Genomic DNA, 64,422 nt, shown 5'->3' on the forward strand with positions numbered 1-64,422 from the left:
GGAGTTCCACAAGGACCAAAGATATCTGGGCACAGGGTCTTTTCTGAGACTGACATGCAACCAAGGACCATGTATGAATGTAACCTAGAACCTCTGCTCAGATGTAGCCTGTGGTAGCTCAGTAACCAATTGGTTTCCCCTAGTGAGGGGAACAAGGACTATTTCTAACAGGAACTCAATGGCTGGCTCTTTGGCCTCCCCACCCCCCAAGGGAGGAGCAGTCCTGTTAGGCCACAGAGGAGAGCTTTGCAGCCAGTCCTGAGGATACCTGATAAAACAGGATCAGATGAATGGGGAGGAGGTCCCCCCTATCAGTGGACTTGGCAAGGGGCACAGTGGAGAGGAGGGAGGGAGGGAGGGAGGGACTGGGAGGGAATGAGGGATCAGGACACGGCTGGGGTACATAGTTAATAAAATGTAACTGATAAGAAAAAAATAAAATACAAAAAAAAATAATTCTTGAATATTTACAACTTTACCATTTATTAAAAATGAAGACAAATTTACATACTAATAAGATGGATGTGATTTACTTTTACACAAAGAATGAAATCTTAGCTGAATATTTACTTGATACTACAGGATGCAGAGGATCTCCAACATTTTCTCTAACTTGATTAATGTTTTGATTTTTATAATCATCAATTCAAAGAATGCTGCTTCTCATAAATTTATAGCACAAAATTATGGAAGTATGTTTTGGGCCATTTCTACCTCAGAAATTGTTGGAAATTCTGTCCCAATCCCAAGCCAAAATCCATTTAACAATCTTTTAAATGAAATTCATGTCAGCAACACAAACAACACTCTTTTTTTTTTTTTTTTTTTTTTTTTTTTTTTTTTTTTTTTTTTTTTTGCTTTGGTGTCAGGTTTTGTTGGTGTTTGTTTGTTTTGGGTACTTTTTTATCAATATTTATTTATCATTTTGTAACTTCACACACATTTACGCATGTAAGTAGTTCATATGTAGCTCCACGACTCCCTCCAAGGCCTCGCCAGCTCCTTCACAGCCCCCTCACAGGTCCACGTCCTCCCAGACCTCCTCACCCCAGCTCCCTCCAGACGTTATGAATTTTTGTTTTTATTTTTTGTTAACAACCCAGTGAGGTCAACTAGTGGCGCCCGCATGTGCTTGCTGTAGGCAACATACAATAAGCCAGTTCTCTTCAAGGAAGGAGACAAACAACAATTTTAAAAATCAAGCGTTCTAACAAAATGCAATTCAGAGATACACCAATTTGACATTTCAATACTGAGAAATGACGGTACAAGCCATTAAAGGTCTCTGTAATTAAGCCACTGTTTCTATAAGAGCAGACTGCTTTGTGTCTATAATAAAAAGGCCATGGTTGGTAGCACACAGTAGCCTTGAATCCTAGGAGAGGTTTTCCAGGCAGCGTTGGTTGGCGTGGCGTGGCGTGGCGTGACAGCATGCACAGGGCAGAGTCTGCATATTCTGTGTTGCCAACCAAGCAAAGCTGCAGCAAAGGCGCACAAACAACATGGGTCATGGGTGCTACAGAAACACCTTTGTTTCATTACGTCTGTTGTTGGACATTCAGAAAACTGGTGGTAATGTTCCATGACCCCCACATTCAACTGTACAGTCCCATGGGGATCTACCCATGGGAGCCACAGCTTAAGGAGCTGGGTCTCTATGATGCCCCACAGGGTTGTAGTGGTACTGTGGAGACCCCCAGTTTCTCATTCCCGGATCATCTGACTAAATAGAAACTAAATAGAAACCTTGCTTAGAAGGTTAGAAGGAGCCTGGCTAGGGCATGAAGGCTCTGGTAGCTAGCCGGTGGACAAGTAATCTACTGTGAGAGAATGGACATGGGAACAACCAAGCGATTTAGGAGCCCACAGATGAGCGGGTGGTTCAGTGTATACCTTGCTCTAAAGCACATCCCCCTCTTTTCTGCTAACACATCTCTCTGGTGCCTTCATTTTAAAACTTAATCTGCTTATCAGCCCAGACTCATCTCCCTGAGTCTGCCAAGAAGAATCTGGGTTAGTGGGAGTCTACAGTTGCAGGAGTGGTCAGAGCAATGATGACTATACTCTGTAGCTTGTGGCTGCAGTGAGTATAGATACTTCTAACAGAAGAGCTCTAATGGCAGAGCTGTCTATAGGCAAAGAGCAAACCTGAATAATCACACACAGAGAGAGAGAGAAAGAGAGAGAGAGACAGAGATAGACAGAGACAGAGGCTCATGCAAATTGGGGAAGTTTCTCCCAGGCCCTTATTAGGCCCCCAACTCCCTTTGTTCAATCTACTTTACAGAAATGATTTTCTGGATCATTTAAAGCTTTTGAACATCTAGGGGTATATGTCCTAGAAAGAAGCAAAGAATAAAACTAATATTTTGGATGGGAAATTTGCCAGCCAGGTGGAATAGGCATTGCAGTCATAACAGATCTCTACCCTACAGATAACCCTTGTCCCCACTGAAACACAGCACAGAGAAAGTGTTAAGAGGAGCATAGAGGAGTCCTGGATTCCTGGATGTCTCAGCGCTGAGCCTCACCATGCCTCCATAGTTGTCAGTGTATATCACTGTAGGAGAAGAATCCACCACATCCATCCCTCCCACCTCCTGCTTCCTCACCCTTCCCCCTGCTTCCTCATTGTTGGAGCCACCGAACACACAGTGGCCTCATAATCCAGAGAGGGAATCTGTAGCCTCCTCCCTGTCCTTCCAGAGTCTCGCTATGGTTGAGTTTTGGTCCTAGCAATGTGGCAGGAGGGTAACACGAGCCGAGCAGTGTCCTTTCCTGTAACCACCTTCCCCGAGCCACCCTTTTCTCCAGCACCACTGAGCTGACCTCCAGGTCATTTAGCTCCTAGATTGCAAAGGCCAGCCTCTGGCCTGGGGTCTGCACAACTGGCTGCTTCAAAATAGATTTCCTTCAAAACAGAACCCTCTGTGATTTTCATCTTTCTTCTCGCAAGATTGCAGCTGGAAGAAAAGTAGATCCAAATGAGTTGCATCTGAGTCAGCTGGCTGAGAGAGCTCAGGCAGAGCTAAGGTGTGAACACCAGAAAAAAAGCAGAAAACAACCGGGCTGCTCCCAGGACCAGAGCAGTCCCCACAAGTGTGACAAAAACAAGAGACTGACCACTGATGATGTCATGTGTTCTTTAGATCTTCCTGAAATGCTCTTAGTCTGTACAGCTTACCTTATGCTTTGATGGTTTCCAGGTGATTCATAATCAAATGATATTGGCTTCAACACAGACTGAGGTAATGAGATCAAATGTGCACTAAGTGAACACCTAGGTACCTGGAGGGCATGCAACGCTGCATTCGAGCATGTAAAGCATGATGGCCGGTACCCAGGACACAGGGTGAGACCATTCTCTTTCCTGCAAGGGCAAGTATAGAGAAAGATAACCAACACATTATGGGATGCAGAAGGTTTCGTAGAACTCTGGAGGAAAAACCTTGACCTACCATAATGATGGGAAGAGGAACTTAGGAAATTTAAAAGGTGAGGTCCCCAGCAGAGAGGTAAGATGGGAAGAGCATAACCAAGAGAGGGAGATCAGGTGTGGTGTGTGTGTGTGTGTGTGTGTGTGTGTGTGTGTGTGTGTGTGTGTGTCTGTTGGACAGGAAGATGGAAAGCAGGAAGAAGATGGTCACACGAAGAAAAGAGATGGCATTCACTAACATTTCTACTCCCTTCTCCTGAACTCATATTCCTTCAGAGGAAAAAAGTAAGTACATTCAGGGATGGGTTTAACGGCTTAAAATATAGAATATTATTAGAGTACTATTTCTTGTTTCTTTTTTGTTGTTGTTGTTTTTGGTTTGGTTTATTGAGGCAGGGCTTCTCTGTGTAGCCTTGGTTGTCCAGGACTCTCTTGTAGACCAGGCTGGCCTCAAACTCACAGAGACAGAGTACTATTTCTAATAGCAGCAATATAAAGACAAAAGTCCACCTCCAAACAACATGAATATCCATCTACAGAGAAATGGTTGAATACGGAGCATCTGCGTACAGTAGGGAACAGTATGCAGTCCTTTCAGAAGAGGAAAGAGCCCTACGTGTAAGCACTGCAAGATGTCTGGAAAATATGAAGTAGAAAACCCAGATCTCCAGGAGTGGAGCTTCATGCCTCTAATACCAGTACTTAGAAGGCTGAGGTTGGAGGATAGCCACAAGTTCCAGGCCAGCTTGGCTTTAGAGTAAGACCATGTCTCAAAAGGCAAAATGAAACATAAAAAAAAAAAAAAGCCAGCAAGTTACATGTGTTCTTGTTTTTATAAAGAAAATTGAGCACATTACTGAGTAGCAAGGAAAGGTGTTCTTTTTATTTAAGACAGTAACCTGTGTAGCCCAGTCTGACCTCAGCCTCTCAGCCCTGCTGACTCAGCCTCTCAAATGTTGGGTTAAGTATGTGGCATAGTTTCCTGCTCTAAAGGCCTTCGTGGTTTGCTTATTTCACTTCTGTACTGATGATATCTTTACTGGAGCACACATTATTTGGCCATTTTTTTAAGGGAGAGGAGAAAGCAACTGGACAGAAACACATGACTCTTCAAGCCATGTGTGTGGCTCAGACCTATAACCCAGCATGAGGCAGAGGCAAGAGAGGAGCTGCACGTTCAAGGCTATCTGCTCTACATTTTAAGTTCTAGACCAGCCAGGGCTTGATAGTAACAGCCTGTCTCAAATGAGAACCAAACAAGAAAGAAGGGGGAGGGAAGAAGAGGAAAGGGAGAAGAGGGATGGAGGAGGAGCAGGAAGAGGAGCCTTCTTGAATTCTGGACACTCTCCTAAATCTAGAAAAAGATGAAAGAACCCAATAAGATATGATAGAAAGATAAGGGAAGTTAAGTGGACCTGGTGGACATGGAAGTTAAATGGACTTAGAAGCTATTTTTTTTCTAACATTCCTGCCACTATTCTGAGTCTGTCTCCTTTACTTGGGGTGAAAGTGTCCCATTATTTGTAATCTTTCCTTTGAGTCCATTCAGAAGGTAGAAACTTGCAGGGAACATGCCATCCTGATGAGGGCAATTGTCCATCGTGGGAAGGCTGCACCCTGGACAGAGGTAAGCAACCTGGGAGCAACCTGGTCCCCTCAGGGAGAGGACTTCTTTGGTCTCTATTGTGAGACCTGCTGCTGTTCCATTTTACAGAGCAGCATTTGTCTCTGTTTTGAGAGCAAATGGAGATCCAGAAAGACTCTGTGTTCCATCTCCGTACATGGATGCATCTGTGGCCATCCTAGCAGGAGAAACATCTTATAAAGAGAAACACTTGGATCCTTCCCCTTCGTTGTCAAATTATTGAAATAATGGTCCCCAATGATTTGGAATTTTCTCAGAAATCTCATGCTGGGAGAAAGTAAAGGCTCAAGGCTGAGGCCAGCCAGAGGAGAAACATCTCTCTGGAGGGTATCTCACATAGTTCTGACAATTTATCATCACTTTGCAAAACAGAGTAGAGCAGAGACAAGGATGGGTCAGTGATGGCTGAGACTCCACCTTGACCAGGACTGCTTACTGACTTATGGATACTTCTTGACCTGCAAACTTAAATCTCAGGCTCCTCTTTCCTCCTCTTCCCCCAGATCCCTAAAGATGGACTTGGGGGTATAGGTAGAACTCCTGTGGCTGCATTAAATAAACTTTTTGAAAAGTAATATAATGGGTTTTTTTCTATGTCTGTTCCTGGTCACAGAGATCTTTTACAGTTATTAATAAGCTTCAAAGCACTAAGTTGGGCAGAAACTCATCCATTATAACTGTCTACACTGGTCCGGACTATTTCTCAGCCACGTGCTCTGTTACCTGCCATCTAGTCTTGCCCTGGCCACTCCTACTCCATCTTTGTCTTTACGAATCCAGTCATGTTGTCCCCCCTCGCTAAGACTCCACTGGACCCACAACTCAGCTCTGTATGCCACTAGCAGCTCTCTATTGGAGCTTATTAATATTTTATCTAACCATTTGTAGTGACTCTGTACAGCCTTACAATTCTGCTGCCAGTAGGCCTTTTTAAATTGTAATGCCTCCTCAATCGTCTTTAATTTTTTTTCATTTATGCATATTTGTGTCTGTCTGTGTGGGTATGCTACTTGTGTGTGGGTGGCCATGGAGACCAGAAGAGGGTATCAGATCCCCTGGAGCTAGCTGTAGGTAGATGTGAGCCACCTGACACAGGTGCTGGGACCTAAACTCAGGCCCTTTGCAAGAGCAGCCAAGTGCTCTTAATTGTTAGAACATCTCTCCGGCTTCCTCTTCAATCCAGCTGTTGCTATTCTCTAACCTATATTCTCTCTCTCACACACACGCATACACACAAAAAACCATATGAAGTGCAATGTTCAAGTGTAATGTATATTGTGAATATATTGCCATATGAAATCAAATAAGTTAATATTAGCTATTAAACTCAGGATAATTTAAAAACCCTGTGATTGACGATATTCAGTTATTAAACAAAATCAGAAGTAATTGTTAAAATACAGCCAATAAAGTAACATGGAAATGCATGATTATTCAATAAATTCTGACGTTTGGGAGGACACAATTGTGTCTGTCTCTTTCTGTCATAGCGCTCACAACATTGACAACATTGAGACATTCTCAGGCCTAAATTTGTCTAAATTCAAGCTTTGTCATTGGATATAATTTAGAGGGCTTATAGCTGGCTGGATAGTGGCAAAATGGTCCGTCATCATTTTCACTAACCACTACGTGCCATTTAGCAGCTTTTATTTTCTCAGTACTGGATTTATACCTAAAGCCTCATGAATGGGACAGTAAGTTCTCCATTGTTGATATTGAGCCTCAGCCCTCTTTTAGTTTATTTTGAGACAAAGTCTTGCTGATTTGTCCCAGGGGGCTTCAGCCTCCTGCCTGGGATTCCAGACCAACATCATCAAGCCTGTTTTAGCTAACCCCTATTTTAGATGTAGCATAAAGCATAGGGTGTTGTCAGTGTCTATGACTTAGTCACCAATATATCACAGAAAATTAGAATAATATTACAGTTGTCTCATAGGTCTCAAAATATCTGCCTTTGACATTACTGCAGAATTACACAACTTAAATAACAAATAGGATCTCATGAAACTGAAAAGCTACTGTAAGGCAAAGGATACTGTCATTTGGATAAAGCGACACACTACAGAATTTAAAGAAAAAAAAACCTTTTACCAACTGCACATCTGATAGAGGGCTAATATCTAAAATTTATAAAGAACTCAAAAACTTTTGATATAAAGATATCAAAAAGACAAGTAATCCAATTTAAAAATAGGGTGAAGATCTGTGGTAATTTAAATAAAAATGATCTCCATAGACCCATGGAGAATGGCACTATTAGGAGTTGTGGCCTTGTTGGAATAGGTGTGGCTTTGTCAGAGAAAATATATCACTAAGGCATGGGCTTTGAGTTCTCAGATGCTCAAGCCAGGACTCAGTGGCTCACAGTCATAGGAAGACTTGCTGCCTGCAGATCAAGATGTAGATCTCTTTAAAATAATAGCCACCGATTTTTAACCTTTTGGTCTCTCATTTCCCCCTTCCCATGATCATTTGAAGACTCAATTTTGGGTCTTCCAGATATGACCCTTGACATCCTACAGATTTACCTTTCCAAAATGAGATCTGAGTACCATTACTATATTGCTCCCAAACATTTCTTCATGAAAGCTATCAAGCAATTTAAAACACAAGGCCCAAAGGTAAAAATCAAAATGAGTAGGAGTCCCTTCAGGGTGGATATAGGGATAGTAAGCCAAAGAGAACTATTATACCAGGATTTAAACCATCCTCTGGAAACTCTCTAGTATCTCTCCAGGATGCAATGCTAGTTCCTACTCCAGCTAAGCAGTTTCCCAAGATAATAGCTAATGTCAGGGAGCTCCTTTCGACCTTTTGACCTCCTTTCAGCTTGGTAGGCGGGATTTCGGGCCGAGGGCCTCATCTTCTAAAACTGCTTCCAAGGCTAGCTGGGTGGAGATATGTCCAGCCACCTTGGGAAAGGGCTAGCCTTAATGCCCTGAGGGATAGAAAAGCCTTACTGCATTCTTTCCCTACCCACTAGAGATACAGTTGCTAGCAAACTGGCCCATTCCCCTAGGAAGGGACTGCAGATCACTAATGGTTTGGGGACCTTCCTATAGCCATCATTTCAAAATGCAACATCCCTTTTGTGTCTCGACCAAGAAATGCTTGCCAGGCAGGAATTCCCCTTGCTTTGGCCATGCTGGGAGGGACTGGACTCTCTAAATCACCCAACTAATCTGAGCACGAGGCTCTCGGCTCTCACCACTTCGCTGGTAGGGGGTGTGAGCCCAAGCTGCAGCTTGTAATAATTTGTAATAAGAAGATCCTCATGTGTTTTGCAACAGAAAAAAAAAGAGATGTAGATCTCTTTGCTCCTTCTGTCTGCCTGCATGCCGCCATGCTTCCTGCCATGATGATAATGAACTAAGCCTCTGAATCTGTCTCAATTAAATGTTTGGCTTTTTAAGAGTTGCTGTGTTCATGATGTCTCTTCACAGCAGAACCCTAACTAAGTCAAGATCTAAACAGAGAATTATCAAATGACTGAGAAACACAACGAAATGCTCAACATCCTTAGTCACCAGGGCAATGCAATTCAAAACTACTTTTAGATTTCATCTTACCCCTGTCAGAATGGATAAGATTAACAAAACAAGTGACAGCTTACGCTGGCAAGAATGTGGAGAGAGGGGAACACTTCTCCATTGCTTGTGGGAATGCAAACCTGTACAGCCACTATGGAAATCAATGTGGTAATTCCTTAGGAAGATGAAAATCAATCTACCTAAAAATACGGCTACACGACTTTTGGCCAAAGGTCTCTTCATCCTGCCACAGAGACTCTTACTCACCTATGTTCACTCTGATGCTCTATTCATAATAGCCAGAAGGTGGAAACTACCTAAATGTCCCTCAACAGGAGAATGCACGAAGAAAATGTGGTACATTTACACAATGAAGTTTTACTCAGTTACTGAAATAATTAAATCATTAAAAATCATAGGTAAATGGATGGAACTAGAAAAAAAATCATCCCAAGTGAGGTAACATGAATCCCAAAAGACATAAATGGTATGTATTTGCTTATTAGTTGTTAAGCCAATGATAAACAAGCTACAGTCCATAGCACGACAGAGGTTATGTTGTAGAGTAAGGAACTGGGGAGAGCAGATAGATCTCTTTAGGAAAAGGAAACAGAATAGATTGGAAGAGGGAGCTGGAATGGGAGGATCAAGTGGGCAGGGGAAGGAAGGGAAGAGGAATATGAAGGAAGGAATATGGGGAGAGACAGCAAAAATTAAGGGCCATTTGAGGGGTAGTATAGAAACCAAATACAGCAATCTAAATGAAGTTGCCAAATAAGGGGAAAGACATTACCCCAGTTGGACATCTCTTGTCACTAAATGAAGCTCCCACTATCAAAATTAGGTTATATCTTGTTAGTTGGTGACTAAATGGGTCCATGGTAATCCCAAACAACCCACAGTGTTCCCGAGACTATAGGTTGCTCTCTACAAACTGACAGTAAAGCTGCAGACACCCATACAACTCATCAAACATGGAAAAGTTGAACTGGTTCTAGTGTCTTTGGTATAGGAAGGAACTCTGTATGCTGCCAAAGGGGAAATTTAAACTCCAACACAGCCACAAACCCTTGGATCTACAATGGTGTCCTGACCACAAGATACGCTAGGATAATGGTGGCTCAAAGCCAGCAGGAGTAACCAACCGAAAACAGATTTGACTAAATGCCCACTCCTTGAGATGTAACCCATCCTTACACTGCTTAGGTGACCAAGAACCTGACACCAGGTAGACCAGGGACCTAGGGTAAAACCAAAAATTACTGGTCTAAAAACAAAACAAAAAGTAGCAATAAAATGACCCCTAATGTTACTTTGTTATACTTATAGATCAGTGCTTTGCTCAGCCATCATTAGAGAAGCTTCCTCCAGCAGCAGATGGGAACAAATACAGAGACCCACAGCCAGACATTATGCAGAGAGTGAGAGATCTTGGAACACTCAGCCCTAAATGGAATATCTCCATCAAATCCCTCCCCTCAGAACAAAGGGAATCCCACAGAAAAGGAGGTAAAAAGAGTGTAACAAGCAGAAGAGATGGATGACACCCTTCTTGCTCTCCTTGCCAGTCTCCTGGCCCAGGCTGCCCCTCTTGGTTGACAGTTCCAGTTGACTCTGCCTCACCCTTTCTCCTCAATTGTGCTGGCTCAGTCTGTCCACGGCCACTCTGGACCCTTCCAGATGCCTTTAACTTTATTCTGCTTCATTTCTACAACAAACCTTCTTCTCCACCATATCTAGGAGCAGTCATGTTCTACTTTTTTTTTTTTTTTATTCAGGGAGGAGCTGGGAAGAGTAAAGGAGGAGAAAATTGTAATCAGGATATATTGTGTGAGGAAAAAAAAATCTATTTTCAGTAAAAGAAAGATAAATAAATAGAACACACCTGTATGCAAATTTTAAAAAGAAATAATTATCACATATATAAAATATTTCAGTAACTATACTCTAATCTACTCAGATTATAATCTGATATATACTTTTACTGCCTTATTTAGAGCCCAGGTACATAAACTTCACCAGACTGCCAAAGGAGCCCACTCCATAACTACAGTTAGAAGCCTAGGATCTAAACCAAAGCACTCAGGAGGCAGTGGCAGAGAGATCCCTGTGAGTTTGAGGCCAGCCTAGTCTACAATAGCAAGTTCTAGGCCAGAGAAGGTTACAAAGTGAAAGGAAGGAAGGAAGAAAGAAAGGAGGGGAAGGAGGGACAAAGGGACGAAGGCAGGAAGGAAGGGAGTTAAGGAGGAAGGGAGGGGGAAGAAGGAAGGAAGAAAGGAAGGGAGAGAGGGAGGGAAGAAGGAAGAAAGAAAGGAAAGAAGGAAGGAACGAACGAACAAACAAACGAAAAACCTCTAGATGGGCTAGAAACCCGGAGTGTGTAATTCTAGCTTGGGAAGGCTGAAGCAGTACAATTCCAAATTTTGAAGCCAGTTAATGCTACTAAAAGAGACTCTGATAAGAAACAAACAAATGGGGGTAAAGTGAGGTTTACAAATGGGGGCCTGTGGTGTCTTCCTTCCTTCTTCCCCCTCCCTTCCTCCTTACCTCCCTCCTCCCTTCCAAGGGTCTGCTTCCAAGAGTGCCTGAATTACAGGCATGCTCCGCCACCCAGCGAAACCACACCTTAGAACAGCCAAACAAGTATATAATTTTGGCTGAGGAGCCCATTAGGTGAAATTGTTCAGACTCAATGACAAAGCACAAGTGGCCATGCAGATTCCCTCACTTCTGTGAAAACAAACGGGAGATAAGAAAGCTGGAGCTAGTCGGGCGCAGTGGCGTTTAATCCCAGCACTTAGGGAGGCAGAGGCAGGCGGATCGCTGTGAGTTCGAGGCCAGCCTGGTCTACAAATCAAGTCCAGGACAGCCAGGGCTACACAGAGAAACCCCATCTGGAAAAAAAAAAAAAAAAAAAAAAAAAAAAGCTAGAGCTGCTATTTCTTTCCTGTCCACTGGGGAGCAGTGGACCGGTAAAGGAGTTGGCTTTTTATTGGTTTATTTTCTTGTTGTTTTTAAAAGACTTTCTGTCTTTAGGAGGCTCTGACATAAGAAAGCAGAATGCTGACCAGCAACACTGTAACCACAAGAACGAAGGACTGCATGCTGATCCCCTCCCCAATACACACTCCCGTAAAGCATCTTCAAAGGAACTGAGTCAGTAAGGGCTACATTTGGGAGAAGTGCTCCAGAGCAGGAGGCAATAAGGGCAGAACAGGAAGCCTGTGGCTCCCACATTCTTTGATCAAATCAGTTATTGGTTATAACTTTGTTTTATAAATATTTATTAGTTTCAAATTTATTTTCATCAATACAAGTTAGAAGAAAAGAAGTGGGTTAGGTTTGGGAGATTGTCTAAAACTAAATGCTTAAGATGACAACACACGTCACACTTCCTAATGGTCTTGTTACAACAGTGCTTGGGCCCTTGGTCCCACCTTTCGCACAGATACTAGTCCTATTCTCTGATCTCTCTCGCCAGCACTATAGTCATGGGCTCAGGCTCCAGAAGTAGAATTTAGTTACTGTTGGTGTTGCTGGAACAAAACATCTGACAAAGGCAGCTCAAGGAAGGAAGGGTTTATATCCTCTCATAGCTGTACTGTCCATATGATGTGATAAGGGTAAGCATATTCTGTATTATAGGAACTCATTTGCACTTGGTCCTGTGGGAATGAATCTATGCACACATACATTTATGATGGCTTGTTTGTGCGGAGCTAACATCCAGTCTAGATCTCTTCAAAAAGATTGGCTCAGGTGGAATGCAGCCTTAACGTTTGCAAACCCTACCCATTCTCCCCATCCCCCACCCCCAGCTCTGGAGAAGAGCCAATAAGGAGAAAAACACCAATACCATACATTTCAGCGTCAAGTTGACCTGACTGCACGTGGGTCTGATTGATGGCCCTTATTTCTCCTTCCTATAATCTGCCAGCTCACAGGTCTTTAGGATGCTGAGCCATTGTCCTCACAGATTGCTGTCTCTCCTGAATAAAACACAGCTTAAAGATGAGTTCCTAGCTTTTGTTTATGTAAGAGGAATCAGGGCCACTTACACATCATAGCAGGTAAGTCACGGCAGCAGAAGCCTGAGGCAGTTGGTCATATTGTATCCAGTCAGAAAGCAGAGAGTGAAGAAAGCTGGTGGTTCAGCTCACTTTCTCCTTTTATTTTATTTTTTTATATTTATTTTTTTTCTCTTAAGAGTAGAACTAGAGACAATTTATTAAGAAAGGAAAAAGCACTCCCTAGGGAGGAGTGAGCTAGCGAGTTCTGATCCTTTGTGGGTTAGCCGTGTAACACCCCTTCTTCTATATTTCTTCATTCAGAGTCGGCCCTGCCTGCACATGCTCTATTGCAAATGTACTAACAGATGAGAAACAGTTTCCTGTTTTTCTAGTCTCTGCCAACTGGCTTCTTTTACACATTAATTTTGATGCATCTTTCTCTGATCCCCCTTCCCTGGTAGCTGTGGTCCCAGACCTCTTTTCTGGAAGCTACACGAGGAGGCCTTCTGTGGTGATGGGGGCGTAGCCGCTGCTCAAGTGGGGCCATAAGACTCTCACACTCTGCTTCACCCATTGGCTGAACAGGGCGCTTTCCGTTCTCTGTGTCAGAAATTGCTACATCCCTGCATTGTAGGGAGTTTAGTTTGAAACTGTGATACATTCCAGAACATTTTACAAGATGATATGTACAGATTTTAAGCAAGTCATGATTATGCCAACTGAAGAGCCAGAAAGAAAAGTAGGAAATCCATAGCCATGCTTGTCCCAAGGGAGTTACTCTCTGTACTTTACTCTCCAAGGTGCGGTCCCTTGGTCTGTTGACAAAAACATGCTGGTGGTTATATACTCAGAATGTGGGTGAGCTACACACACAAACACACACACACACACACACACATGTTTAAAGAGGAATACAATCCTGGGATAGATTATAAAGAAGATAGTGTGAGGCTGTAACCATTGAGTTACATTGTCAGAAGAAAGACAATGCAAAATGAATTATAAAGTCAAGTGCAACTCCATAGGGTTTGTACATCTACAAGGGGAATTTATCTCAGCAGTACTCTGCATTATACTTCGGGTATCTGTGATTCTCCTAACTGGTACACAGTTACCTGTGTTCAGGGCTCAGCAAGGAGTCCTCTAAGGCCTGGGTATTGTCTGCCCTTCTCTTTTTAAAGTCTAGACTACTTCTGTATGTTTTTGTAAGTTATTACCAATTATTTTGTTATTGGGCTATACTTCCTGCTGGGAGTTAAAGACCATATAGTTGGCAACAAACAACAACAAACCCCAAAACTAACCATTAAGGTCAGTTTAGGCTTCTTGGGGTTATTCTTATGGACTTAGTGGAAGCCCCTGGTCTCCTTTAGTCCTCTACCAGTGTGCCACCTGCTGTAATGAGCCATGTCTTGCTGACCATGAGGCTTCCCTTAGAAACATTGAGGATATTCTTCTCTTTGTAGAATTTATACTATTTCAATCAGACCTCTCTGATGAAGGTGATGAAAATGGATATTTTGGCCTCATTCTATATATTCAAGAAACAGCTTTAACTTTTCACATTCAGTATGATAATTGACTGGGAATTTTCCACTTATGCCCTTATTGTCTGATGGTCTATTGCTGTACCTAGCTGGTTGAAGATTTCCTGTTTGTCATCAGTTATGATAAATTTTATCAAATGTTTTCTGGGCATCTATTGAGCTACTTATGTACAATGTGTTGCATAAGTACATGCGATGTGTTGCATGTACTGTTTTGTTCGTGTAGAAACATGCTTGCATCCCTGGGTCAAATCTTGGGATCGTATTGTATGATCTTTTTGATCTTCTGAACTTGCTTTGATTGCTTGAGAATTCTTGCATCTGTATTCATGAGTGATATTGATTTAGAGTTTCTCTCTCATTGTCTTCTGGTCTGGTTTTGATAGTAGGGTTATGTTTCAGTGCTGGAGAGAGGGAATAGTGGTAAGAGCACTTGCTAACCTTCCAAAGAACCCAGTGCCCAGCACCCAGATGTACCTGTAACTCTAGTTCCAAGGAAACTAAACTCATCCAGTCACACACACGAAGAATAATAAGTATTTTTAAGGAATAGAGTATAAATTGAATGTATAAAGACTGTTTCTTTTCCATTTGTTTTATATTTTTAAACTCATTTGAGAGTCCAGTCTTAGTTCATCTTTAAATGTTTGATAGTGTTCAGCAGTAAAGCCGTTTAATTGCCTTTTCCCCTCGAGACCTTTTCCTGTGGCTTTGTAGCTCGGTTTCAGAGGCCTATGTATGCCTAGGTCTACCCATTTCTCCTAAGGTTCCAGTTTGTTGTTGCACAGATTTTCATAGTGACCCCAGGCAACCCATCGTGTGTCTGGGTCACGAGCTGCAATATCTGTTTCATTTATCTATACAGTGGCTCTGGCGTTATTTATTTGTGCCTTCTCTTTCTTCCTTTCTTGTCTAAACCAGCAAGATACCTGCTGATTTTATCTTTTCAAGAACGCAATTCTTCATTTTGTTAATCTCTTGTGTGAGCTTATTTTTAGCCTCAATTTCATATCTTTTTCACTGATGTATGTTTTGTGAAATTTCCTTGTAGCTAATTTTGATTTGGCTTGCTCTAATTTTCTGTATTCTGAGTTGCATCAGTAGATTGTTAATTTAAAATCTTTTATTAATTTTTTAATAATGTTTATTCTGATAAACTTCTCTCTTGATATTGATTTCTTTTTTATTATTTTATTTTATTTTTCTTTATTAATTACACTTTACTCACTTTTTATCCCCCCTGTGGTTCCCTCCCTCCTCCTGTCCCAATCCCTCCCTTCCTCCACCCTCTGCATGCATGCCCCTCCCCAAGTCCACTGATAGGGGAGGACTTCTTTTCCTTCCTTCTGATCCTAGTCAATTAGGTCTCATTCCGGAGTGGCTGCCTTGTCCTCTTCTGTGGCCTGGTAATGCTGCTCCCCCCTCAGGGGGAGGTAATTAAAGAGCAGGCCAATCAGTTCATGTCAGAGACAGTCCCTGTTCCTATCACAATGGAACCCACTTGGATACTGAACTGCCATGGGCTACATCTGTGCAGGGGTCTTAGGTTTTGATATTGATTTCTTTTTTTTTTTTTTCCTGTAGCTTTTGTGCTGTAGCTTTGGTATGTCATGTTTCCATTTCTATTTCTTTAAAGAAAAATTTAAATTTCTCTGAATTTTTTTTGATCGATTGATGTTCCAGAGCATATTGTTTACTCAATTTCTAAAGTTCTTCTGCTTTATTCCTAGTTTTATTCCACTGTAATCAGAGAAGACACATAATATGATCTCATTTAAAAAATTCTTTGAGACATTTTCTAGTGGCCTATCATAGTTTAACCCAGAGAATGTTCCATGTTAAAAAAAAAGACTTTGTATTCTGCTGCTGACAGGTGGAATCTATTACAAACATGTTAGATCCATTTGGTCTGTAATATAGTTCAACCTCAATGTTACTTTGGTGATATGTTTGGGACTGTGTGATTGACTGTCCGTTGATGAAAATTCATATTGAAATCTTCAAATATTATTATATTGAAGTGTATTTCTCTTTAGTAAAAAAAAAAAAATCTGCTTTATATAATTGTGTGATTTAGTATAAAGTACATATATAGGTAATTGTTATTTCCTCTTCTCAAGTTGACCCCTTGTCATTTTATAGTGACCTTTTTTAGTCTATTCATAACTTTGATGCATCTATTTTATCTAAGTGTAGCTACTTCTGCTCACTTTTGTCTTATATTTGTGTGAAATACCTCTTCCCACTTCTTCAATTTTAGTCTGTGTTATGATTAATGAGGCTTCTATAAGCAGCCGACTCCCCCATTATTTTCATTTTAGGTGGTTTTCTTTTTCTTCCCTCCTTTCTTTTTCAGACTGGTCTTCTCTGGGCTCGCTTGAACTCTGCCTCTCGAGTGCTGAGACCACAGTTATGTGACAGCACACGATCATGGATCTCTTTCAAGAGACAAAAACGATACAAAACAAAAACCAACCAACCAACCAAACAAAAATTCTCTTTATTCAGCCACTATAATGTAGGTTTTTACTTTCTTGTTTGTTGGTTTGTTGTTTTTGGAGACATTCTTGTTGGGGGTTGGTCTGATGCTGGTATTTGGATGCTAATTACTGACCCTCAAGATCTCATTACTGCCTGGATAAACCTATCCTTGTTGTGTAAACCTGCCTAAGACATTATATCTGATTGGTTGATTAAGGGCCTATACCTGAGCAGGGCAGAATGGCATAGGCATAGCTAAGATTCCCAGGCTTTTGAGGACAGGAGAATCATGGACAACAGATGGACAGGAAGAAAGGAGGAGGGAGGACACTACAGTGGATTAATGTGGAGAAGAAACCATGTGGGCTGGGAGGAAGGACTCCAATAACAGCATGAAAAGGCCCAGATGGAGAATACAAGCAAGTATCTTGGAATTATGGATGGAAGGTAGTCCAATAGGAATGATTAAGGCAGATGGCATTGAATGGGGGCTAGGAGATGAATGGTGAGGGCATTGAGACAGCATAGATGAGATATCTGCCCAGCCCAAGGCAAGTAGGCAATCATAAAATCTCGAAGGTATCTGTGTACTATTATTTGTGTAGCAGGTTAAATAATACCGCCACAATAATTGTAGGGCAAAACAAAACAAAACAAAAAACAAAAACGAACAACAAACATTATATAGCCAACAACACCCATTTTTGTTTTCAACAACAGAGTCTCAATATGCATCCATAGCTGCCTGGCATTCTCTAGGTAGACCATGCTGCCTTGGAACTCATAAAGATCTGTCTGCCTCTATCTACACCCCGAGGCCTAGGATTAAAGAGGTGTACTGAAACTTCCTGCTACAGTCTGAAGTTTTTAAACAAAGTATTTAAATCTATTTACAGAAAGATTTTATTGATACATAAGGACTTATTCCTGTCATTATTTTTTTCTGGTTGTTTTGTGTGTGTTCTTTGTTCCTTTCTTCCTCTCCTTTTGAGCATCTTTGAGGCTTGATGGTTTTCTATATTGATAGTACTTGATATATATGCCATACTTGAAGATTCCATGCTTTCATGTGTTGTCATGATTTTAGTTATTTTCCTTTAACTTCTAGGTGCAGTAGTCCCTTAAACATTCCTTTAAAGCCGGCAGACCAGTGGTGATAATGAATTCTTTATTTTTTGTTTGTCTCCCAAAGATGTTATTTCTCTATCATTTCTGGAAAACAGTGATGACTAGTTTTTATGGCAACTTGACATAAGCTGGAGCCATTTTGGAAGAGGGAACCTCATTTAAGAAAATGCTTCCACCAGATTGGCCTGTGAGCAAACCTGTGGTACATTTTCTTGATTGATGATTGATGTGGGAAGACTCAACCCATTGTGGTTGGTGCCATCTCTGAGCTGGTGGTCCTGGATCATATAAGAAAGTATGTTAATAAGCCAAGAGGGTCAAGCCACTAAGCAAACTTCTTAATGGCCTCTTGCTTCAACTCCTGTCTCTAGGTCCATGACCCGTTAAAGTTACTACTCTGACTTCCTTCAGTTATGAACTATGGTGTGGAACTGTCAGCTTAAATAAACCCTTCTTTCCCAACTTGCTTTTAGTTTTGGTGACTTAGCACTAAAATAAAACCCTAACTAAGACAGATAGTATTTTTTTTTTTTTTTTTTTTGTGGAGGCCATGTCTTAGTAGCCTACTTTTAGGGGGTTGTGAGACTGTCTCACTAGCTGAGATTGACTTTCCCAAACAGGGTAGATTTGGTAAAGGCTTTAGGAACAGTGTGGTACGCCTAGAATTGAAAGCCGAGGGCCCATTGGTTCCCATAAGTGCACAGGTATAGGCTCATCAGTTGAGCACCAACTACAAATTAGTGCGCAATAGAAGGGGACAATGCTGCCACCAGTTTCCATAGGTTGCATAGACATAAGGGCTACTCAGTCTGGACCAGCACACACAGCTGCAATAACAGGGTACCTTCTTCTACCTCTGTGGCTTGGGGTTGGTATAGTGTCAAGACTTTACCATGCAGCAGTCTAGATAGTTGAGGATGGAACAGATTATTCTCTGCAGCAATGTAACAGTATACATTCCTCAGTAGATCCCCAAACCAGCCTTGAGGCCCAAAAGGGCTATGACATTCCAAATAGGAAAAATGTGGCGTTAAAGGAGACTATCAGAGGTCTTCTGTTCACCCTTTTCCTCTCATAGACAGTGATGATTATGAACCCTTGTCTTTGTGATTCAGGGGAAATTCTTGAAAGAAAAGACATTGGCCTGTGGGCAAGCCTGTGGCATGCTTTCTTGATTGATGATTGATATAGGAAGACCCAGTTTGTTGTGGATAGAGCCTCGCTGAGCACGGTGGTGCAAATCTAGAGTCTTGACATTTGGGAAGTGGAAGCTGGAGGATTGCCACCGATTTGAGGCTAGCCTGAGCTACCTCATCAGCCACATACGTCCCAAATAAAAATAAATTAAATAAAGCCTTAAAACAGAGCAGGATAAAACAAGGAAAAGGTGCAAGGGAAAGCTTTGAAGCAGGAATACACTCATGTGAAAAAATACATCTCTTCACACCTGCAACACCAGCACTCAGGAAGCCTACACAGGAGGATTACGAGTTCTAGGGGAAGCGGAGCAACATAGTTTGAGTATAACCTAGGCTACATAGTGAGCTCCTGTATCAAAAATAAATAAGCAGACTTGGAGATGTGGCTCAGAGGTTTCAGAGCACTGGCTGTTCATGCAGAGGACCCAGGTTTGGTTCCCAGCACCCACACGGTGATATACAACAGCCTGCAACTCTAGTCTCAGGATATAAGGCATCTGACACTGTCTTCTGGCCTCTGCCAGCACTACACGCTGGTGCTACACTTACATACATGCAGGTAAAACACTCATGCACATAGGACAAAGATAAAATAACTCTTTAAAAACAAACAGGCTTGTGGAGTTCCCTCCAGCTCTTACTATTTCCCACTTCTTACATAAAATTCCATTCACTCTGCCCATCAGTTGGCCATCAGGCTCAGCATCTGCTTTGACAGTCTATACTGCAGAAGCTTAACAAGATAATTTGAACACAGGGAACTTCCCAGAGACTCATACTCCAACCAAGGACTATTTGTGGAGATGACCTGGAACCCCTGCACAGGTGTAGCCCATGGCAGTTCAGTGTCCAAGTGGGTTCCATAGTAATGGGAAGAGGGACTGCCTCTGACATAATCTGATTGGCCTGCTCGTTGATCACTTCCCCCTGAGGGGGGAGCAGCCTTACCAGGCCACAGTAGAGGACAATGCAGCCACTTTTGATGAGAACTGATAGACTAAGATCAGAAAGAAGGAGAGGAGGACCTCCCCTATCAGTGGACTTGGGGAGTGGCATGCATGCAGAAAGGGGAGGGAGGGTGGGATCGGCAGGGGAGGAGGGAGGGGCTCATGGGGGGATACAAAATAAATAAAGTGTAATTAATAAAAAAAATAAAAGATTAAAAAAAAAACAAACAGGCAAGATAAGTAGGGAAACAAGTGACTCTAAGTCAATAAGAGAGTAGGACAGGGGTGATGTTCACATAGATAAGGTAGTGAGGTTAAAGTTGGTGTCTTACTTAGGCTTCCAGTCAAGAGATTACTTTGAGTCTCAAAAGAGACTTTGGATTTTTAAACAGGGTTAAGAATGATCGACTATGGGGACTTTTTAAGTTGAACAAGCCTCTGGGGGCACGGGAGTAGATTGTCATGGTTTGACTAGAAATGGCCCCCATAAACTCAAGTGTTTGAATGCCTGGCCACCAGGGAGTAGCACCATTAGGATATGTGGCCTTGTTGGAGGAAGAATGTCACTGGGAGTGGGCTTTGAGGTTTCAGATGCTCAAGCCAGGCCCAGTGTCTCTCTCTTCCTGTTGCCTGATGATCTGGATATAGAATTCTTAGCTTCTTCTCCAGCACCATGTCTGTCTGTGTGCTGCCATTCTTCCAGCCATGATGATAATGGACTAAACCTCTATACCTGTAAGCCAGCCCCAATTAAATGTTTTCCTTATAAGAGCTGCTGTGGTCATGGTGTCTCTGCACAGAAATAAAACCCTAAGACAGTTGGCTTAGGGTTATGAATTCATAAACAACATTACGGGTGTTAGGACCAAACCTTCAGAACAGTGGAATGTCATCTTATGATTTAAATTTTCGATATTGCTTTCACTGCTTTGGGTATAGAATTTTCTTTTCCAGCAATGACAATGTCACTTTATATTTGTTTTCTTGTGATACTGGGGATCAAACCTAGGGCTATGCCTATGTTAGCCACTCTACTACTAAGCTATAGGCTCCATATTATGGAGTTGTGAAAAACAAGACTGTGAGTGGGAAAGCCAGCTTCAGTCAGGTGACATATGCTGCTGCCATAAATATAGGCAAATGAGTGGACATGGAGGAAAAAATAACTCCAGAACCTACAGATGAGTAGATTCAGCTGACAAGCAATCCACACTAAGTCTCCTTCATTAGGTTATCACTTTTAGACTGGCTTGCTTTGAGCTGTTCCACTTGCCTTTGAATTGTGGAGCCTGAGCATAGAACTCTGTTAATCAGAACAGTGAGTCTTCAGGAAGGTTAATTTTGGAATCTCAAGTGCAATTAGGAAGTACACTGGGTTCCATTAAGGGACCAATTCTGATGGTAGTGGCTGAGACAAGTTCTGAGTTTAATTTGGGTACAAAGAAATAGTGAAGCAGAGCAAAGCATTGTAACATTCATAAACTCAAGCTTCACCAAACCCTAAAGTGTCCTTCAGGGTTACACAGGAACCACAGAGGTTCAAGAGAAATCTTGCAGGCAACATTTGTCTCTTCTGTTTTTGTTCCATCATCAACCAAAATGTCTTGAAGACTCCTCATTGCTTCTACTGCCTTCTGGGTCTGCACTGTGATTTCAGCTTCTCCTGCTGTGATACAATGTCCCTGTGCCTTGCACCATGGTCTTCATGACAAAGACTACAGATCACTTTCAATGAAAGATCAAGTACGGAACGACAATTGTCATTGGTTCTATGTGGGTCACTTACCTTGAAGTCAACTTATTGAGACTTGGGGGTCCTGCTTTAACCATGTGTCACAGAGTGTTCCCCAAGACAGTGACATGGGTCGTCTATTAGCAGCCTGTAATGCTCTCAGAAGGCTTAAACACACATACTCGGCTGCTACATCTTCCCTAAACCTTTGAGTCACTTTCCAGAGTAGTCATGTAGCAAAGACTTGAAGCAGCCGGGGGGGGGGGGCAAAGTGGAATGTTGGTTACAGTAGCAGGGGTATGTAATGGTTTGGATGAGAAGTGTCTCCTGTATGCTCAGGTATTCAGCAGTAACAGGTAAGTATGGCATTGGGGGCAGGCTCTGAAGGTTCACAACCTCCTCCCACTTCCAGCTCACTTCCTCTCTGCTTCGTGTTTACTGTTAATGTGATTTCTCAGCTTCCTGCACCAGCCAGCATGCCTGTCACTTGCTTTCATGGATGTCCTCTTTGCCATGATGGACTGGACTGTTACCTCTCTGAAACCATAAGCCAAAATAAACTCTTTCTCCCGTAAGTCACTTTTGGTCATGCTGTTTTATCACCACAGCAGAGAAGTAACTAGTACACAAGCTATAGCAAATTTTCTGAGGGGAGAAAAAGAGAGAGAGATTGGCAGACTTTGTCAAGAGTCTTTTAGTAATAGAATTTCAGTTATATCTCATAGGCTGTAAGCAACCTATGAAGTCACCCCTGGCAAGCCTAGGCAATATATATACTGGGGAAGAAACGAACAGGGAGCCAGGGTACCTGGACCTATGAATCAGGAATTCTATGAGTGATAGGGACCATATATTACTGCAGGGATCATCAGCACATACCAAGGAGAAGAAATATTTCCACATTAGCACAGAGATGGTAAAAGTATGCAGAACACAAGAGAATCATCACAAAGCTCAGAACAAGGGCCACCTTAAGAGTGAAGGCAGGCATGCTACATAACTTGTGGGCCATAGAGAAAAATTTTAAGTGTGGATTCAGTTGTTCAAAAACTATCGATTTCGAAGGAGAAAATTAAAGAGTGTTGAACCAAGCATGGGAGAAGAGGGGACGTCTGAGCACAGAGCAGCCAGAGGCCTTATATGCCCCTGAAGTTGTCCTGAGGAACGGAGGGGTTTCTGTTGGTGAGTCACACACTGAGAAAACTGTTGAAGGCTGATGATCAAGATGGTCCTGCTACATGAAGCTTTGCTACTCATTCTTTGTCAATCTTTCATGCAGTTTTAGGCCCTCTTCTCTAAGAGTGTATGGCGCAGGGTTCTCTACAGGAACAGAATGGCCAGGATGTATAAACATTATAAAAGGGGATTTAGTCCAACGATGACTGTCTGCATGCGGGCAGAGCTGAGTATCTGCTAGCTCTTCTCTTGCAGAGCTTCAGCAGTCCTGGTTTGGTGCTGAAAGCCTGGATGATCCCTGGGCAGTTGCTGATACTAACCCACGTTGAAAAGCTGGATCTTATGTCAGTGAAGGATGGCAGTAGTGATGGCAATAGACACACTCAGCTTGGAAGACGTGCAGGCAGGCTAGCAATGTTATTTTCCCCTCAGACCTCTCTGTATCTGGGTCATCCATTGGAAGTGTCATCCAATCTAAGGGTAGATCTGGTCCCCTGCACTTAATCCTCCCCAGGTATATCCAGAGGTTTGTCTCTTAGGGGGTTCCTGATCCTCTCAAGGTGACATCGCAGTGTTATAGCACAGTTAAATGAAAAGCATATCTCTGTCCTCATGCAGACTACACAATGTTTAACAAGCCAGAAAAAAGTCTGAGTGGTTACACTTAGGTCAAATACCTTTGTCCTGGATGTCCACAAGACGATAACAGTAAGAAAAAAAATGATAAGAAAGCAGGAGCACAGAGAAGAGCTACACTTAGTGGTACAGCTGGAGACACGGCCCATTAAGGAAAACTTTCGGTCAAGAGGATGAAATCTCTGACTTGGGTTCTACACAAACCATAAACAAACAAGCTGATCCAGTCAGGATCAGCTAGTCACCTAGCCAAGGGACTACCCCTCAGGAAGGCAGGATCATCCATGAAGTCTGAAGATCATCTCACCTAAGCTATGCTAAAAAAAAAAAAAAAATAAGCAGAATAATAATTCTTTTTGATGAGAAACTGTACATGCACTGTAGCACAGTCCCCAGAAGCCATCAGTTGTTCTTTCTTCCGTTTTCTTCCTCTGGGCAGCTGCTATGATTTACAGCATGCCTGCCTTGGAATATTCTTTTAAACTCTAATGAAATGTCCTCTTTGAATAAACTTTGTCTTTGCTTCACTTTCAAACTTTTCCTGCCTTTTAATTCTTTAATCAATGGAGAAAACAAAGGCGTCTTTTATATATATATGACAGCTCTGTGAGACAGGACCTTTTTTATTAGTGTGTACTAATTATACAAGATAATGATTTTATTATGACTTTCCATACATAAATATAATACGCTTTAATAATATTTTACCCCATCAGCCTTTTCTGTCTTCTTCCTTTTTCTTCTTATTCTCCCAACCCACCAACTAATTATCCTCCTAATTGCATGTTTTTGTAAAAAAAATAAAAAGTCTAGATTCTGCACATGAAATAAAACATACATTATTTGTGCAAAATTACTTTTTGTTTCAGTTCCCAGAGTAGGAAATGGGCATTCAAACTAAACCATTGAGATCTCATACAATGAGGGGAATACAGTTCTTTAACAGGAAACTAAATTTTGAATGGAATTCAGAATGGATTGTGATAGACAAGAAATAACAAGCACCACAGAGGTCAAGTAAGAAGAGAGCCTCATACCAACCTATCAGACTATTCTTATATTTGATAATTATTTCTTGGCTTTCAAACTTTAATGCCCCAAATTTAGGAATGTGTAGAGAAATGTTGAACAAGACAATAACTTTTGGGTACTAAATCCTGTAAAGAAAGGAGATAGAGGTGGGAATAATATCTCTAAAGAAAGTTCACACACTAAGAAATAATATATGATGTTCTTATAACTAAAGGAGATGTGATAAAGGTCATTAGAGCCTTCCTCTGCAGACAGCTTTAGTCCCTTAAAACTTGGACTCAGAAAGAATGAACCTATAGAATGTGTGCTTTCAGATTCAAAGACTAAACAAATTTAATACAGCTATACTTATTGTCATTTATTTACCAAACTGGGACAGCTGAGGAACAAAACTACACTCAAATAGAGCACAGATATGTGCACAAAATGAATGAATGAATGAATGAATAAACAAATAAATATAATTTTAAAAAATTTAATGATATTTTTATGCTGGTTTCTGAGGAAGATGGCTGTTTTAACCTCACCCTTTTGAGGGTTATATGGCTTGTTTACTTTTGTTCAGTTCTACCTTCCACAGAGAGTTCATTTAGGACGAGATAAATTGAGGCTGAAAGTGGCACAAATAAATGTGAAAATGGAAAGTCATGTGACAAGAGAAATCTAGATTTAGAAATTCAACCTGGAGATTAAACTGCTGGAAATAGTCTTAATGTATATTTTAGTGGTAAATTGTTGACATTCTTTCCATACTTCCTGACCTCAGCTATTCAATCTTCTCTTCTGTGGTTAAGGAAAAAATTCAGGAATAGATAGCTTTAGAGAATTAGGGAGAGAGTCCTTTGCCTGTGGTTAGGAAAAAAATGAGGAAAGGGAAAAAAAAGAAGAGGGAAGAAAGGAGAGGAGGAAAAAAAAGAGAGAAGGCTGTATTTCAGTTGCTTGGGATGATCTGATGTGAAGCCAAGGCTGAGAAGGCAAAGAAAGGCTCCAGAGAGGCCCCATTTTCTCCTCTGGCCAGGCCAAAGGGAACACAGATTTGCAATCAAGTAGCCCAGGCAAAATGTTAGAAAAAAAGGGGTCGGGTGTGCTTAGATATTTTGTATCAACTGCAGCCAATAAAAGCAAAGTGCAAGAATGGGTGATACATTTCTGATCATACTCTAATGTCTCAAAACTAGCAAAATAATCTTCAAACACATCCTCAAAAAGACTTGTCTGTTTATTGTAGTATCACATTTATGACCCTAATGAATTGCATTCAACTAGCAACATTATAAAACTGCGATGGGCACTTGGATTGAGGTTTTCTGTTTGGACCACAAACTTGATAAGACTACTTCCCTTTTGCATGAGAACTTTGAGAGCTTTGGGAACTGTGGACATTGCAGTTGCTGTGGTGGCAATTTTATGTACCTCCTTTTATTTTTTTCTTGGAATGAGAATCATGCCCATAAGGTTAAAATTTTTATAGAATCTCTTTTGGTTTCCACCATGGCAGTAGAGTTCTAAAAAGGCTTTGCCTGGGCTAGGACTTCTCATAAAATTATGAACAAATCATTTGAACTGATCCCAGATGGAGAAACTGATTTTGAAAAACTGAAACCTTAAGATTCCTCAGTAACTCATCACCAAGTTTTGGTAAACTCATCACCAAGTGCACATTTGTGAGGCTAGGGGGAGAGGGAAAGGCTGACAATACTAATCCTGCAGATGCCTGGCTTCTCTTCCCCCCTCCCCCAGTGGAATCTAGAAAGAGAACCTCTTTCAGAGCCAAGACCTGCCTTCAGGGCTGCCCGCAGCCCTGTTCTGGGAAAGCCCTGTAGAAAACAATCATTTTAAATAGATCATATTCAGTTTTATTAAAAAACCAAAACAGCTGGGGCATTGATTTTGCAAACTTTGTAATGCCATTGGTATGTCTGATCTGGCCAAGATATTAAAAAGATATTTAAGGAGATGTCAGTGAGTGTCTCTAGCCCAGGCTTTGGCGTATTCAACAGTGTCATAGTGCCTTGAGTAATTTGTCTTCCTTTATGTTTCTCTGCGCAAAGAAGAGGGGAGGGAACATTTCTAACATGATTTACTGTGACACATCCATTATAATGAAAGCATGTGCCATTTGCCAGCACTCCTGGACAATCTGCCCCCTCCCAGATGCTCAGCCATATGTCCCAGGCTTTATGTGAGCAGGCATACTGCTGGTGGAGAAAGATTCTGGGATCTGAATACTTTAACAGAAATTCCAGAAAGCTCTGTGAAGAAAGCAGCAGGAAGGTCTGATCAACCAGGGGCTAGGTATTCTTAAAGATGGTTTCACCATGACCATGAAATAACGTTGATTGTCTCACTGGGGCCAAGAGTCATGCTGAGAATTGCTCAGGCTTAGTCTGTGGAGCTTTCCATCGTCCTAAGCTCAAGTTTCATGCCTTACCACCTGCCCTCCCATTGCTCTCCAGTCTCTGCTTGCAGCAGCCTAACCCTTTGTTATCAGAGCTTAGGCCTGCAAGCTCTTAGTTACGTAGGCTACTGGGCTATGCAAAAGCAGCTGCTGCTTGGCCATTCATGTTTCTGGCCTTCTGCCTATTGTAAAACTAGTTTAACTGCCTCTGCTCTTGGTATAAAACCAACATTTATTGAACACCTACTATATGGATGACATCATATGACACTCTGAAAAGCAAGATGAAATGTGTCATATGAGGGGGTCTTTGCCTTGAAAACCCCACAATCTAATTGGAATTTAGTAATCTCTATGTCCTAGTAAACTTTAGTAAAGTTTCCTGTACTCTTTATCCCTCAAGTGTCTCCATAGACAAAATACTCTACAGAATTGCTGTAAAGGAATATGTTTAAAATGCTTAGAACAGTATATAATAATAATAGGCACTAGTAAATTTTGACTACTTTTTTGGTCATTTGCTTTAGAAAAGGAGCTAATAAAATTATTCATCTGCCATAGTTTATATTAAGAGTTTTGAGTTCTCACTGTGCCGTGCAAGATGGGCAATTCCTGTTTCCCATTCATTTTTTAAATCCAGGGCTGCTCTGCCAGGTTAATAATTCATGTGAACTTTCCACATTGACAGAGATTACAATCAATGCCAGAGCTATGTGGTGCCAGAACTCATGATTTTATAAAGACAAATGAAATCGTCAGTAATGTTTCTAAGATACTAGAGGATATATGATAAAGTGATACCCAATGGATTGCCCAACAGGCCTTACGGGAAGACTCAACAAGAAAATGAACTTCAGTAGGGGCTACCAATACTGGATCATTCTACTCTTCCTGGCAGTAGGCCTGAAGGGGCAAGGAGGAAAGAGAAATTCCTCAAGCCCAGGAGGGATAGATGTTATGAGGAAGGCTGCCTGGAAGAAGCTGCCTGTCGCTCTGAGTAAAGGGACACAGCCAAACTGCCCATGACAAGCAGGGAGGGAGCCAGGAAAACAAATAGCCCATTTTACCCTCCCCCATCTCTCTTTGCTAGGGCCCTCGAGCAAGTAAGCTCTCTGCTACTATCTTGGAGGCCAGGAAAGGGTAGAGGGGCACAAGATGGCCCAGAGGAGCTCTATACGGAGAAAGGCAGCCTGGCAGCACAGAAACTAGCCTACTAGGGCATGGTTGCTCCTGTTTTTTTCCTGAGTTGGGTGGCTTGTGTCCAGCCCCGCTCTTCTGGACACACAGTAAAGGAAGAACTTCCTGTTTTTAATGTTTGTGTTGTTATTTCTTTGAGACAAGGCCTTGCATGTAGCCCAGGCTGGCCTCAGACTCTTCACAATCTTCCATCATACCCAACTAATGACAACATTTTTCAGTCTGTGCAGCTGTGTAAGTGTGGCTCCCTGAAAAGTCCATTGAGTGCTTTTGTCTAAAAACCAAACCAAACCAAACCTCCTTTTTTTTTTAAAGGAAGTTTTTAAAAAAAGAAATCTTGGAAATCATCTTTTAAAACACAACCTTTGTGGTTTGTTTCACTGGATGTTCTGAGCAGAGGAAAGGGGCCTGTTTGTTTACATTGCTATGCAACAGGAGGCATTGAGCAAATGGTTTCCCAGTTTTTATTATTTTAAACTTCACCCAGGAGAAAACCGATCCAAGCTTAAGAAAAAGAGCAGAAACGGAATCTAATGTTTTCAGAATTTTACTTGCAATTTCAAGGAACAGACAACATTAATAAATAGGAAGGAAGAAAAAGAAACTCTTACATTTCTCACTTTCAAGGTAAACCCATATAGAGCTATGTTTTTGCTAAACAGGTTATTTTCCAGCCAACTTGTATATTTAACACTAACAAACTTCTGCAAGTTTGGAAATACATCAGTTGTAACCAGATGTTAGCAGAAGGTTAAGCAGCTGCAGAATCCTCTTCTCTCTTCCTGACCCTGACAACATATGCCGTCTCTCCAACAGAAGCAGTCACAAGCAGGGAAGGAAGAGGGGCAGATGCCACCTCATATCCCATGTGATTTCAAGCTCACCCCCCACTTTGTCTATAAAAACTTCAAATTCCTTCATTGAAGTGTTTGCATAATGCCAGGAGACCTTCGGTTGACATGCATGTCTGTGCTCACTCTGTCAGATTGGCAGCCTCCATGCAGTTTCTGGACTTTCTGTTCAAGTGAGAAGGGAAAATGCACATGAGTGCCCTGAACTTGGTTAAATCAGACATCTGGAAACCAAGGGTGGGGAAAGGGAGCAAAGGTTAGGGAAAAATAACGCTCAGTAGCAACCAGCAAAACAAACTTCTCTAGAACAGGAAGAAAGGCATGCAAACAGGCATCAGCCTGGGCATAGCTCATCTTTTGGAAACAGTGTCCTCCACTTTCTAATTCCAGGACATGGGAAAGAAGTAAATACAGCCATCAAAATATGGCTATCCACAGGCTCCCTGTATTCATGACTTCATTCATTTTTTTTCCATTTCTCATACATATGCATTTTATTTACTTATTTATTTAGCTTTCATAAAGCAATTTATTAACAGAAAGTAATTTGAGAAGTCCTATTCACAGATGGCAACCACGATGACCTCCTTTCCTTAGAATGCTGTCAGAGGGGACGGAGTGACATCCCCAATCTGCCCAATCTTCATCCTTGAGTGAGGAAGAGCTCTGGGGACTGACTGGGCTCTAGGTCCAGGGGTCTTGGTTCTGTTTCCCGCTGTGGCCTGGAGTTTGATGTGCAGAGCAGTGATGCCCAGCTCCTTGCACCTCTGAGCTGCATCCTGGGCAGCCAACATGACTGCATATGGAGAGGACTCATCTCGGCCAGGCTTTACCTTCATTCCACCAGTCACAGATGGTTTCCCTGCCAGAAAGATCAGTAACATGGACAAAGGTATCATTGAAAGATGCAAAGATGCAGCAGACACCAAATACATTCTCTCCTTCAGCCACTTGGGGTCCAAGGCTGATGACTTGTTCTTCCTTCTATTCCTTACCCTTTCGAGGTGCCACCTCTGAACATCGGCACCAGCCTCCTTCATGGGAAAACATACATATGCATTTATGTGCATATGCATTAACATGCAATCAAAGCGAAAAGCAACAAATATTTTCAAACTAAAACGGAGTTATTAAAAGCGTACAGTTTTACATGTTTATGTAATTTTCCCTGCTACTACATATTCTCAAAATGGTTGTTTGTTCTAATTGAGTATAATTGAGTATACAGTTCCTCAGCTGGGCACGGTGGTGCATGCCTATAATCCCAGCACTCTGGGTGGCAGAGGCAGGAAGATTGCTTCGAGTTAGAGGTAAGCCTGGTCAACAAAGCAAATCCACAATAGCCGGGGCTACACAGAGAAACCTTGTCTCGAAAAAGCAAGACAAACAAACAAATAAATAAAACTGTTCTGGAATACAGAATAACTTATTGTAAAAACTGTATGTATAGTGTAGACATTTATATTATCTCTAGCTTTTTTATGTTTCAAATCATATTTTAGAGAATGTCTTTAAAAATCATCTTTGTAATGCTGTGTATAGGATACATTCCCAGTAGGGAAATGAACAGGTTGAGAAGCATTTAAGCTAGCCATGGTTATGCACACATAAGAATGGCCCCCATAGGCTCATATATTTGAATGCTTAGTCACCAGGGAGTTGAACTATTTGAAAGGATCAGAAGGATTAGAAGGTGTGGCTTTGTTGGGAAAAGTTTGTCACTGGGAGGTTTGGCTTTGAGGTATCTAAAGCGTAAGCCAGACTCAGTTCTCTCTCTTTGCTTGGGAATCAGGATGTAATTGTCAGTTACTGTTCCAGTGCCATGCATGCCTTCTGACACTGTAAGCAAGCCCCGAATTAAATGTTATATTATTTGCCTTAGTCATGGTGTCTCTTCATGGCAACAGAACAGTGACTAAGACAGTTTTACTAAGTAAAACATAATTATAAAGAATCCAATTACATTAAGATATTATAAAACATTAATAAAAAGACTTTGGCATAGTGACATATGTGTTCATTTATTAACATTAAAAGCTAGAAACAAACACACACTTTTATATAGACAAAAGAACTACCACCACATAAAAGTTAAAATGAATGTAAAGGTATTTCAACGTATCTACATCAATGATGCACTATGGATTTATTTCTGTAACAAAGTCTAGGTACTGAAAACACTGCTGTGGTCCATTACCTGCCTTGTTTTAATGAGCTCTAATAAAAGATGCAATTGTGTTGTTACCACAAAATGCCTGATGGACCCCTGGTCAATAATCACTCAATATGCTCAGAAGGTAAAAGTTTGAAAAGACAGTCTCTCCACCTCCTCCGCACTACTAGAAATGTGACATTTCTTCTGGACTCCTTTCTTCTTTTTTCTCTAATTACCTCCTTTCTGGGAAGTTGCTGGAATACTACAGTGGGATTAGCTATATAGTGGAAGATCTTAGGGAAAGGGTTGAAGTTAATTAATAAGGCTACAGACTGTGTGCTCTGATCATGGGCTATCCTGAGCCACACTGACTACTCCATAACTACCTGTGTGACTGGAAAAGACCCCTGGTATTTCTGAGTCTTAGATTTTCTTCACTCAGAAAATAATTTGGCAATGCACTGGTTCTAAAAAATCCATGGTTGTGTAAAGATGTAACATTGGAGGAAGCTGAGTGAAGGGAATAAGGGACTCTCAGGCTATTTTTGTAACTCTTTTGTAGACCTAAAATTGTTTCAAAATGAAGAATTTTAATTTTTCTTAAACTTTCCTTTTACTATTAAACACAACAGTAACTTGGAAAAAAGCTTATTCTCCTTCTAGTTCTTACAATGTCTGACTTTAAAACATTTGTGAACTCCCATGGTACTTTGCTGATGACTGGATCTCTCCAAGAGAGTATTTGAGTGTCCAGAACAGAAAGCCTTTCTTGTTTTCTGAAGCATCTAAGCCCTTCATCTCTGCCAGTCACACTTTCTGTTTTTTCTCATCCTCGTTCACTGTATAAAATGAATTTGCTCCTTTCCCAGGAGCTACAGAACCTGAACTCATGGCGATTCTAAAGTGCAACTCAGAGTTGTCCAGACCTCCTGCCTGGCACACTATTCTCTCTTCTGGTCCCAGAGACAGGGCCCATTTCAGCACTGCTTGCCATGTGCTCTGCCTTCTCTGAAGCTCCTGCCTGCCTCAATAGGTCAATTTACTTCTTGTGCTTTTTGACCCCAGAAATCTTTCCATGTCTTATACTAAAGAGTATTTTATTTTCTTACACAGAGACCACAGAGTAAATATTTCCTATGGCTTTTTCTTCTTGATCACCGTACATTGTAAACACTTGGCACTCTGCTGTATTGAAGTGGTTGAGCCCAGGTTGAGGGAGTGTCCTGAGCTTCCAGCATCAGAGAGAACCAGAGTTCCAGTTGAATGGGGTGGCCTGGCTGGGACAGCACGGGCCCCTGGGCTTTAAGAAGCCTAACAAGGCTGGAGTGAGAGATTCAGAAGCAGCCTGTCTTTGGCAAGCCCAAGCAGGGTTCCCTTTGATGTGAAGTCTTGCTTGATCTTGCTTTGTGTGTCTGAATTTGTCCTTGGCAGACAGAAGGTGGTTCCTCTCCATCAGTGAGGTGCTCTTGAGTATTACTGCCATGCATTAGAGCAAGAATGTAGTGAAGCCGCTTTTAGGGGCTATAGGTGAGGCTAGGGTTGTTTCTGAAGGTTGTGGGGCAGACACTTAAAAAGAGCCTGAAGCTAAGGCTCTGAGCAAGAAAGCTATGGCAGGCCCAGAACTTCGAACCTGGGTTTTTGTTTGCTATGGGGATGATTCGAAAGGAATACAGAAAAATTAGAAGCAAAATTATGAAAGTGGTTTTATTGATTAAAACACAGATTTATTTACAAATGTCAACTGCAATTGAGTCAGGTTAGTCTCATTCAGACACTGGTTTGTGAATATCGTGGTTTGAATGAGAAGTGTCCCCAGTCGTCTTGGGACATTTGAATACTTGGTCTGCAGTAGGAGGGAAGCTATTTGGGAAGGTTTGGGGGGCGGGGTTAGGAGTCTTGTTAGAGGAAGTATGTCACTGGGGAAGGACTCTGAGATTTAAAATCCTCACGTCTTAGCCAGGGTTTCTATTGCTGCATGAATGCTCTGGCCAAAAGCAAGTTGGAGAGGAAAGAATCTCTTTGGCTTACACTTCACATAGTAGTCCATCATTGAAGGAAGCCAGGACAGCAACTCAAACAGGACAGGAACCTGGAAGGCAGGAGCTGATACAGAGGCTACGGAAGGGTTGGAAGGGTGCTGCTTCCAGGCTTGATCCTTATCCATTGTTCAGCCTGCTTTCTTATAAAACCAAGGACCATCACCCCAGGAATAGCACCACCCACAATGGGCTTGACCCTCCCCCATTAAACACTCATTAAGAAAATGCCCTACATGTTTGCCTACAGCCAATCGTATGAAAGCATTTTCTCAGCTGAAGCTTCCTCCTAACTGATGACTCTAGCTTGTGGCAAGTTGATGTAAAACTAGCCAGTACACCTCACAACACTTCCAGCTCACTCTCTCTGCTTGGTGCTTGTGAGTGAAGATGCCCCCTCAGCTTCCAGCTTGGCCACTATGTCTGCCCCTTGTGGTCGTGCTCCTCTGCCATAGTGGACTTTTATCTCTCTGGAACCATGAAACTAAATAAGCTCTTTTTATCTGTTAGTTGTCTTGGTCATGGTAATTAACACAGTAATTAATATAGTAATTAATACAGTGATGTTACTAATAGCAACTAGCTGGACTTCTCTTACATCCACATGAACGTCATTGATGTTCTCGTCTTTTTTCAGCTCTCCCTCTTCCTACTTCCTGGGTTCCTTATGGCTGAACAAAATCCTGTAACTGGTTGGTACAAAAGAGTAAATATGATACAGGTTGCTTTTTCTTTTTTGTTTGTTTGTTTTTATTTTTGTTTTTTTTTTTTTCCTGATATTGAATTACTGATGCAAGGCTTTCCAGAACTCCCTTCTCTGGACTTGAAACCACCAGTATGAGAACTCTGTAACATCAGAATCTGCCAGTCCAATGGATGGAACAAGTAGCAGGAATGTTGCTTATGACAGCATGGCCTGGACTGCTCTGCACATCAAAGACCCGGAAGGCTCCCTTTCTTTGTCCTTTCACATCCGTGGAGATTGGACATGGAGGTTGATCCTTATGGATTGTTCAGCTGCTTTCTTAGAGACTCAAGGACCACCAGCCCAGCAACAGCACCACCTACCATGGTCTGGTCATGGTCTCCCCAATTAATCACTCGTTAAGAAAATGCCCTACACGTTTGCCTACAACCAGTCTTTCTCAATTGAAGCAATCCTTAATGGCCTTGAAAAAGCAGCTCACCCTAAGCTAGAATTTCTCACAGCCGAAGTAGTTTCTCCTAAGGAATAAGATTAAGCTTTGGGAAGCTAAAGGATTTGTAGATCAAAGCCCCAGCTAGGCTCAAGAAAAACTCCAAAGTGTTGATCAAATCTTGTTAAGCATTAAGGAACCACAAGAGAAACTCATTTATGGAACACATTAGTTTAGTCTCCCTAATTAATTGGGCTATGTTTCTGTGGTCAGAGAACACAGCCACTGAGATGCTTTCTCATAAGAATGGACAGAGAAGAGGAATGTGGCTGGAGAAGAGTCACAGATTCAGAAGGACTCAGAAAACACCGGCTGGGGAGCAGAACCGGCACCATCTACACTGTAGAGAAGGTAATGTGCGTCCTTTGGAGCCAGAGGGCACTGGCTAGAGCCTCCAGTGAGATGCTCAGGGACACAGTGGATCCGGAAAGTTTTAAGGAAGACATTGATTTTTAAGCAGTACTTGACATTGGGAGCACAGGTAACAGGGGCACAGGTACACATTGTCAGGCCTTCTCAGAAATGGAGCGGAAGTTAACAGAGTTTGGATTGAGGGGCCAGTAGAGCATGACACCTTGAGATGTATGTATGAGATGAAGAAAAGCTAGGTGACTGGTAAACGATGAAGAATTTTGGTAATCAAGTAACTAGCTGGGTGTGTACTTGTGATCTCCTGGGGAGACTGAAGCAGGAGAGTCAAGAGCTTGAAGCCAACTATGTACTTCAATCCCATCTCAGAAATATAAAGCAGAGCCATATGTGAAGGGCTGAATACAAATCAAGTGCAATGGCATTACCTGTGTGAAAATGTTATAATGAAACCAGTACTTTTTATGATAATCATATATATAAATGTATGTATGTATACACACACACACACACACATGCATACTAGTTACCTCTCTTAGCATATCACAAAATACCTGGCAGAAGCAACTTCAGGGAGGAGGGGTTGATTTTGGCTCATGGTTGTAGGCACAGCTCATCATCGTGGGAGCCGTGTCTGCCAGCGAGGCTCCCTTGCTCATGGCAAAAGCGCGAGGCGGCAGCTTTTTGGATCTCAGTGGATCAGGGAACATTGAGAGCAAAAGCGGAAGCAGAGAAGGTCCACTACCCACCAGCTGGGCCCCATGTCCCGGAGGGTCATAGCTTCTCAGAGCAGTGCCTCAAGCTGGGGATCCAGTATTAAAACCAATGAGCCCATCACACACACACACACACACACACACACACAGAGAGAGAGAGAGAGAGAGAGAGAGAGAGAGAGAGACAGAGAGAGACAGAGAGAGAGAGAATAACATAACCGGATCATTGAGATGGTTGCTCGACACGAAGGCCTGACAAACTTGAGTTTGAACCCCTGGAAACGACGCGCAAGTGGAAGGAGAGACCCAGCTCACAGCTGGTCTTTGACCTCGACACACATGCTGTGGCATGTGCACCCGGCCTCTCACTACAAACACGTGTGCACAGCTGTGCACAATGATAGTACGAATAAGTAAAAAATTATAAAACAAAATAGCTAACACGAAAAGAAGCATTTCAAGGAGGAAAAGCCCCAGCAAAAGAGGGACAGAGAAAGGAGACTGACGGAGATATTAACGTCACTACCTGGGAGAGAGATAGCGGGGCCCGAGAAACCGGAAAAGCGGAACAGTGTTTATGCGAGAGAAGAATGTTGGTTGCAGTCATCGTTGCCCCCCAGTCTCCAGCCTTGATTCTCTTGGATGGAACTCCTGCTTTTCCTTAATCACACAGCTGTCCACAATAAAGTTCACATTTCTCAGCTTTCTCTTCCAATAGGTCTGACCACTGGCAATAAGGGAACAAAAGTGTGGTATAGTATAACGATTTCTTTCTCCTCTCTTGCTGGTTAGAATGTCGCCAAGACAGAAGGAGCTAGAGCTGTCATTTTTGTACAGGGTAGGGGGAGGACTCAAGTTCAAGGGTAGTCTGAGCTAAAGATTCTATCTCAAGGTGAAAAAAGGAATCAAGTCCCTGAAGAAAGAAATAGAAGAAGATATCAGATGGAAAGATCTCCCATGCTTATGGCTGGGCAGGATTAACATAGTAAAAATGGCCATCTTACCAAAAGCAATCTACAGATTCAATGCAATTCCCATCAAATTACCAACACAATTCTTTACAGACCTGGAAAGAAAAATTCTCACCTTCATATGAAACAAGAAACCCAGAATTGCTAAAACAAGTCTCTACAATAAAAGATCTTCAGGAGGTATCTCCATCCCTGATCTCAAGCTGTACTATAGAGCAACAGTTATAAAAACTACATGGTACTGGCATAGAAACAGAATGGTGGATCAATGGAACCGAACAGAGGACCCAGAAATAAACCCACACATCTATGGACACCTGATCTTTGACAAAGATGCCAAAACCATATAATGGAAAAAAGATAGCATCTTCAACAAATGGTGCTGGTCTAACTGGATGTCTACATGTAGAAAAATGAAAATAGATCCATACTTATCACCATGCACAAAACTGAAGTCCAAGTGGATCAAAGACCTCAACATAAAACCAGACACACTAAATCAGTTAGAAAAAAAAGTGGGGAATACCCTAGAACTCATTGGCACAGGAGACAACTTCCTGAAAGAACACCAACAGCACAGGCTCTAAGAGCAACAATCAATAAATGGGACCTCATGAAATTGAAAAGCTTCTGTAAAACAAAGGACACCGTCATCAAAACAAAACGACTGCCTACAGATTGGGAAAGAATCTTCACCAACCCTTTATCTGACAGAGGACTAATATCCAGTATATATAAAGAACTAAAGAAGCTGAAAAACAGCAAACCAAATAATCCACTTAAAAAATGGGGAACAGAGCTAAACAGAGAATTCTCTGTAGAGGAATATTGAATGGCAGAGAAACACTTAAAGAAATGCTCAACGTCCTTAGCCATCAGGGAGATACAAATCAAAACGACCCTGAGATTTCACCTTACACCCATCAGAATGGCCAAGATCAAAAACTCAAGTGACAACACATGCTGGAGAAGTTGTGGAGAAAGGGGAACCCTTCTCCACTGCTGGTGGAAATGTAAACTGGTACAACCACTCTGGAAATCAATCTGGCACTTTCTCAGACAACTAGGAATAGCACTTCCTCAAGATCCGGCCATACCACTCCTAGGCATATATCCAAAAGGGGCTCAAGTACACAATAAAGACATTTGCTCAACCATCTTTGCAGCAGCTTTATTTGTAATAGCCAGAAGGTGGAAACAGCCCAGATGCCCCTCAACTGAAGAATGGATGCAGAAATGCTACACAGTGGGGTATTACTCTGCAATGAAAAATAAGGAAATCATGACATTTGCAGGAAAATGGTGGGACTTGGAAAGGATCATCCTCAGTGAGCTGTCCCAGAAGCAGAAAGATACACACGGTATATACTCACTCATATAGACATATAACATAGGATAAACCTACTAAACCCTGAACATCTAAAGAAACTAATCAAGAGAGCGGACCCTGACTAAAACGCTCAATCCCCATCCCGAAAGGCAAAGAGGGTAGACATCAGAAGAAAAAGAAAACAGGAAACAACCTAGGAACCTGCCACAGAGGGCCTCTGAAAGGCTCTACCCTACAGACGATCAAAGCAGACACTGAGACTTAAGGCCAACTGATGGGCAAAGTGCATGGAATCTTAAGTAAGAAGTGGAAAATAGTAAGATCTGGAGAGGACAAGAACCCCACAAAGAGAGCAACAGAACCAGAAAATCTGAACACAGGGGTCGCCCCAGGGACTCATATTCCAACCAAGGAACATGCATGGAGATAACCTAGAACCCCTGCACAGATGTAGTCCATGACAGCGTAGTATCCAAGTGGGTTTCATAGTAATGGGAAGAGGGACTGCCTCTGACATAATCTGATAGGCCTGTTCTTTGATCACCTCCCCCTGAGGGGAGAGCAGCCCTACCAGGCCACAGAAGATGACAATGCAACCATTCCTGATAGGATCTGATAGACTAAGATCAGAAGGAAGGAGAGGAGGGCCTCCCCTATCAGTAGACTTGGGAGGGGCAAGCGAGAAGAAGGGGGAGGGAGGATGGGACTGGGAGGGGAGGAGGAAGGGGCTTATGGGGGGATACAAAGTGAATAAACTTTAATTAATAAAAAATAAAAATAAAAAAAAAGAAAGAAAGAAAATGATAAACAGCAGCGAGGCTCAGTTGCCCCATGTCTTGAAACTGGTCATTAAAGAGTGGAATGTGAAGTTTTCTACAAAAACTCATTTCTGCCAGAGCCCGCCTTTGTCACTGGACTCTGAGTGGTCTCTGCTGTATTTCAGCTTCCATCTCTTGGGGGAGGGATCTCAGTCCCTGGACTTCATTTAAAATGCTTCAGGAAGGGAGCCTGGAAAAGGTAGCTCTCAGTCCTACAGCCCCTGTCCTGCTGTAGTCTTCAGGAGGGGTGGAAAAGAACACTGAATTCTCATCTCTGCTTCTTCCCTGAGCGCTCTCAGACACTGTCAGCACTTTCACAGACAGCTCTTCTCCACTGACAAATTTTCCGGTGTGCTTTTAGAGAAAAAGATCTCACTGTGTTACCTGGGGCTGGCCTCAAGTCCATTATGTAGCCCAGGCTGCCCTTGAACTGTAGGGGTCCCACTGCCTGTTCTCCAAAATGATGAGACTGCAGTGGTATACCGCTCTACACAGCTGAGCTGATGATTTTTTCCAGCCAGTGAAACACTATCACGCATTTATTATTTTCAAGCACAATGTTAGGTACTTTGGAGAATTCGGTGATGGAATGTTTCAGGTCACTTTGACTCCTCCTCCTCAAAAATCTGTGATTGTAACTCTTTATCCATGGTTTTGCCTTCCATGGTTCAGTTACCTATGGTTGGTTAGTGTTCTAAAACCGTTAGATGGAAAATTCTGAAAATAATTCTTAACTCTTAAATAATATATTTTATAGTTCTGTTCTTAGATTTTTAAATTGCATTTTATTTATTTACTCATTTATTTGAAATTGGGGGATATCACTGCTTTTTTTTGGGGGGGGGGGAAGAGGGCATTGGAGAGATGGTCCAGTGGTTAAGAGCACTGGCTGTTCTTCCAAAGGTCCTGAGTTCGGTTCCCAGCAACCCACATGGTGGCTCACATATAATGAGATCTGGTGCCCTCTTCTGGCATTCAGCCACACATGCAGGCAAAAAACTATGTAAATAATAAATAAATAAATCTTAATTTAAAAAAAACCTAATTAAAATATTTAAAAAACAGCAGCTTTTGGGAATTGGTTCTCCCTTTTACCATGTGGTTCCCAGGGGTCAGACAGGTTCCTAGGCATTTACCCATTGATCACCATCCTGATATTTTTAGCTATTCTTAATTGTTTATTAGTAGTTATGCTTATTATTAAGCATAATATTAAATGTTTATTGTTATTGTATTTAATAAACTTAATTTTTATGCATGTAGGTATAAGAAAGAGCATAGTGGACCTTTGGTGCTATCTGCAGTTTTCGGTTGTATCTTCCTTAAAACTATAAAATGTTCAGTGTCAAAAAAGAACTCAGAAAACCATCCATCCCTCCTCATTATCGATCATATAAGATATCAAATTAAGTACCTTAATTCAAAATTGAAAGACTGTCCAGTCCCCAGCCTCTACTCATGCTCAAAACAGTATCATCTTCCAGTTCTATACTTGAGCTCTCTTGGACCACAGAGACAGGTGGGCTTTTCTTTTCTTTTGTTTTCTCTTCTTTTCTTTCTTTCCTTTTTACCTTCCTTCCTTTCTTCCTTCCTTTCTTTCTTGGTGCATGGAGCTTTCTTTTTCACCATCAGCATTTCTTCACTGACACTGTTTTTCCCCACCTCCTCTCCCTCTCAGAGGGATCCCTTAGTGTCCATTAAGCATTGTCCTGTAAAAAGTGGTTTCTGACACCTTACATCTAGGGACCAGCGTCCCTCCCTAAGAACACCAGGGCAAGGCCTGGGGGTGGGGGTGCTCAATCCCAAATTAAAACTAAAATAAAAGAATACCAAGTGCTTATCCTCTTTGAATGGAGGCATTCAGTCTATTTTCTGTTAATTTTAAAAATAAACACCATTTTTCCTAGCAGACCAGAAACTTCCTTTCCTTATTTATCTCTTAGTGTCCTTATTCCTTTTAGTGCTCATAGTTACCAAATTAGTACATAAACAACTGAAAAACAGTTTTTATTTTAGGAAAATTTAAAACCTTCTACTGGGAATAGAGAAAGTGTGGTCCCAGTTTCCTGACATGGCACCCATAAGGCTTTGCCTAGAATTTCATTGTTCTTAGATGATTCACACTCCTTTTCTCAGTTCTTTAATTGTTTTGACAACAAACAAGCATTTTTGTTCTTTCTGCTTACCTTGCCCAACTTTCACTTTCCATTATTCTTGCAATTAAATGTGTAATCTGAATTACATTGCTTCCATTTGTTACTAAACCACAAACCAGATGAAAATGTTTCTTTATGAATACAGCAATAAAAACAGTAAATTATATTTCTATGTTTCTAATAAAAACAATAATTAGTCAAAACATTAGCTTAATTATAAGTGGTGGAGAACATATTCACAAATATGCTTTCAAATTCTACATGAGAAAAATCCATTCACCAATTATTAACACCTCCAATTAGAAAATAGCTCTCGGACTTTGCCCTGTCATCAAAGCCAAAGACTTTAAAATAGAACCACACACAAAAGCACTAGCACTAAATAATAGCTTTTCTATCAAAGAGAGCTTTACTCAACAGTGCTGAACTCTGCTCTGATTTCCTTTTTCAGAGGTTCTCTCTCTCTTTATCTCTCTCTCTCAAACAAGTTTCTACCTTCTTCAAGGGAAGGTACACAGTTTCTTTCCCATCAGCCTTTACTCTCTAGGATTTTGTGTACTTTCTTACTATTCTTGTCTTTAAGCAGTAAATTTTCAAACACAATATCTTTATTGTAAGAAATTATTACTGATTATACATGAAGCGTTATGTCATTAATATCATTATGCAAAGCTATCCCTCCAAATTCCTTCAAATACCACCAACCTTCCTCCATGCTCAATAAAATAATGCTTAAAAAAGATTTCTTATAATTAAAACTAGGTCTGTTATATAAAAACCCACATGTCCTGTTCTCTGACACGTGTGTGTACATTAGTTCTATTGTCAGCTTTGGCATGGAAACTTCTTTTGGCAATGGATGGCAATTACTGAAGAGGCTCATAAGCAGTCAGGGTTGAAAGTTGAGCTTTGAATGAAACATTTTCATCACCCTCTGAAGAGGGGGTAGAATGTCAGAGCCAGAGGAAGGGGTAGAACTGTTTTCTGGATGTGGCCTGCATGACCACTGCGCTCTTGAACTTACAGCACTTGTGTTTACCCGCACAAGACCTGCATGAGGTTAGACCCCTCAAGATCATGCCTTGGAGGGGGCTGAATCACAAAGCCGCACATCTGATGATATATAACACAGCTAATGGTTGCGGGGAGAGGGGAAGAGACTTCCTCTAGTGGTGTAGCCACTGTTAAGTTGCTCCTGTTTCTGTAAATAACCTCTCATCCCTACTCCTCTAAGTTGCCCTAATTAAACTTATTGTGTTACACACATGCGCACACACACACCATGGAAGTAGGAGGAGGAATACTTAGGAAGAGAAAGGTGATAAGCGGGAGGAGGGGGAGGAGTATAGACAGTAATGGGGGAGAGTGACTAAGGTCAAAATACAATACACGCATATCTGAAAATGCCACAGTGAGACCCACTATGATATGTAATTGATATTGGTGAATTAAAAACTAAAAAGGAAAGACAACATAATCTGTAATAAACTGGGCATCTTGGCACATGCCCATAATTCCAGTACTTGGGAGGGAAAGCAAGAGGATCAGGGGTTTTGGGTTATCCTCAACTACATAATGAGTTCAAGGCCAGCTTATGCTAGTAGAGCTCTTGTCTGAGAAAGAGAGAGAGAGAGAGAGAGAGAGAGAGAGAGAGAGAGAGAGAAACATGCACTCTGTAATTCTAGCATTTGGGAGATGAAGATAGTTGGGTCAGGACCTGTGGTGCTTAGTTGGATTTTATGTCAGCTTGACACATGCCAGTGTCATCTGGGAAGAGGGAACTTTAATTGAGAAAAAATGACTTTATAAGACTGGCCTATAGGCAAGTCTGTGGGGCATTTTCTTGATGAATAGTTGATATGGGAGGGTCCAGCCCACTGTGAATGGTGCCATCCCTAGGCAGCTGATACCGGGTAGACTGAGGAAGCTATGGAGAGCACTCCAGTAAACAGCCCTCCACTATGGCCTCCGCTTCAGATTCTGCCTCTAGGTCCCTACCTGGAGCTCTTCCTTGGCTTCCCTCAATGGACTGACCTGGGATATGTAAGTCAAATAAGCCCTTTTCTCCCCCAACTTATTTTTGGTCAGTGTTTTATGCGTAGCAATAGAAACCCTAATTGATACAGGAGCTCGGGATCTTTGACTATATAGCAAGTTCAGAGCCAGCATGCATGTGCTACATGAGTCCCTGGAGAGAAAGTGGGGGAAGGGAACAGGATGTGGGAATACAAAGAGGAAAGGCTCATAACCACCTAGAAGTGAAGCCACCTAGACATGGTGGGTGGACACACTCTAGACAAATCCAACAGAAGAAGTAATAACTTCTTGGGCTTATCTCAACCAGCCACCAGCATACACTTATCAAAAGTACATCTTGGTTATGCTTCTGAATTTTGATGAGGACCCTTAGCCCTCCCCTCTCACTGCTTAGCCACCGCAGCACACACTTCTGCTCAGAGGAGCACTGCAGGCTTTGGCAGTCCAGGTGGGTTTGTGAGGGAGATTACAGCCTTTAACTCCCCCGAGGCTGTGTTGTTATTCAAAGTCCAGCTGTAAGAAATATGTTTACAGAATTGTGATTCAAGGACATTGGTGTCCTTACATTCAAGAGACGAGCTAAACATCACCCTTGAATTACATCAGATCATAGCAGGGCTGTCTACCTGAATATATTGACTTGGTTCCTTGAAGACCTCCTTTGTCCAGATTTGTGCCTTAGCCTGAGCCATTAGCCTAGGGAACATAAAGTTCCACAGGGTGGGATGGAGTTTTCCAGTGGATCACAGTCTGGAGCAGTGGTTCTCAGCCTTCCTAGCTGTGACCTTCTAATACCACTCCTCATGTTGTGGCGAACCTCCAACCACAAAACTTTTTGTTGCTACTTTGTAACTATATTTTTGCTATTGTTATCAACTGTAATGTAATGTAAATATCTGTGTGTTCTGATAGTCTTAGGTGACCCCTGTGAAAGGGTCATTCAAACGCCAAAGGGCTTGAGGAACACTGATCTAGAGCATCACACGGTAACCTCTTTCCAAGGACACAAAACATGCAAACTGTGTATCTTGTGTGGAAAGTACTAAGTTTGAAGCATTCCCCAAACCATCCCTTTCCTGGCTTTCTTGGAAAGGCCTCAAAAGTAAACATTTATTTTCCAGTCCCTTCTAGCCAGGTGATCTCAGTCTGGCCATGAAGCAAAAGAGAAAATTTGCAAGGGTGTTTCGAGGATGGCAATTGCTTGGTGGGAGGAAATGCAGATGGAGAAAGCACAGGGCTGTTTTTCCCCTCTGCCTCCAGAGCCCTTCCTGGCCACTGATATGAGCCAGTCGGAAGGGCAACACATGAGACAAGGAAGCTCTGACTGGGAATGAAAGCTAATACCCCAAGCACAGCAAAGAAAATGCCTTTAATTCGTTTGAATCATTTGATTAATTTGAACAAACACCTCCCTCTAGGTTTCTGTTCACATGGGAAACAACCACAGATTCATGTAAGTAGCTCTTAGGTAGGTTTCCTGTTACTTTTAGCTTACTAAATCCTAACCACTCATACAAAAATTAGGTTCATTTTTATTTTATGGTTTGTTTAAATCTTGCCAGTAAGTCTTTTTTGGTCTTAATTGGTCTTGAATATTACAAAATTGTAATTTATATCTGTCAAGACACTATGAGGTCTGTCTTTGTTTGATCTTGATTTTATTTTATTTTATTTTATTATTTTTTTTTTTTTATTTTATTTTATTTTTCTTTTTAGTTACATTTTGTTAACTCTGTGTCCCAGCTGTATCCCGCTCCCTCATTCCCTCCCCAACCCCACACTCCCTCCCTGGTCTCCTCCCTGCCCCTTTCCAAGTCCCCTTATAGGGGAGGACCTCCTCCCCTTTCATCTGACCCTGTTTTATCAGGTATCTTCAGGGCTGGCTGCAAAGTCCTCTACTGTGGCCTAACAGACTGCTCCTCCCCTGGGGTGGGGGTCAAACAGCCTGCCCTTGAGATCCTATTAGAAATAGTCCGTGTTCCCCTTACTTTGGAAAACTACTTGGTTACTGAGCTACCACAGGCCACATCCGAGCAGAAGTTCTAGGTTATATCCATAGATGGTCCTTGGTTGAGTGTCAGTCTCAGAAAAGACCCTGTGCCCAAATATATTTGGTCCTTGTGGAGCTCCTATCCTTTCCATATCATACTAACTTCCCTTCTTTCATATGATTCCCTGCACTCTGCCGAGGGTTTGGTTATGAGTCTTAGTGTCTGCTTTGAAACACTGCTAGGTAGAGTCTTTCAGATGCCTTTTGTGATAGACTCCTGTCATAAGTTCAATGCACATCCCATTTGTCTTTCTAAATGAGGATTAATCACCTTCGCCTGTGTCCACTTTCTTGATTATCTTCTTTAGGTGTGTAGATTTCATTATGTTTATCGTGTCTTGTAGGTCTATATAAGCGAGTATATACCAAGTTTGTCTTTCTCCTTCTGGGATACTTCACTCAGAATGATCTTTTCTAGATCCCACCACTTGCCTGCAAATTTCATGATTTCTTCCTTTTTGATTGCTGAGTAGTATTCCATTGTGTAAAAATACCACAGTTTCTGTATCCATTCCTCCGTTGATGGACATCTGGGTTGTTTCCAAGTTCTGGCTATTACAAATAAAGCTGCTATGAACATGGTTGAACAAATGTCCTTGTTGTGTACTTGAGCAAATTTTGGGTATATACCTAGGAGTGGTATAGCTGGGTCTTGAGGTAGCACTACTCCTAGTTGTCTGAGAAAGCGCCAGATTGACTTCCAGAGTGGTTGAACCAGTTTACATTCCCACCAGCAATGGAGGAGGGTTCCCTTTTCTCCACAACCTCTCCAGCATGTGCTATCACTTGAGTTTTTCATCTTGGCCATTCTGATGGGTGTAAGGTGATATCTCAGGGTCGTTTTGATTTGCATTTCCCTAATGGCTAATGAGGTTGAGCATTTCTTTAAGTGTTTCTCTGCCATTCGACGTTCCTCTTTCGAGAATTCTCTGTTTAGCTCTGTTCCCCATTTTTTAAGTAGATTACTTGGTTTGTTGCTTTTCTGCTTCTTTAGTTCTTTATATATACTTGATATTAGCCCTCTGTCAGATAAAGGGTTGGTGAAGATTCTTTCCCAATCTGTAGGCTGTCTATTTGTTTTGATGACAGTGTCTTTTGCTTTACAGAAGCTTTTCAGTTTCATGAGGTCCCATTTATTGATTGTTGCTCTTAGAGCCTGTGCTGTTGGTGTTCTGTTCAGGAAGTTGTCTCCTGTGCCAATGAATTCTAGGCTGTTTCCCACTTTTTTTTCCAGCTGATTTAGAGTATCTGGTTTTATGTTGAGGTCCTTGATCCACTTGGACTTTAGTTTTGTGCAGGGTGATAGATATGGATCTATTTTCATTTTTCTGCATGTAGACATCCAGTTGGTCCAGCACCATTTGTTGAAGATGCTGTCTTTTTTCCATTGAATGGATTTGGCTTCTTTGTCAAATATTGAGAATTCATAGGTGTGTGGGTTTATTTCTGGGTCTTCTATGCGATTCCATTGATCCTCCTTTCTGTTTCTATGCCAATACCATGCAGTTTTTATTACTGTTGCCCTGTAGTACAGCTTGAGATCGGGAATGGAGATACCTCCAGATGATCTGTTGTTGTACAGGATCGTTTTGGAGATTCTGGGTTTTTTGTTTCTCCATATGAAGCTGAGAATCTTTTTTTCAAGGTCTGTAAAGAATTGAGTTGGTATTTTGATGGGAATTGCATTGAATCTGTAGATTGCTTTTGGCAGGATGGCCATTTTCACAATGTTAATCCTACCAATCCATGAGCACGGGAGATCTTTCCATCTTCTGAGATCTTCTTCAATTTCTTTCTTCAAAGACTTGAAGTTTTTCTCAAATAGGTCTTTCACTTGCTTGGTTAGAGTCACACCAAGGTACTTTATGTTGTTAGTGGCTATTGTGAAGGGTGTTGTTTCCCTAATTTCTTTCTCAGCCTTTTTGTCTTTGGTATACAAGAGGGCCTCTGATTTTTTTGAGTTGATTTTGTATCCTGCCACTTTGCTGAAGGTGTTTATCAGCTGAAGAAGTTCTCTGGTTGAATCTTTGGGGTCGCTCATGTATACTATCATATCATCTGCAAATAGTGACACTTTGACCTCTTCCTTTCTGATTTGTATCCCCTTGATCTCCTTTAGTTGTCTTATTGCTCTGGCTAGGACTTCAAGTACAATGTTAAAGAGATATGGAGAGAGTGGGCAGCCTTGTCTTGTCCCTGATTTCAGTGGGATTGATTTAAGTTTCTCTCCATTGAGTTTGATGTTGGCTATAGGCTTGCTGTATATTGCCTTTACTATCTTTAGGTATGTGCCTTGTATCCCTGATCTCTCCAAGACTTTAAACATAAATGGGTGCTGGACTTTGTCAAATGCTTTTTCAGCATCTAAGGAGATGATCATGTGGTTTTTCTCCTTCATTTTGTTTATGTGGTGGATTACATTGATGGATTTCCGTATGTTGAACCACCCTTGCATTCCTGGGATGAAGCCTACTTGGTCATGGTGGATGATATCTTTGATGTGTTCTTGGATTCGGTTTGCAAGTATTTTATTGAGTATTTTTGCATCAATGTTCATAAGAGAGATAGGTCTGAAGTTCTCTTTTTTTGTTGGATCTTTGTGTGGTTTAGGTATCAAAGTGACTGTGGCTTCATAGAATGAGTTTGGTAGTGTTCCTTCTGTTTCTATTTTATGGAATAGTTTGTGGAGAATTGGTGTTAGTACTTCTTTGAAGGTCTTGTAGAATTCTGCGCTGAAGCCATCTGGTCCAGGGCTTTTTTTGGAGGGGAGACTGTTAATGACTGCTTCTATTTCCTTGGGAGATATAGGACTATTCAGTCTTTCTACCTGATCTTGACTTAATTTTGGTAGATGGAATCTGTCAAGAAAGTTATCCATTTCATTTAGATTTTCAAATTTTGTGCCATATAGGCTTTTGTAGTATGACCTAATAATCGTTTGGATTTCCTCAGTGTCTGTGGTTATGTCCCCATTTTCCTTTCTGATTTTGCTGATTTGTATGGTTTCTCTCTGCTTTTTAGTTAGTTTGGCTAAGGGTTTGTCTATCTTGTTGATTTTCTCAAAGAACCAGCTTTTTGTTTCATTGATTCTTTGGATAATTTTATTTGTTTCTAATTGATTGATTTCTGCCCTTAGTTTGATTATTTCCAGCCGTCTGCTCCTCTTGGGTGTATCTGCTTCTTTTTTTTCTAGGTTTTTCAGTTGGGCCATTAAGTTGTTTGTATGTGATGTTACAGATTTCTTCTTGTAGGCACTTAGTGCTATAAATTTTCCTCTGAGCACTGCTTTCAATGTGTCCCATAAATTTGGGTATGTTGTGCCTTCATTTTCATTGAATTCTAGAAAGTCTTTAATTTCTTTCTTTATTTCTTCCTTGACCCAGCTGTCATTGAGTAGTAAGTTGTTCAGTTTCCATGTGCGTGTCGGCTTTTTGTTGTATCTGTTGTTGTTGATGTCCAGCTTTAGTCCATGGTGGTCAGATAGTATACAAGGGATTATTTCAATCCTTTTGTATCTGTTGAGGCTTGCTTTGTGACCAACTATATGGTCTATTTTGGAGAAGGTTCCATGTGGTGCTGAAAAGAAGGTGTACTCTTTTGAGTTTGGGTGAAAAGATCTGTAGACATCTAGTAGGTCCATTTGATTTAGGGATTCTGTGAGTGCTTTCATTTCCCTATTTGGTGTCTGTCTGGTTGATCTGTCCCTTGATGAGAGTGGGGTGTTGAAGTCTCCCACTATTAAGGTATTAGGATCAATGTATGATTTAAGCTTTAATATTGTTTCATTTACGAATGTAGGTGCTCTTGTATTTGGGGCATAGATATTCAAAATTGTGATGTCCTCTTGTTGGATTTTTCCTTTGATGAGAATATAGTGGCCCTCCTTATCTTTTTTGATTAACTTGGGTTGAAAGTCTATTTTATTAGATATTAGGATGGCTACTCCAGCTTGTTTTCTGGAACCATTTGCTTGAAAAACATTTTTCCAGCCCTTTACTCTGAGGTAGTGTTTATCTTTGTTGCATAGGTGTGTTTCTTGGATGCAACAGAATGTTGGGTCCTGTTTCCGTAACCATTCTGTTAGCCTGTGTCTTTTTATTGGTGAGTTGAGTCCATTAATATTGATAGATAATATTGACCAATGCATGTTAGTTCCTTGTGTAATGGAGTCGATGATCTTACCTTGTTTCATTGCTTGTTTTCTTTTCATTTTTGTTGGGACATTATCTGTATGCCCTGTTTTCTTGGGTGAATTCGTTTTCGTTGGATTGGAGTTTTCCTTCTAGTATCTTCTGTAGGGTTGGTTTGCTGTATAGATATTGCGTAAATTTAGTTTTGTCATGGAATATTTTGTTTTCTCCATCTATGTTGATTGAAAGCTTTGCAGGGTATAGTAGTCTGGGTTGACATTTGTGATCTCTTAGAGTCTCCATGATGCTTGCCCAGGCCCTTCTGGCTTTCATAGTTTCTGATGAGAAGTCTGGTGTGATTCTGATAGGTCTACCTTCATATGTTACTTGGCCTTTTTCCCTTGCTGCTTTTAATATCTTTTCTTTGTTCTGTAGATTTAGTGTTTTGACTATGATGTGACGTGATGTGTTTCTTTTCTGGTCTAGTCTATTTGGTGTTCTGTAGGCCTCTTGTATATTTATGGACATCTCTTTCTTTAAGTTGGGAAAATTTTCTTCTATGATTTTTTTGAAAATATTTTCTGGACCTTGGAGCCTGGAGTCTTCTTTTTCATCAATTCCTATTATTCTTAGATTTTGTCTTTTCATAGCATCCTTGATTTCTTGGATATTTTGTGATTGGAATTTTTCTGATTTTACTTTTTCTTTGAGAGAAGTATCAATTTCTGCAAGTGTGTCTTCAGCTCCAGAGATTCTCTCTTCCATCTCTTGTATTCTGTTGGTGATGCTTACTTTTGTGGTTCCTGATCTTTTCTCCAAGTTCTCCAGCTCAAGAGTTTTCTCACTTTGTGTTTTCTTTATTGATTCTAATTCTGTTTTCATGCCTTGCACCATTTCTTTTATGTGTTTGAATTTGGATTCCTGTCTCTCTACGATGGACTCTATTTCTTTGTTCATTTCCTTTTTGTATGCCACTAATTTCTTCTCTACTTGTGCCTCTATTTGTTTGGCTATGTTTGCCTGTGTTTCTTTAAGGGTTTTGTCTATTTCTTCTTTCTTTACCTCCAATTGACTGGCCATCTCTTTGAAAGATTTGTTCATTTCCTCCTTATGAGCCTCAAATAATTGAGCAAGCATGGCTTTAAGGTCATTTTCCTGTGCTTCTGATGAATTGGAATATCCATCGATTTTGGGGTTTGCTGGTGAAGTCATGATGTCCTGATTTATGTTGGAAATGTTCTTTCGCCTACCCCTGGCCATTGGCTTATCTGAGACCTTCCCTGTTTGTTTTTGGATTCTGCCGATCAGACTGGTACTGTCTCTCTTTCAAGTCTGGAGAATTCTTCAGGAAGTTGAGAGAGGTCCCGTGTCCTTAGCGTATGCTGAGGACTAGCTGTACCTGTGGGAGGAAAGTACGCAGGCGCAAACAGAGGCAAATGCAAGCGTGCGTGCGTGTGTGTGTATATGTGTGTGTGTGTGTGTGTGTAAGTGGGTGTGGGCGTGTGTCTCGAGGGACAGAGTGATGGCTAATGTTGAACCCTTGAGTGTGTGGGAGGGGCTCTGCAATGTATATGTCGCAGGCGCTAGTGATGATCGCAGCGCAATTTCTGGCATTAACTGCCTTAACTCGTCAATTAGACCCACAGAGCAGGAACTTCAATGTTCCAAGTGCCCCTCTGTTTCCCAAAGTGGGTATATGGGTGGGAGGGGGTTCGATGCCTGGCTTCTGTTTTAGAAGAAGCCAGGATCAGTGGAGCTGCAGATTCTCAAGGGTGCACTCACTTACAGGCAGGACACTTGGCAGAGATCGGCGTATCTGGGCTGTCTGCTCTCTGGTTTGGCCCTGCTTCTTTGATGTGCTCCGCCAGTTCCGTGCTGCTGTCACTGACAGGTTATGAGGTCTTGCTGCAGCTGGAGATTTCAGGGTGGTCACGTCAGTGGGAATCGGGGTAACCAGCCTTTCTGTTCTCTGGTTTGGCCCTGGTTAGTCTTAAACTGGAGGGCTGATGTGCCCCGCCAGCTCAGTGCTGCTCCGCCGCCAGGTTAGAAAGTCCCGCTGTAACTGGAGACTGGGTTGCTAGTCCAGATGCTTTCTGGGAAGTCCTGGGGTCTCTTTACTGTGCTCTCCAAGCTTCGGAGGCCCGGCGCCTGGTGTGTCTAGCTTGTATGGCGTTTCTGTCTGGTTTTGGTGAGTATATAGCGTATTCTCTGTCACTGTGGTATTGGGCGGGCCGTACCGTCAGTGATCGCGATCCTGCGGAGCTAGTATGGCGTCTAGCAGACTCGGGCCCTGGGAGGATGGTGCAGCTGCCGCTCGTGAATCTGGGGCTCCGAGACTCAGTACTGCTGGCCTTTGCCGATAAAGGACTTGGGGCTCAGCCTCAGTGGCTGCAGGCCCCAGGCAGTTAGGTCTGCGCTGAGAAAGGCGAGTCTGCTGTGCCGAGGAGGAGGGAGGTCTGGGGGAGGGGAGTGCCGAGAGATCAAAGGATCGTTTCTCACCTTCCCCAAACAAGTCCCTGGGTGACCCGAGACCAAGGTTTTCACCTCCGGCGATGTTCCCTGTTGTTTAGAAAGTCTCTCCGTTGTTTCCCTGGCTTCAGAAGTTCTTCCACTCATCAACTCAGAACTTTTTCTCTTCCACAGCTTGGAAACTGTGTGTGCTAGTCGCCATCTTGGCTCCGCCCCCCCGATCTTGATTTTAATATTATTGGTTTCTTTTTTTCTTTTTTAATGTCCAATTCACTCAATTTTGTTTGTATTATATGCATTTAAAAATTTTTAAATTACTCTGTGTGTTTATATGCATTTAAAAAAATTAAATTACTCTGTGTGTGTATGAAAGAGTGAGAGAGCAAGAGTGTGAGAGGAAGAGAGAAGGAGGGAGAGTGAGAGAGTGAGAGAGAAAAAGAGAAAGAAAACAAACTGTAGGATGTCTTGGATCTTTCCTTTGACCATGTGAGACTGGGACTTTGGGATAGAGCTCAGGTCCTCAAACATGACAACTATTTTCCCCATTCAAAGGCCCAACATATGCATTCTTAATTTTCTAGATCCTGACAATATGAATATTAACAAAAAGAATTCTGTTGAAAAACTGAAAATGTTGTTTTATTGAGGGTTTAAAAAAAAAAAAAAGGAGGACTTCTGTCCCTGTTTATTGCTTAACTTCAACAATACCAATAATTCCTAAGGCTGTAACTAAAGCCTAGTAATTCCTAAGGCCTAGTAAATATAACATCTCTGTTAAACTCAGTGCTCATTCGAAGATTTTAAATGAGGGACCTACAGTTAGACTTCAAGAGTCCATAAACCTCCTGAGAAAAAATGTTGTTTGTACACACAGACAAAAATTTGGTTTGGGCAGTGTGGACCTAAAGTTTTCCTAAGATTCAACCATTCCATTATACCAAAATAGTGTATAATAGAAGAGTAGCAGACTGTGTCACATTTATCCCGCGAGCTCTTCTTTACCCCACATCACCACTACGGTTCCCTAGAGGTTTTGCTTTTCTGCCAAGATGCCCATACATGAGTATTCTGGGAATGCACACTCAATAAATGTTGGTTGGTTTGTATTTAAATGTTGGTTGATGTATTTAATTATTTATACAGCATTTGGTGTCTATTGGAATGTCAGTCTCCAGTTGCTCATTCGAGAGGCTCTGAATCCATTGCAGTTTCCCAGTGGGCGTAGTGAGCTGTAGACACACAAATCAACAGTGGAGGGAGGAGGAAATCCATCCCTGTCTAGCACTATGCATTTTTCATGAGAAGTAGGTCATTAGCAGCCATCAGAGTGGTGTGTTCTCATTCTGATGTGTCTTCCTCTCCTTCATGTCACATTATTTTCCTTTCTTTCTCTTCTCCTGTGTTTGTTCTCTGTCTTACCATCCTGTGTGTAATGGTTTTAGCAGTTTCTTTTTTTTTTTTTTACTAATGTATTTTAGTAGTTTCTCCATGATATTATCTTTGAACTGTTCCTTATGTGCTTGAGTCTCTGTACCTCTTTTATTACCTGACATTGTTATCTTCCCCAGCTGCTGTATGCTACACTAGCACATTACAGTTAATAGATGGCACATATTTTCACAAATTTATCATTTCAATCCCTAACACATAAGAAGACAGGCTCATATCCTGTTTTACCATAATGTATTGATTTTCCCCAAAGATTTTAGTTTCACTGTTCATTGTAATCTTTGTCATGTCTTTTCATGCCTGCGAATACAAACCAAATAATTTACTTATAGCAATTCTCCATCCTGTCATGCAAATTCTGTGTCAGTTTTCTTCCAGGTGATGGAATGGAAATAATTGAGCAGTCCATCCCACCTCTCAACTCAGCTTTCTCATCTCTGGTTAAAATTAGGAAGAGGTTAAAACATAACAGAGATTTCTGAAGATGTGTGTAGTGAAAGGGACGTGCATACAGGGATGCCAGCAAGAGTCATTCTATAAAAAGCACCTAAACAAGTTATAATTTTCACCACAATTTAATTTCATACCTAGAGTAAACATCTGGAAATTATCTTGGCAATCAGTGTGAATTTTTATGGTCAATCAGAGGCCTATAGGCTGCACAAGAGTTTGGAGAGAGCAGTTGTAATGGCCTGCTCATGGTTCTTTGTTTTAAACATCTTTAAGAAATCATTAGACTTCAAGGCAGTTGTGAAACAGGATACTTCCCACTTTATTTCTTTATGTATCTCTCTGGGGACAGCAGTATGGTCGGAGGATGAAATTTAGTTTTTTGTTTTGTTTTGTTAAAAAAAAAAAGATAATTTATTTGTGAAAGTTAAGAAGCAGTAAGAATCTTAAGTAAGGCAAGTAAATGGGAAGGCAATAAAACTCAAAAACTACCCAAGCATGAAATTCCCTTGAACCAAGAATGCTTTGAACAGTGAAGTTCTCAGTGAGCATGAGCTGTGGATGATGGCACCTCAAAAGTGGTTTTTTAAAGGACAGCCCATAATAGGAAACTTGATCATATAAAATTAGCCAAACCTACCTCTTACTGTCCTGAAATAACAGCTTAAACCTCTACCCAACAGGACCTAAATAGCAGCCTGCATCTCACTCCCATAATGACTTGGCATGAGGCCAAGAATTAATACATACGTGACACTCAGAACCACATTCCAAAAAAATAAAAGAGGAAGTGGCATTCACTGTCTCCAGGGAGCTCTCACAGTACGCCAACCTCTTCGGCAAGGTCGGTAGTGTGTTCCAGGGTGAGAAGTGTGGCATGACCACACCCTCTCTGGGATCCAGGCTTCTAACTGCAGCCTGAGCAGACTGTCCTGCCTTCCGTTCTGAAGAGGAACTAGGAGTCTTTGTTCCAAAAGCTGAAGACACACAGCACTGAACCGTTGAGACAGGAAAGTCAACACAAGGGAAATATAAGTTGTTTCATTTAGGTGTTTAGGGTTTTGTTTTTGTTTTCTAGTTTGTGGCTGAGTCAAATAAATAAAAACCAACAAATCCTGGAGGTAGAAGAATAATAAGAACCATGATAAAGGAGTTGGGGAGAACTATGTTCTAGTGTTTTGGATACAGGAAGACCCTCTGCAGGCTACCAAAAATAAAAACCACCAACCCAGCCACAAAACCTTTGACCTACAATCTGTCCTCCCTGCAAGATGTGCTAGGGCAACTGTGGTCCAGGACTTGCGGGAGTGCTCAACCAGTATGTGATTTTACCTAAGGCCTATTCTGTGAGATAGAACTCATGCCTGGCACAGCCTGGTACTTTATCTAGTTGTCTTCAGCAGCAGATGGTAACAGATGCAGAGACCTACAGTCAGAGCTCAGGGAATCCTGTGGAAGAGAAGGTGGAAAGAATATAAGAGCCAGAGAGTATGGAGGATACCAGGAGTACAAGGCCCTCTGAATCAACTAACCAAGGAGCATATGTTATGCCTAGATCTTAAGGTCCCCAAAGACCATTAGGAGCTGGACCACATATGCAAGAGCAAAGAGTGTTTTTTTTGGGCTTAACTCAGTCTCTCCACCGTTAAACAGTGGATCAGAGAGGAGAGCCCTAAGCAGCTGAAGCAGGACTTTTATTTGGGGTTTGAGCAAGAACCCAGAATTCCCAGCTTAGCGGTTACAGGATTGGGTATGGTAGGGTGACATTCAGCAAGGGCAAGCTTATTACAAAATGATTGGCTAGCTAACATAACTAACATTGAGAGATCTATCTATAAACCTTAGGTTTATAGATAGATCAGTGGGAATGTTAGGTCAGTGGGCTTCCCAGCACAGATCCCCCACCCTGAGATAAGATACCTTCCCATTCTTGTGGTTACCTCCGGATTATTCCTTGGGTAGTGAATTTTATGATTTTCTTATTTCTGGAATTGGTGACCTGTGGCCTAGTCCCTGGGACTGATGACTTTTGGGGGAGGAAGTCAGGCCTGGTCCTTTTACACACAACAGTGAAGCAGCAAGCACAGATTCTATACTGGTCTGCAACAGATCCTCTGTACATATTTTATAACTTTCAGCTGAGTATTTTTATAGGACTCCTCAGTATGTAAATGAGTGGGTTTCTTGTGCCTGTTCTTGAGGCTCCTTTCCTTCCACTGGGTTGCCTTGTCCAGCCTTGATGTGATTTTTTTTTAATCTTAATACATTTTATTTTGTCATGTTTGGTTGTTATTTCTTAGAAAGAAAAAAAAGGAGTGGTATAGCGAGACTATATTGGACCCATCGGCGATATAAATAATGACAGAGAGGATTTTGTAATATTTTTAAGCTTAGGCCTTTTGCTTGAGCAGTCTCCTAGCTGCTTTAAACTTAGCCCAACTGACTAATCCTCGCAAAACATCCTGCCATGTTGCTATCTCTACCTCTCTGCTACATCTGGTTCATCTACTCAGCTCTGTGTTCACTGGCTGAATCTCCTGAAGGGCATTTCTTCTCCCATCACTTCCCTCCGGAAGTTCCACCCTCTACTTCCTGACCGGATGTTGGCTGTCAGTTCTTTATTACAACCAAACAGATACAATTCTAGATTCCCTTAGGCAGATGAGGAAAAACAAATATTTACAAAATAGAAAACCTGGTGATGGGCCATAAAAATGGTAATACCAAGATCCTACCAGCACTTAGCTCTTTGCTGGTACAGAATTAACAATTGAATATGCTTGAACATACAGAGACATACCTCCACACTATGTACCCCAACAAGGTGGGGAGAAGGCAAGAGATGAGTGATGTAGAAAACAATGGGGAAAATAAAGAATGTAATTACCAGGAGGAAAAAAACCATTAGCAAGGTTAAATCAAATTGTTGTGGGCCCGAGAAACATTTGCCAATGTTGTTTCCTCACCCATGACATATTTTTAAAATTAGATTTTACTACTGCATTGGAATGATGCTGACTATACAATTTAAAATACTTTCAACTTGAAAGTTCATGTCTTGGCTCCTGCCTAACTTCAGTTTCAAAAGAAATGAGCCTGAGCATGATAGGATATGCCTACAGTCCCAGCACTCTGGTAGGCTGAGGCAAGACAAGCATGAGTTCTAAGGCATATTTAGTGATACAGTGAGCTATCTAGTGAGACAGTGTCAAAAAAATTTTTTTCCAGTGCTCTTTTGTTGTGAGGGCAAGGCACTGATGAATAGAGTAAGGGAAAGACACAAAAACACAATACCAGAAACAAGGAACAGAGTTAATGAGCAATAAAAAGATTCAGTTAAAGATATATATTGATGTAATTTGTGTAAAATTATTCATAATTGTTTCAGATAACATTCAATGAATGGTTTCTACGTGCCAAGTATACACTTTATCTCACACATTCTACACAAGTAGTCTTAAAGAGAAGCAGAGGACGGTGAGCCACGAAGCTTTAAGGCTCCTATTTCTCTTTACTGCTCCCTGGCTCAGTTTATAAGAGTTGCTCCCACAATAATATATGCTTCAAGTACACACAAATGTGCTCTCAAATGCTGAATCAACCATACAGTTAGGAAGACTAAACCCATATCCACAAAATACGTGGTTTATTAAATAAATAATAACCAAGTGACTTGCAGAACAACTGTAGTTACAAGACTACTTGCTAAAGGACAGACTTGGAGAGAATGAAGTTTGGCTAAATCTTGAGTCAAACAAGAATTCATAATCAGATACAATCAGTGGCCTCTGTTTTCCAGTATTCCATCTCTATGCTATTGTTTCTGTGTAATCTCTGTAACATCCCTTGCTCCCACATCACCTTGGCTAGTCATCCCCTTCTCCAGCTGTTTCATCCAGGAGGTTTTCCACTACCAATAGCACGGTCTTTACTCAAATGTTACACTCCATACAGAAATACATAAAAGATGAAGAGAGGTAGAATGAGCTCCCAAGATGGTGATATCCATCATGGAAATAGGTTCTTTCTATTATTTGCCTTCTAGAATTCATCACACCTCATAATTAAGCATCTTAGTGGCATTAGAAGAGTCATGAGGCTTGCCACTGCTATAGGCTTCTGGGTCTAAACCCATGAAAGACACTTTCTGAAAACAGTTATTTTGCTTTTCAGTTTAGTTCACATGCAAGTTCCGGAACCAATAACTAGCAAGTAAGACTACTTTTGTTTAGCCAGACTTGCCTGGAGATGAGTTGAAGCTCCAAACCACAATGAGCAGAATAGATGTTGCGGAGACAGAAGTAGAGTCAACTTGGAAGACCCAGGTAGAAGCACCTAGTGAGCTTCTCATCATCTGATGCTCCACAGCTGTCTTCAGTACATAACTGATCTCAGTTGATCATCCATAATTGATCTCAGTCCTCCTCCAAAACTTGCTCCACCTCTTGTGTGCTTTACTTTCATCAAAGTACAAAAACAGAACTCTGAAAACAATCTCCAAGATCTTTGATATCTTCCACCCTTGTCTCTCTCTTATCATTCCTTAATGTGTGGTTCCCAGTACTCTAGTTCCCTTTGATCTATGTCTCTGCTGCTACCAGAAACAGGGTTCTATTGTGCCACATAAGGGAAGGAAAGACCACACTGCTATATGTGTAGCTTCCTTTATCACCCCCTCCTCAGCTCTGGATACACTTCCTTTATGCAGTTATTTAAGAAGTAGTTCCTGGGAGCCTCAGAACTAGATTTCAGGATCAGTGGTCTCAGTAAGAAGATGGACAGGGTGGATTGAGCCTCTGTCATTATGGAAATTGAGAGGTTAAGGGGTCACTGGGGTTCAGGAATGGATAGGCCATACCTATTAGGAAATCCAGATCCAGCCAATAGCCATCAATGAGTTTTAAAAAAAAATTAGTGGCTGATCCTGTATGAGGAAAGCAGCTAAGCAAAAGAAAAGGAAGAAAAAGAAAGCAAAGAATAGTGTGCCTAGTTTTTAGTTCTCTTTATATTCCCAGAATTCCACACACCTTATTTAATTGCTAAGGACATTTCATGTTTATTTATACATTATCATATCCTTTTGAAGAAAGCCTCAACTCTTTCCTCCCAGTACCAAAAACTTACACAAAGCATGGCTGGTATTATTTACCTACATTTTTATGTGCTGCCTTGGTCTCTAATATCCCTGAGAAGAAGTGAGAGAGTGAGAGAGGGGGTGGGGAGAAAGATTTAGAGTTGCCCAACTCATTGTAAGAATAAAAAAAAAAATCAAACATGTTTAGAAATGAGAACACCAATACACCCAAAGTTTAAACTTTTGCCTATTAGCTTCTTATAGTGCGTTCAGAGGTCCAGGCTGGAAGATCTCAACTTCAAGGTCAGTCTAGAACATATTATAGGGCCGGTTTGTGTTACATGGTGAGGGACTACGTCAAAAAATAGAACAGTAAGAAACGATGGCCCCCCAAAAATTCACTTTTGCCTAAGTTTAACCAGCTTTCTAACCGAATTTCGTCCGGAAGCCATAAAAAAGCTAGAAGGTTTAATTCATAAAAAGCATGAAAGTTAATTCCATGCAACAAAGGAGCTGAAGGCAGCATGGATGTTGTAGGTCTTAGACTCTTCTTCAGATCTTTGTGGTCTTGTCCAGGCTGTGAATCGACAAAACACAGAACAGGCCGACTCTTTATACAAAACAGTATTTTACATGAATTTGGTCTCTTACATTCAAGATTTTAGACATTTTAGGAACTACATGTCCCTAAGCACAAAAAAGATTTTTTTTTTCCTGAAGTTTGATGGCTTTGTTTGATAGAACTGTATATCCCAATGAGACCTCAAGATTATGTTTATCTGTATGACATAAATTTGTTTTTTAGGAAACGAATGTGGCTGGAGCGGTAGCTCAGTAGTTAAGACTACTTGCTCCAAAATCTTAAGGCCCAGAGTTCAAATCCCAGCACATGCAGAGCACACTGGGCATCCTGCAAGCTCGGAGACGGGCGAGACAGCATGATCGCTGTGTCCTGATGGCTTTCATCCTAGCTGAGATGGGAGCCCTAGGTTCAGAGAAAGAGCCCACTGCAAAGAAATAGATGGAGAGTGATAAAGGAGGAAACTCAGTGCCCCTATACCAGCGTATCCATATGTGTGCTTACACTTACAGAGACACATACATACTCGTACATGTACACACACACATAAGTAAACAAAACCACATATTTTCTAAATAGAAGAGAAAATGAATGTGGCATGATAGAAAAGATACCTTTTGAAGTATGGCCAGAAAAGCAGCTTGGGTGAGTTATGCTGAATACTTTGAAAGAATCATGCAGCTTCTCAAAACCCCTCAAGCCAAAGTTGTTAATGCTACAAAAATTAGCCTTGAAAAAATATCTGAGGCACAGATGCTTCCAATTAGCATACTAAAAGCATGTGAAATATCTCTCATCAGCACCAACAAACATTTGTTAGGCTTATCCTATGGATGATTCACAAAGATACTAAGGCATTAAATGTCTAAAACTGAATGCTACCTCAGGATGACCCTTGAATTCTTAAGGCTAACTTTAAAGTCCATAGCTTTTTAATAAGCAGCCAATCTCCAAAACACAATAAAAGTAATTATAAAAACATTTCTGTATTTCTTTTGACTATGCAACCAAAATTTCTGAAGTATACTTTACATAGAACATGCTTAAATCATAATATATATAAAGCATGAAATTTAGGACATTTTAGTAGAATTTATTTCCGCTGAAACCTTTTGAACCATTCTATTACATTTCACATAGATTCCTATTGATGGTCGGTTCCATCAGTGATTAAAATGCTTGTTTACAGCCTTTAAACTGAACATTTTTCCTACCTCTCTAGGAGTGCCAGGGTAATTTAATTTACAATTCATGGAATAGAAGACAGACAATGACACATCTCTTCCTTTTTTCTTCTTTATGTACATGAGCTGTAAGGCCTGACAATTCAGCTATTAATATATAAAGCCACTTTGTCTTAACACTGTGCAGACAGAAGTCTTTGCAAATTGTGGGTAGGAGATTCTGCTAAATTTCCAGGGGTGTGGGGGGGGAGTCCCTCTTGCTAACAATAGGGCTCACTTGCTAAACTTATGGGAATAGTCTGAGAACAAGCAGCAGGGCAAACAGAAACTCTGGAAAGTTGTCAACCACAAAGAACCAGCAGTTACTGTGTCCTCGGGTGAGTTGCCACACATTGGGTAATAGTAAATGAGTACACCGTGGCGTCTCCATTACCAACGAAACATGGCCACACACATCACACTGACCTCCTTGCCTCCCCAGCAGAGTCAGAAGCAGCATGACATCATCCACCGCTAATCATCCCACGGTCATGAGGACAGGGGAAGTACTGAGAGAGCCCTTGTGAGCTTGAGAGGCCCGGTGTGCATGCGATAGGATTGATAAACTACCACAGTAAGCGGCCCAGGAGTTCTGGACTGTACTGGTCAAATAGCACTCACTGCTGCCTCAAAAACTGTGCCAGGTTCCCAGTAACATCATCACATTCCACAGGAGAAGTCACAGTGGTGATGGACAAACGGTGGCCAGCACAACCTTTGTTCACCGTTCCATCACATGGCTCTATAATAAATATTAGTCACCCAGTGTACACATAGGATGTGGCAAAGCTTCCTGAAAGGACAGAACCCTCTGCCAGAGGTCAGAGTACAATCACTGTTCCAGGCAGATAGATCCCTAATCAGATTTATTGTCTTGGGAGAGCCATGCTTTTCCCAATAAGCAGACGTTATGTGGAAAGAGCAAGTTGAACCTTTACTGTAGAGGCCTTCTCATTTCCCTTTTTCCTTCTGACCCTCAAACAGTTGTGGTTCTCTTGTTTTGGTTACAGCAGCTTTGTATTTTAAAGTTTTGGTCTGTCTCGTCTAGCCCTAAGCCAATACAAATACTCTAAATGATCTCCCCATTTAGGCCCATTGACTAGAGACACTACAAAAACAGAAGTCATGGCTACTTGGGGCACAGGTCCATCTTATCAGACTCTATTACTTCTAGTCCTCATGGAAATACGCTCTTCTCTCAACACATGGCTGTGGATCCTTCTGTTAGAAAGTAGCCCTGTGGTTTGCAATACAGAATCTGCAACATGGCGGCTTATAGTACATAAAAGTACTTTGTTTCTCCAGCAGAATAGCATGCTTTCTTAAAAATTTCTGTACCAGGGGGTTGGAGAGCTGGCTCAGCAGTTAAGAGCACATATTGTTCTTGTAGAGGACCAGGGTTCGGCTTCCAGAACCCACATCAGGCAACTCTGGTCCCAGGGGATCTAAAACCTCTGCCCTCCACAAGCCCCTCAAACATGCACAGATACACATACCCACAATTAAAAATAAAGCAAAAAAATTTTTTAAAGAAAGAAATTCTCTGTACAATAGGAAAACTTATACTGTGCCTCTTCTTATTCAAGGAACCACCAAGGAGAGAGTTAAGACTGGTGGAAAGAAGTGGCATTACTTTCGACATATTGAGGTAAAAACAACACAACATTTACACAGAGAACATCTTCTGAGCATCTCTGCAAACAGAGTACCCTTTTCTATAGATTCTGTCTTGTGCAGACAGAATGTGGCCTGAGAGGCCTCAGGTCCCTTCAGTATGAATGCTCCCTTTACAAAAGGATTGACGGGTCACAGACACTCTGGGGTCATGTGTGGGGAACCAGGTGGCCGGAACAGGACTATTTCTATGTCCCCATCCTATCCATCACTCCAACCAAGTACCACGTACTTGTTCTGATCCTCCTGGTTCAAGCAACATGTGTATCATGATACCTCACTGGACGTGTGGATTCTTTTGATGGTATTTATAAATAAACATATCAATATGAATTAAAAAAAATCTCTTGGCTACAATAGCAGTAACAAGACAAAAGTCTACCACACACCTGCATTTGGGACCTGTTCTTAACTAGAAGCCACAAACAAGGCTGAGAAGTGTCAACAATCACATAGGCACGCCACGGCCAAATGTGTTTTACCTGTGCCTCATCTCCAAGCTAGCCATTCTTCAGTCACTTTCCTTGTTACTGCACCAGCATTCCCAGAAGAAACAGCTTAAGCGTTTATCTGGGCTCTTGGTTTAAAGGAAACACAGTCCATCGTGACGATGATAGCATGGGTGGCCCACAGGTGTGTCTTCTGGACCGTGAGGTGACTTCCACCTATCTTGGCCGACCAGGGGGAAGCAGGGCCACATTATAAACTTCACAGCCCATGGCCCCGACAACCACTTCCTCCACCTAGGATCCCCTAAAGTTTTACCACCTCTTTCAACATCCCATCAGTGAGGGACTGAGTGTTCGGTCACGGGAGCCTGTTAGAGACTCCACATCCACACCACTGCAGCACCACTGTCCCCTATGTCACTCTCCATCCTTCCAATCTCTGTGAAACTACTCCTGCTTTGCCAATGTCCCCATTTATAAGAAAATGGATATGGAGTCTCAGCCCATAAGCCAGGTAAGACCAATGCTCAGATCCTGAGATCCACAGGCCCAGAGCTCCACCCTGTGCCTTTCACCTTTGCACTTCCTGCTCTGCAGCCCTGGACATCATTCTGACACTAAGTGTTCAGAGTTCAGTGGAGGAGGAGGAGGAGGGGGGCATTTTTCTCAAGCCTCAAACACTGTCACCTGTTGTAGATGGACTGTTAGTAACTAACATTGATTCATATGATTATTAGATGCAGCTGTTATTATGTAACCCACTGTTACATAAATAAAAGACACAGACACCAGTTAAACACTGGGGCTGGACAGATCTTAACACCCTAAGCTACCTTGCTGTCTCCCAACCACACATCCCATCCAAAATTCCCATAAATACTTGCACATGCCTCATCTGGGCTGCTTCTCTCCATCAGGTCAATCCTCAGAGCAAGTTCCTCCTGGCCACGTGTTTCTTTTTCATGCTAACCCATGGCGATCTCCTTTCTCCTTCCTTCCTCCTCTCCTGCATCTCTCTCCCAGTGATCCTTCTGCTCCCCATGAACCTTAGCTTCACCTACCTCTCTTTTTCCTAGCCCAGATAAAGGTAATTTTATTGGCCAATCAGGGATAATTTGGAAGGTTCTACAGCATCACTACAGTGAACATTTGCTCATGGAACAGTAAAGATCTCAGGGGATGAGCAATTAACACTTGAATACACAGGAGCTCCATATGAACCACAGCAGTGGCTTTCAATGATGAGGGTCACACACAGCTTCTGACCTTTCTGTTTCTTCCTCCAGTCCAAGAAGAAACAGTGTCTGAGAGTTGGAGAAATAACAGCAGGCAACAGCCATCTCCTGCTGTGGTAAGTTCAAATCAGTTAGTGAATTTTGTGCATCTTAATATTTTTAAGACTGTTTAAAGGGTACTCTAAAATTTCCCTCAACGTTATCAAAAGAGATGATTTTTAGAAAGACTCCAGAAAATATTCTGCCAGGACTAGAAAAGGAAGCAGGGCACATGATGGTTTGTGTTTACAGTTTCTTCCTACAGGAGGAATGTACCATATGGAAAGTGACTTTGAACTCTGTTTTGCTTGTGGTCAGTGGGATTACCTAAGGCTGAACATCTTTCTGAAAAGTGGCTAGGAAAGCACTTCCAATGGTGACATTTCTGAAGTGGAAATTAAATTTCCGAGAGGGAAATTTTCTCCTCCCCCCACCGCCAACAGTGGTGCAGGCTCTTCTGTGTCCTCAGACTTGGTAAAACAGGCTGCACTTCCTAACCACAACACAAAACTCCATGGTTATGGAAGGCCTGGACCCAAGGTTTCTCTCTCCTCTGTTAGAGTGTCTCCTCAGAGACCACTGTAAACACAGAAAATAGGGTCAAATTACAGAACACTGAAAGCAGTAAAGGTTTTAATTCTTAAAGAAATTTGAAAAATCCTCTAATGAGCTACATTCAGAACTATTAATTTTTAATATTCTAACCATGGAAACTCTCTTCAAAAGAAGCACTGCAAAGCCAGACATAAGGCCCAAATCCCAAAACTCAGGCAGGAGGATTGCCAAACCAGCCTTGGCTAGATAGCAAGATCCTGTTTAAAAAAAAAAAAAAAACACAAAAAACAAAAAAAAAAAAAAAAAAAAAAAA

The 64,422-nt window shown here is 41.6% G+C and overlaps 1 protein-coding gene across 1 annotated transcript; it reads right to left on the bottom strand.

Moving 5' to 3' along the window:
• Positions 1–28,772: 28,772 nt before the first annotated feature.
• On the bottom strand, positions 28,773–60,726 carry LOC129668756 (40S ribosomal protein S14-like). Its single transcript, XM_055596843.1, has 2 exons — positions 60,584–60,726; positions 28,773–29,810 (listed from the first exon to the last, which is right to left on the bottom strand). Exons 1-2 carry the CDS (start codon positions 60,615–60,617, stop codon positions 29,542–29,544), a joined length of 303 nt encoding a protein of 100 aa, XP_055452818.1. The 5' UTR covers positions 60,618–60,726; the 3' UTR covers positions 28,773–29,541.
• Positions 60,727–64,422: the final 3,696 nt, after the last annotated feature.

The sequence above is a fragment of the Psammomys obesus genome, unplaced genomic scaffold (genome assembly GCF_907164565.1).
Source record: "Psammomys obesus unplaced genomic scaffold, mPsaObe1.curated_primary_1811, whole genome shotgun sequence".
NCBI classification, from domain to species: domain Eukaryota; kingdom Metazoa; phylum Chordata; class Mammalia; order Rodentia; family Muridae; genus Psammomys; species Psammomys obesus.

Excerpts from the sequence above, each read along its gene's own strand:
- LOC129668756 (XM_055596843.1), bottom strand. The coding sequence starts at position 60,617 with ATGCTGCTTCTGACTCTGCTGGGGAGGCAAGGAG. Across the intron at positions 29,811-60,583 it reads TCTGCTGGGGAGGCAAGGAG|GGAAACCATCTGTGACTGGT; the intron begins GTCAGTGTGATG and ends TCTTTCTGGCAG.